Genomic DNA, 71,577 nt, shown 5'->3' on the forward strand with positions numbered 1-71,577 from the left:
ATGCTTAAAATTATTTTTTCTAGATCTGCAAAAAATGATGTTGGTATTTTAATAGGGATTGCATTGAATCTGTAGATCACTTTGGGTAGTTTAGACATTTCAACAATGTTGATTCTGCTGATCCATGAGCATGGTATGGTTTTCCACCTGTTTACGTCCTCTGCTATTTCCTTCCTCAGTGTTTTATAGTTCTCCCTGTAGAGGTCTTTCAACTCCCTAGTTAAATATATTCATAGATATTTTATTTTCTTTGTTGCTATTGTGAAGGGTATTGAGTCTTTGATTTGGTTCTCAGTTTTACTGTTGTTGGCCTATAGTAATGCTACTGATTTCTGTACATTGATTTTGTAACCTGTGACTTTGCTGAATTATTTATCACTTCCAGTAGTCTCATGGCAGAATCTTTGGGGTTTTCTAAATATAAGATCATATCATCAGTAAAGAGTGATAGTTTGACCTCTTCTGACCCTATTTGGATGCCTTTGATTTTCTTCTCTTGTCTGATTGCTCTGGTTAGTTCCTCCTGCACCTCTTGCACTATGTTGAATAGAAGTGGTGATAGAGGGCAACCTTGTCTGGTTCCAGTTCTAAGTGGGAATGCTTTCCATTTTTCCCCATTCACTATGATGTTGGCTGGGGTTTGTCATATATAGCTTGTATCATTTTTAGGTAAGTCCCATATATGCCTATTTTGTTAAGGGTTTTTATCATAAAAAGGTGCTGAATTTTGTTGAATGTGCTTTCTGCGTCTATTGAGAGGATCATATGGTCTTTCTTTTTACTTCTGTTTATGTGTTGAATTACATTTATAGATTTGTATATGTTGAATCATACCTGCATCTCTGCAATGAAGCCCACTTGGCCGTGGTATGTTATTATTATTTTTTTTTATTTCGGCATATTATGGGGGTACAGATTTTAAGGTTTCAATAAATGCCCTTTCCCCCCTCCCCCCACAAGTCTGAGTCTCCAGCATGACTATCCCCCAGATGGTACACATCTCACTCATTATGTATGTATATACCTGCCCCCCCTCCCCCTGTTATTTTTTTTGATAAGCATCTGAATTCAATTTGCTAAGATTTTGTTGAGAAGTTTTGCATCTATATTCATAAAGAATATTGGTCTCTACTTACCAGTACATACTTTTTATTACAATAGAATTTAAACATACAAGTGTGATTACATGCATAGTGTGTTATAATATGAAAATTATTTTCTCACACTGTATGAGATCTTTCAACATCTGTCATTCCTGCCCCTCTTCGTTTTATACCACCAGCAGATGCTGCATGTGCCACCACATTCTGTTTCAGCAGTAAATTCTCTTGGGGAATAGATACTGAGGAAGAGATGAGAGGAGTGAAGAATTATTGGAGTCCTTGTTGGAAAACGCACCTGTAGCATGGGAGGAAGGCAGGCATGGGTGCAGGGTGAAGGTGCCCATAGTGCAGTTGCACTGAAGGCTTCACACATGGGAGAGCTGAGGAGAGACAAAGCTCAGGTTTGCCCCAAATTGTGGCAAAAAGGCAGGTCTTTGTATCCAGTCAGTGGCTGCAGGCTATCCCCTGGGAAGGGTATAAATTTGGGTATATCAGCCTTTGCACTTGAGTGCATGTCCCAGAGAGGGACACTCCTGTGAGCCATGAGCAGCTGATATTCTCAGCTGCTGGCGTCCGGTGTTTTGACCTCAGGAGGGGCCTGGGTGGACTATCAACATACCCATTGCCCATAACAATCCACTAGTTGTTGATTACCTGATACATAAGGCCACCCCCAGGGACTTTACATGGAAACTATCATGATGTGGATGTTTTAAAACTTGAGTCACATATAGGTGACATGGATTAAATGGTATATGACATGCCATGTTCCCTGTATGTGGAAGAATGGTAATTATTATAGAATCAATGGCTATCCGATTACACAGCATGTCCCTTTGACCACTATGTTATATAATGAGTATAAACTACTTTTAACACAGGCAATAAGTGAGAGGACAAACTAGACAGCCCAACACCAATGGCAACATGGTAGTTGTCACAAGACAATGGGTCATCCAAAAGGAACACCTGGGGGTGTTATGGGGCCAGTGGTACCTTGTTCCTCCTGGACACCCCTGATTGGCCATTCATCATTGAGAGTAGGGCCATAGGTTGAGACCAGGGATGGAGTCATTTCCTTGTTCTCAAATAATAGATTTAGGGACAATTAATATTTAAGAGAACATATATAAGATACATGATCACACAAAAATGTGTCAGGATCCAGCTGGTGTCACTGGGGTGAACATTTAGTTCTGTGTTTACCAGGGACAGATACAAACAATAACATTCTATGGAACCATGTATCAGTTTCTGATAATACAGGAGAGGATAGATGTCATACAGTGTTTTGTTTTGTTTTGTTTTTGGTATAAATATGTGAATAGGGGTTTTATGGGAGATTTTTTTCAACTATTCGAGTTTCTAATGAACTAGATTCACATTAAAAATACACAGATTTGGAAAGATTCTTTAAGGCATAAACTAAAGCTTTAGAGGGGAGAAGAGAAAGCTTACAAATGCTTTAGAAAATAGAATTTGAATTACATTCCTCATATTCAATTAGTTAAAACAACAAAAATCCTAGACATAGGATGAAAGATTAGAAGGTCAACATAGCATTTGGTTTCAAATTTTATTTATCAATCCTAGGATGTGACAGAGTCAGATAAGGCTTTTTCTAATAAAACCCCTGTCATTTGGTGGTTAAGAAGAAAAAATGGAAAAGGGATGTTAGTCTTGCCTATTTTCCACCATTCTCACGAAAATGGGAGATTTCCTGTATTTTCATAGCAAGTGAATGTCAATTTCCCTTTTCTTTACCATCATTAAATTGTTGGTAAAGTGGTATACTTCACAAAAAAATGATGTTTGCATCATAATGAATGTGTTATATTTTTCATTTTGTACATTTAATAGCAGATTAAACATGATTTAATTTGTTAAGCAACAACCAGAAAAATAATACATGGTTCCGTTGGTGAAACATACAGTTGCAAGAATTATTCACAACAGTGGGGGTGGAATTTATGGGAACTTCTGTATAATTTTCCTCATTTTCTTCATGACAAAAATATTTCAAAGTTCTGAAATGATTCCTTAAAAAAGATGATGCATTTAGTTCTCGAACAACCAAGACTAAAAGTAAATAATCAACAGAGCATGTGATACTGCTCATGCAGCGCTGTAACACGGTGGTCTGGAGATGCTTGTAAGGGGAGCAAAGAATCAAATTGTGTCTCACTTTAAACACATGAAATGCTCCTCCATCAAATATGGGGACGCTGCCATAATCCACCTGGCATATTCGGCTGCTATGGGGACACATTTGGACAGGAATGATAACCCCACCCCAGGGGAGGCCTTTGAAAGCTCTGACAGCCCCGAGCCGACCACAGAAATCCTCCCTTTGGAACTCATGTTTCTGGTCCAGCCATCACCTCTTCATAAACTCTACCCCACCCTTTTGCCTGACAGACTGAGCACGAACTGTGGCGGTGCTGCTTAACTTCGCACTGACCCCTTATTTTCAAGGTCAGTTCGGAGCTACGCTATATTTCGTGCAATGTAATGCTTTCTTTAGGGTGTTGTTCCCGCACTCTCTTTTACAATCATCTTCTTTCAAGGCTCATGCTATTGAAGCACACAACCCGCTCCCTCTCATGGGGACAATTCACTGAACTAGTGGCTACTCCCTCTCGTTTGCAGATGACACTAGGGTCATGAATTTCTTTCCTACTCGAATTCTTCCCTCACCATGTAACCATCTTTCCTTTCATGCCTAATTATCTCACTCATTCTCGTAGCCATACTTTTGGCTTTGTTGTCAGCCCAAACTAAACAATGTCCTAATTCCTAATTTAAGCCACCAAACCTCTAAGTCCACATAGCTCAAATAACCCTACTACAGCTGTGTAATTATTTTTCACTCCGGACTTCTATTCTTTGTTTCACTTACCTCCTATACAGGCAGGCCAGTATCACAACAAATCAATGATACCCTACTTTACCTAAGCCCTCACGTTTGCCCCCAAATCCGCCCCTCTGTCTTCCTCCATCAGCTATCCATCCCATTTTGCGAAGTGAGTGTGGAATGCCTCTGCACTCCAAACCTGGACCTACGATCTCTATGGCGAATAAAAGCTATTGAGCATGTCTCAGAAACATGAGCCAGCCAGTAAGTCCGCAGGTGAGAAACTGTGCGAGTGCTGTCTCCATCGCTGTACACTTTAAACCCATCAGCTCGCAGCTAACCTCTCTTTCTGTCTCCCTCAGTAAATAAAATACTTTCCCAATTGAATGCTGGCAATTCCACATTTGCCCTAGATCCCTTCCTGTTCAATCTCAGGCTGTCAGTTATCACTCTCTGTATCCATCCTTAGATTTTTGATAACTCATGGACCCTTCCCGCAAGCGTTTAAACTTCCTCAGACCCTGACATTTACATCTTACATCTTACCGAAATACAACTACCCCCCCAACATGACATCTTTCTCTCACCCTCTCAAAATACATTTCTCGGGATAATTGTTTGCACGCACGATTGTTCCATTTTCTTACAAGCCATTCCCGCCCCCACTGTCACCAGTCTGAAGTGCGACGCCCCATGCCAGAGGCGCGGCCCTTGCCAGGGACAGCGGCGATCTCTGTGCTGAGCAGCGGCGGAAGCCTCTTCACCTCCGCCCTCCATCCTGCTGCCTCTTCCTCCCCGCGCTGGCTCCAGAGCGCGTGCACAGCCTCCTCACAGGCAGGCCCTCCTCCGCTGCGCTCGCTCCTTCTTGTTCTTTCTCTGGGTTTCTCTTCTTTTAATTAAGTTTTCATGCTGTTAGTCTCTCTCTAGTTTTTCTGATATACACACTCCCCCTAAAAGTTTTTTATTCATTTCCATATTTTAACATATTATCTCTATGTTGAAAACTTCCAAATTTTTAACTTTCAGCCAGGCCCTTCCTCTGAGCTCCAGATCCTTACATATGAATTCCCATGTGGCATAACTTCTCAAAGTTCGTCATGTATGGATCAATAGTCTTTTTCTCTCTGTACCCAGAGGTCAGCACCTATCAAATCGAACACACTAGAATTCGGGAAGGTAAGTTTGGTTAAGTATAAAGTCCAATTAATATACTAATCCGAGACCCTTGCGAGGTAAGACATTTGACTGTTTTCGATATCCCGCCCACCGAGAAGCCGAGACCAGTGAGGGCCCGTCCCTTCCACACGCAGGTGCTGCCCTGTCTCGGGTTCCAGGCGTCACATTCCTTCTGCCCAACGTTGAACCAGACGGATCCGAGAAGGACTAAGGGCAGTTCTCACAGGCCAAAGCCCAGGAGGAAGAGAAAACTCGAGGACTGGGAAAGGAAGGTGAAAGAACCCAAGGACAGCACATAATGGGGCGATGCCACCATCTGGGGGACGGACACGCTTCAAGGTCTGACTCCGGGGGGAGAGTGCAACACACGTAACCTAGACATTTGCACCCCATAATATGCTGAAACAAAAGAAAAGAACCCAGAGACACACGGCGAGAGGAAATTACATGAGCTAGAGCTGTGGCCGGTGACTGGTCCGTGGCCTTTAGGAAACGGGCCAGGCTTCAGCACCTGAGTCTGCACCACACCCACAACACACTCATCCCCAGGCCGTGGAAAAATGGTCTCCGTGGAACTGGCCCCTGGTGCCAAAAAGGCTGGGGACCTCTGATATCTGCTAGAAGGTCAAAGTGCGCTTGCACCTGAAGCTGGGGGGCTGTGTAGAACGTGTCGCCACTCTCTGAAGAGGCTAAAGCAGGCGCCACTGCACGGGAGTGCGGGACACCAGAACTGGCACGCAGGCCCTCACCACCCGTGCGGCACTTCCTTTGATGGAATACATCGTCAAACCTAAGATCAAGCCAACTTCCTCTCCCAGCTGGGCTCCCACAACCCCCCAAAACTCTTGCTGTTTTAGTCTTTTCTCTACACAGCAATGGGATTTGCAAATGCAAAATATATCGTGTCATTTCCTCATTAGTACCCCTTGATGATCGATCATTTCTCTTAGTGCAAATCCCAAACCCTCCAGGGCTTTTAGTGGCATGCCTGGATTAGCTCCCGCCTTTCCCTCCAGACTCGCCTCCGTCCTCCATATCCCCAGGTCCTCTGCCGTCTCCTGCCATGGACACCACCTCTCCGACCGCACCACTGATGCCCTTCTTGTTCTCCTCGTGCTTAAAGTGTGTGTTAAAGCACTTACGGAAACGCAGCGCCCTTCCCAACCCTCTGTTGATTCAGGCCGCACTGCTCTATCCATGCACCAGCTTGCGCTTTATTGTTTCACAGTGACCATCACAGACAGACATAAGCCAATCGTTCCCTTACGGTTCACTACAGTTTTCTCTTCCCTTCTGCACTGGAGGCTCCACTAAGGCGCAGTCTTGCTCGGTCCTTCCCTTCTGAGACATGTTCACATCTGTAATAGGCCGACTTCACTGCCCGGTCCTTCCAAATCCCTGTGTCCCCAGCAACTGAGACGGCAGCACAGGTCCTGCACATAGCAGGAGATTAAAGATATTCATAGACTTAATGATGGAACAGTGGGCAGGAATAGCATATATGTTCTACATATTGGCTGAATAAAAGAAAATTAAAAAGTGACTTAAGCATTTTAGTGTACATCTTTTGACTCTCAGAGCTTATAATGGATACAGTACTTGGAATCTTCCCTTCTCTCCTTCCTTCCTTCCTTTCTTTTCTAAAATTTCATTAAACAAAACTATTAAAAAGTCTAAGTTATCGTAGGGGAATGTTGGCACTCACATATCTTTATTTGCTCTTTCTTGTCACTGGGAGATAATGTAGATCAACGCATTTCAAACATTTTCTTTTTCAGTCACTCTTTCTACAGTTATTCAATAAATACCAGAGGCAACCACCAGGTTTCAGGTCCACAAGGCCAGTCTCCTAACAGTACCTACAAGGTGCAGAACTTTCTGCGTATAAGGCTTATAAGCAAAAGAGAAATCTTATTGTAGAATCTTACAGTAATGTGTGTGTGATCGCCATACACGGAAATTATACAATCAGATTCCATCAAAAGATAGAAGAAAGTGTCTAAGGACAAAACTGCCCCCAAGATGGTTTGGTAGAAGCGATTTATCTTCTGACCAGTTGTTGGTGAGGGACCCTCATGAAGCTCTTGCATTACGGCTTGGAGAATTCAATCCCTGCACTTAATCCACCTTGTGTCCTGTGCAGATTTCCCTTTCCTAATAAATAAGCTTCCTCACACTCTTCCTCCATAGATACTACACTTCCTTCTCATGGCCTTTCTAACAGCTTCTTTGAAGTCTTTGTTCCTCAAGCTGTAGATAACTGGGTTCAGCAGTGGAGTGACCACGGTGTAGAAGACAGAAATGACCTTGTTGGCTTCAGGTGACTGGTGGACTTCAGGGTGCACATACATGGAGATCATAGTCCCATAGTAGATAGTGACAACAGCCAGATGGGAACCACAGGTGGAAAAGGTCTTCGTCCGGCCAGAGGCAGAAGGGATTCTCAATATGGAGGACACGATGAGAACATAGGACACCAGTGTCAGAAAAAAACAAATACACAGCACAGCAACTGACAGGATAAAGATGGCCATCTCGGTAGCATAAACGTCAGAACATGAGAGCTGCATGAGTGGAGGCAGATCGCAGAAGAAATGGTTGATCCGGTTGGGCCCACAGAAGTCCAACTTAGAAATCATCAGGGAAGGCAGAAGGCCTGTGCCGACTCCTGTCAGCCAGGAGATTGCCACCAGCTTGGTGCAGACGTCAGGACTCATGAGGAAGGAGTAGCGGAGCGGGCTGCAGATGGCCAGATACCGGTCATAGGCCATCGCGGCCAGGAGAAAGCACTCGGTGGCCCCGAAGAACACAAAGAAGTAGAGCTGTGCCATACAGGCGGAGAAGGAGATGGCCTGTCCCCAGGACAGCAGGTTGGCCAGGAGAAGAGGCACAGTGGTGGATGTGTACCAGATCTCCAGAAACGAGAGATGCTTGAGGAACGTGTACATCGGTGACTGCAGTCGCGCGTCCTGGCTCACCGCTGAGATGATGACAACATTCCCTGCGATGGTGAGGAAGTAGACGAGCAGAAAAACGGCAAAGAGCAAGGTCTGCCACTCAAGAAGGTTCTGGAATCCTAACAGCTGAAACTCAGTCACAGTGGACACATTTTGGGGCTGCATTGCCTGTGGCGGGGGTGTGAGGGGAGAAAAATATTTAGGAAAAGCGCAGTATGCAAGGCATGGAAATACTACTATCCATGTTTGCGATTTCAAAGATCAGTTTTATGATAGTTTAGATCCTTGTCTACAGCTTTTTAGGGGGACAAATATATAATTCCATCTGTTTTCTCTTCTGTTTTTATTATTTTTAATAGGCACATAATTGTATGTATGTATGGGCATCGTGTGTTATTTCAACACATGTGCAATGTGTAATGATCAAATCAGGGTCATTAGTGTTTCCATCACCTCAAACATTAATCATTTCTTTGTGTTGGGAACATGTAAAATCCACTCTTCTAGCTATTTGAAAATACACACTAAACCATTGTTACTATAGTCACTCTCTAGAGCTGTAGAGCACTAGAACTTATTCCTCCTGTCTAGCTGTACTTCTGTATCCATGAACCAACCTTCGGCCATCTCTCCTCTATAAGGATGCCTTCTGAAATCACAAACTGAACGTGAATATTAGATCTTGGCAAGACATGGAGCAAGTCCCAGTCATTTGGGTTCTCTGAAATCTTGACATCTCAGACCCAAAGACAGGCAAAAAAGGACTCTGTCTAGTACAGCCAAAATGTTCTCACCACACAAAAAAGGAAAAGAAGACAGAACATTTTAACTATTAATATTTGAGGTGATGGAAATGTCAATTAGATTGATTGTGATGATTATTTCACATGCACACATGCATCAGAACACCAAGCTCTACCCCTCAAACATACAGTATGCAATTTTTCTTTGTCAATTAGATAATGTTTTACCAATTAAAACTGGTTAAAAAAACACAGGAACTAACAATAACAACAAATTATTTTAAAAGAATCATGCATACATTGAGGCAAATGTCTCCCTTTGTTCATGTGTGGGCTTTGTGTAAAAAAGACAGATAGACACAACATATCTTCTATGACGCCTCGGGGAAGTTTATTCATTCTACACTCAAACAATATGTATTGATGCCCTGGTGTGTGTGTTGTGTGTGTATGTGTGTGTGAGAGAGAGAGAGAAAGAATAGAGATACTATATCTATATAGTATAGATGTATTAATCCTATAATATAGATGTATTAATCCTATAATATAGATGTATTAACCCTATATAGTATCAATATATTAAGCCTGTAATATAGATGTATTAACCCTATAATATAGATGTATTAATCCTATATAGTATAGATATATTAACCCTATAATATAGATGTATTCACCCTATAATATAGATGTATTCACCCTATAATATGGATGTATTAATCCTATATAGTGTAGATATATTAACCCTATAATATAGATGTATTCACCCTATAATATAGATGTATTAACCCTATAATATAGATGTATTAACCCTATAATATGGATGTATTAATCCTATATAGTATAGATATATTAACCCTATAATATAGATGTATTCACCCTATAATATAGACGTATTCACCCTATAATATAGATGTGTTAACCCTATAATATAGATGTATTAATCCTATATAGTATAGATATATTAACCCTATAATATAGATGTATTCACCCTATAATATAGATGTATTCACCCTATAATATAGATGTGTTAACCCTGTGCGGAGTTAATCTGTATCTCGCCCCACCGGTTACCTTGCCTGCCGTGGGATACCAGACTTGAGCTTGGCCACTGCGCTCCCTCCCTCTTTTCTTTCAGGTAATTCGTTACCTATGGTGATTCTGGACAAAGCCAACATGCACCTGCCACGCAGGAGCGTCCGTTCCATTGAGGGGTAAGACACGACACACGGTGTTGCCACTTTGAAACTCACATAATAAACGCCAGCCCTTAGTGCTGAGGAGCAATCGTTTCACACTTGCCTCACCTCTGTGCTCTTCCAGTCTCCTAAGGGACTATTTCGTTTATGCTCCTCCCTTTTCAAACTTCCAACACATGCTGTTCTATTCTATCTGAACCCTCAACCGGGACGCATTTTACTGAAAAAACTGAAATCCTCCAAAGACAATATCTGCAAGCTCGGCCACCAAATTCTCCGGACTGCCACCTTTTGTTCCCGTGCGACCTCCCGCCTCTCCCTCTGAATAAGCGGCCGGGCGGGCCAGGCGGAGCCCGCGTAAGTGCCGCTCCGGCCCGCACACTGGAAGGCGTCGCGGGTGAAAGAGGCCAGACGTGCCCCTCTGAAAGCCTAAAGACGCTGAGCCGAGGAGGCTGGGATGCGGGGCGGCCGGCGCCCTCCGCTTTCCTGACGCGGACAGCGGCTCTGCAGGGCGCGGGCCGCCCGCCCCGCCCCAGACGGGCTGCCGCCCGCCCCGCCCCAGACGGGCTCCCGCCCCTCCCGCCCCAGACCGGCTGCCGCCCGCCCCGCCCCAGACGGCTCCCGCCCGCCCCGCCCCAGACGGCTCCCGCCCGCCCCGCCCCGCCCCGCCCCAGACGGCTCCCGCCCGCCCCGCCCCAGACGGCTCCCGCCCGCCCCGCCCCAGATGGCTCCCGCCCGCCCCGCCCCAGATGGCTCCCGCCCGCCCCGCCCCAGACGGCTCCCGCCCGCCCCGCCCCAGACGGGCTCCCGCCCCTCCCGCCCCAGACCGGCTGCCGCCCGCCCCGCCCCAGACGGCTCCCGCCCGCCCCGCCCCAGACGGCTCCCGCCCGCCCCGCCCCGCCCCGCCCCAGACGGCTCCCGCCCGCCCCGCCGCAGACCGGCTCCTGCCCGCCCCGCCCCAGACGGCTCCCGCCCGCCCCGCCGCAGACCGGCTCCTGCCCGCCCCGCCCCGCCGCAGACCGGCTCCCGCCCGCCCCGCCCCAGACGGCTGCCGCCCCGCCGCCCGCAGATGGGCTCCCGCAGCCGCCCCAGACGGGCTCCCGAAGCCGCCCCAGAGGGGCTCCCGCAGCCGCCCCAGACGGGCTCCCGCAGCCGCCCGCCTAGCGCGGGCCCGCTCTGCCCACGGCCCTGCCGTCCGCAGCTCGCCACCTTTCGAGAGCCTGGTGACGCCCTTCTGGCTCGCTGTCGTGTCACTGTGGGCTGAGTGACGCTGTCTGTCCGAGCGCCGCGCGAGCAAGGCCTGGACGCCGCTGCCTCGGAGAGCTTCCCAAGGAGACGCGTCCCCAGGGGTGCGAGGGGCTGGCAGGTGCGAACACACGCGTGGTTTTCTCTTGGTCATCCGTGCTTCCATACAGAAACCTGTCCCAGCAACGGACTTATGAGGGTGGAGAAAAGAAAGGTTTTCTCTCCCTTTCACAGATGTTACGTCCTCTCCGTCCCAAGTCCCCGCCCCTTCCCTGCCAGCCCGTCTCCTCAGCCGCCCACAGGCTGGTTTGTCTCCCTTTGAAAAAGACAAGACAGACAACAGTCTGGATGCTCTTCCCTTCTCCAAATGCTGCCCCACTTGTCCGCTCCCTCCTGCGGACCCCTGCCCCTCCGGGCGCCGTCTCCCGGCGCGTTCCTTGCGCACTTGAGTCCACCGCAATCAGGGTGTTTCTCTCACCACTGCCCCAAAGCGCTCTGCCGCGGCCTCACCGCTCCCAGCCACCGTCCTGTTCCTGGTCACCTCGGTCTGTCCGCAGCACTGCCAAGGTGGTCCCGCCCTCTTCCCGGGTCCACTCTTGTCCCTGGACGTCCACGACGACGTGCTCTCTGCCTTCAGCCGCAGCCCTGGCTTCTCACACTCGGGCAGCCCCAGCTGAGCACCTCTGAGCCTCCCTCGTGTGCTTCATGGTTTCAGGCAGTCTCTGGACTTTCAGTGTCATCCCTGTGCTGCCTACGCTCACATTCACGTCTCAAGCTTGACTCTAAGCCTTGCGTAAACACCTGCCCTGTTCCACGTGCGCACGCCCACGTCTAATCCGCACGCGCAATTTAACGCGGCCCAACCTGCCCCAAGAGTGTTCCTGACTCACCCACCACCTCCCTCAGCGCAGTCTTTCCCGGGTCACTAAGGGGCACTCCGCCCCTCCACTTGCTTGGGCTCGGAACCTTGAATTTGACTCTCGTCCCTCTCCGCCCCAATATCGGATTTATTTTTCAGAAAAATCAGCGGGCTCTACCTGAAAATATATCCAGAATCTGATTTGATCACCATTCACCACAGCAGCGCTTATTTCCCGTGAAAAAATGCCACTGCCTCTCACCCAGATTGTCACAGTGGTCTCCTTGCAGCCCTTCCGTGTCCACCCTGCCCTGCTCAATACAGCAGCCAAGGTGAGATTGTTAAAGCACACAACAGCTCACACGGGGACACAGATGTGCTGTGGATCGTTCCTTGAGGGAATAAAACACTGTGACTGAACAGTCAGCACATTCACCTCTGCCGATGGTCACCAAATAGGAATCAACTGTCTGCTCTCTTGTGTTTCTGTTTTTCATCTCTGTAGTGACTTATTTTGGCTGTGCACTGTGTTCTCCTCTCACGCTGGGGCAAAATTCCTGGGACTGTGATCTTTAAGTACCTAGGAATGTTTATGTCAGGTGAAAAAGGTGCCTTAACAAGATGTTTGCGCTTGCCACCAGGAGCACAGTACTGGACGTGTGGTACGTACTGAACTGCATAGTACTTGTGATTTCCTAAATAAAGCTTAAGGGAACAGGCCAAAGCCTCGACAGTTTACCTGGCCCTACTTGTTCTCTCCTCCCACCTGCCCTCTGCTTCCCTCCTCGTCCACTCTGTGCACAGCCCTCGGTTTCCTTAGAGTTCTGCCGACTACCCTGGACTTGCCTTCTATCCTTCAATCCTGCTTCATTCCGCTTCCTGCAATACTGTCCCCGAGCGTTCCTGGTGGCTCATTGCTCCTGTCCTTCTGGTCTGCTCAGATGCCACCTTCTCTGTGATGTCCACTGACTGCTCCTCTGCCTTTCCCACAGCTTCTGACACAGGTTCGCGACAAAAGTGTATGCATGTCTTGCTGTGAAGGCAGAATATTCCCGAAGTTCTAGCTTGAAAAAAACATTGAATGAACAACTGAGGGATACTAGAAAATTGTTATGTAAGCCACATAGATGGACATGCTCAGAAAGAGGGAGATGCATTGGAGGATTTCTTGAGACACGGCTCTGCTCAAATTCTCTTAGTAAATAACAATGCCATCTTGGAATTTTTTTCTCTTGGCTTTCACTCAGTTTTTGTGGTAAGACTATTACTATGCAATCCAATTTAAAATGGAGAGTGAATCCGTAAGAAATAATTCAAACATGGGGAACAACGAGGGCTAGGTTTGGGAGGCCAGAAGGAAAGCAAAATAGCATTGCATTGTTTATAGGGCATGTGGATCGATTTCCTAGTTATCTGAAGTATCCCACACAAGACACATTCAAATGCACCAGGAAACTGAACTTTTTAAATCAACATTTATTCCTTAAATACCTTCAGTAATGAGGAGCCCACCACTTCTTGAAACATTGCTTATTTCCCAATGCTAAAATTACCTTAATTATAAGGAGCTGTAAAAAAATAAAAAACAACAATAAAAAAAAAGAAAAGGAAAAAAATATCTGCCTCCCAAAATACTGAGTTGGCTTTAGTGCTAGGGCAACTAGTGTACCCTCAGACAGATGTAACGTTGTAGTTTTCTTTGAAATTATATGAAAATAAACATAATCAAGAATGTTATTTTTCTCAGATACAACATTACCTAAAGTATACTAAATGGCTTTTTTACTTCTCAAGAACTCTTTCTTGGTTACATTTTTATTGTTACAGTTTTATATGCTACTGAATTTAAGCAAGATCTATTGAAGTCAGTATAATTTTGGAATCCAACATCCACAACCACAACAACCCAAACAAGAAAATTTATGTCATTTGACACTAAAACACACACCATGTTGATTCCCTTCTGGGAAAATCTGCACTTACTGCACTAGCCTCCCCTACCTGTGCCTCCAGTGACTGCCTTCCCTCCTCTGGCCCTCATTCAGATGTGCTTTCATTGTGAGATCTGGAATGTGCCGTCTTTGCCGGGGTTTGACACTGGGTGAGGCAGGCTTCTTTCAGTAACCCTGAGTTTCTTGGGGACCTAGCTCTTCTGAGAATCCTCTTCCCCAAGTATTCTGTAATTTGCCAATCAAGTTAGTAAACAGTGAAATCAACCTCCTGAGATTTTGACTCTACCTGTTGAGGCCTAGATGTTGATAAAACACTCAGAATAGATGCTATTCTTACATTCTTTTTGAAATAGAATTTAACAATTTAACTTAGGAAAGGTACCAATAATGTTGAACCCTAAATTGAATCAAATAAAAAGGTGTTTCACTAACACCATCAGGCAATTAGCGAGTGAACTATTCTGACCATTGAATATAAAATAGCTGCTTTTTGTTGAATGGTATTAATAGTTTTCCACCACACTTTAATTACAGATGTGGCCAAATGGAAAAAAAAAATTATGCCTGCAAATTAATTAATTTATTCAATTAAAGCAATCTGTACCGAAGCTCTTTCTAAGTGTGCATCTGTTAATTTAACAAAGAAAATGCAATATATGAATTGATCTGAGAGGCTTAGTTTGAGTTTTAGAAGACATATTGAAAAATACAAGATTCTCAACCCATTCCTAATGTAGCAGGACTTTTTTAAAAGTCCCAGTATACAGAAGTATGTCTAATTAAGAAGAGCTAATTTATTATTTCTAATTAAATTTGTATCTTCTAGTTTAAAATAAACTATTAAAAGATTAAATAAATGGATGAATAGGAACAAACAATCACTTACTTTTTCCTTTGATTCCCTTATTTAACAAATATGCACACAGCACCTACTATGCGTCTGGGGCTCTTTCAGGCATTAGGGTCCATCACTGAATCACATGGCGCTGCAGTCTGATGGGGTAGGCTAGCATTTATTGTCGACTGATGTTGAATTTAACTAATCTGCATTTTTCAAAATAATATGATTCATGTGTATAGTTTTTAGAAAACTTGGAGAAGGAAAAACAATACAGACAAAATTATATCTTTTTAAATACCCACAGTATGGTCTTCCAGAGTTGGGAACCTTGTGTCTCAACTTCCAAATTTTTGTGTGTCCCACATATGGGCTAGTACAGTTGGGTTACTCTTATACAGCCTGCATCTTGGCTTTTTTTGTAGTTATTAAGACTTTTATGGTTAACTTCTATCATAACTTTTTCTCCTCCTGTTACATTTTAGGAAAAAAATAAATAAAAATCGAATTTTGGATTGCATCATAGTCTATTGTTTGGGGAGGGCTTTTCATGTCTTATCCCAAATCTGGATCTTGTAGTATCTCTCTCCACTCTTGCAGAGAGAGGCATGCTAGAGTCTGCAAAGCGATTATGTACCCACTGTCTCTGACAGCTGCAGAAATGAAATAACAGAACTTCTGCACACATCAGCAACAGCTGAAGAAATGCCCAGGGCGTGTGCTCAGACCTACAAATCCTTCGCGGCCTACACGTGAGGGAGAGCCAGCCAGAAGGAACCTGGAACATAAGCAGCGAATACAGCCCCCGCCAGAAGGTGTCTGGCTCGACCAGCCAGCCTGGGCTTCCTGTAGGGGCAGGTCACGGCAGCAGGGGGTGGTGTCAGGAAGCCACGCTCTGCTCTTCAGCCTTATTGTGACAGGGGTGCACATCTCCTTTGAGCATTTATGTAGTTGGAGTCCCAGCGCTAAGGGCTGTATTATATGCACCGCTTTATCTCACCTTCACACTAGGTCTGCATGTTGGCTGATAATTTACAAGTAAGGAAGCTGAGCCCAGAAGGTGGGTGATGGGCCCAGGTCACCCAGCTCGAGGCTGCTGCGGCACTGTGAGTCCCACACCGAATCTCTGTATGCAGAGGCCGGGTTTGCCAACACAACTCTCTGCCGTTCCTGTAGCGCCAGAGTGGTGGAGCTCTGCCTTACCAAACACAAGTGTGCGCAAAATAATGACAGATAAGCTATTTTTATTTAAAGCCGTAGAAGTCTCACACAGCGCGGGGACAGAACTACCTTTAAGGTCTGTGCTTGAGAAGCTCCGAGACAATGTGGTACTTGGTGAATGGAGGACGTCCTGCGGTTTCAGAATCGTGCCAAGAGCAAAGTAATGAAGAAGTAGAGGCATTTCATCTGATTTAGAGAAGACAAGAGAGGATATATATCAATCACCTTATACGCAGAATTAAGTGGTTTTACAAGAGGAAATAATATTGTTCTGTTTCACCATAAAAATAGAAACGCCATTAATAGATGACGGCTTTAGGAAAATATATTTTGATTCAATAAAGGAAGAACATCTAAAACTCAGGCTCGAAGTTGTTTGGAATATTATCACTTGGTTAGATTATACAAGGGAGTAATCATTTAATAGATGGGGTAGATATCCAAATGTTTTCTAAAGCTTAATTCAATGATTTCATAAGCAAAAATTATTTTGAACTAACCTAAGGGCGTAACTTATTGAGAAAATCTAAATTCAATTTTTTCAGTATAGGTACTGCCTCTGCCTGTGGATTTTCCAAGATGCATTAGTCAAGGCTTTCCTTCCGAAAAGCTACCACCTCCTTCGAAACCCACCCAAAGACTATGTCATTGCTTACCTACGGGGGATTTGATATGTGATGGGCAGAGTCATCTCTAGGCTCCAGGAATTCTAAGTCCAGCCATCTAAAAGGTTGGAGGAGTTATCTTAAAATACAATATATTTATTTTAAATTTCTTGTAAAGTAAGAACAGAGATTACCCAAACCTTATATCTCATCTCTTGTTGTGCTCTCCACGTATTTATATGGTGTGATGGGGTCATTTTGAATGATGCTTTGCATTATATTTCTAGCAAAGTGATAGGGTGACATTGTATTTTTTTTAGAATTTCTTAATATCCAAGGGCAATCTTGGCAATATGGTCAATTTTAATTTAGAACAACTGCGTGGAATCAAGTAACTGTATAAAACTGGTGAATTATTTGAAGCAGGCAGCCTCCGAATATAAATAACCAATCTAGGAATCAATAATTATTCTTTTCAAGTCAGCCACATCTTAAATTTAGCAGGTAATTTGTTACTATCTTCATCAGCCTCCTGGCACATAATGAGGGAGAAAGCCCTCACTTCAGAACATTTCTACCTTGAACACACAACGGAGATGAGGAGGCTTCAGAACAATTAGACAAATGCACAAAATACTTCCCCAAAGATCTGTGCTTCCTTTCCTTTCCCCCCGGTGAAGGTGTGAGTGGAGAGCTGAGCGTTGGGATGAGCGTGTCTCGTGTGCGTGTGGGGTTGCAGACCCTCCATGGATGATGCCCCACACAAGTCTCATGAGAGGCCCCACTTCCCCGACAGGGTTAGTTAGAGAGGCCTGCACAGCTCACCAGGTCACGGTGTTTGAAGGCAGGTCGATTTCAGCCTCGAATCCGTCGTCTGTCACCTTAATGCACTGCTTTCAGGACAGTCAGGGAAATTGCAGGGGCTGTCCTAGTGGAGTCAGGCTCAAAGGGGCGCCGAAGGAAATGAGAAAATGCTAGTTCTGAGAACGATGAGAGGCTTCTGGCCCTGCCAGGTAACTCCCGAGCTCCCAAGAGAGACAAGTGAGGAGAGGCCTGGCAACTGAATGGACGAGAACTCCCACCACTACCTAAGTTGCCAGGCAGGGCCAGGGCAGGGGTTGGGGAAGCCCTCTGCGGAGGGCTGGGAGAGAGCTGGGGTGTAGCAACCTGGGCTGATGCTTCTTACCGACGCGTTCACCTGGAAGATCTGCTTGTAAGGTAAGTTTTACTTAAATGATATTTTAAAAAATTTACTTCTGAAAGGCCTAGCTCAAATCATATTATCTTCTTTACTACTTTGAAAAATGCGTTCATTTTTTTTTAAACTTTAACTTGAAGTTAAGTGTTGTAATTTTTGAGTGCTTCTCCTCTTGCTGTTTCCACCATTGAGAATCTCCCCACTTCAGATATCGTCACGAGTTTTTTCCTGATTTTCCTGGTACCCTGCCATCATTTAATCCAATAAACACACCCCTTATCTTTGTTTAACTCTCATATAAAGCAGAAAACATCCTCTTTTGTGACTCTCACATCTTCCCTCTTGTGCTATAGTGGTGTGTCTGTAGAAGGCGACCCTCGCGATCTCAGACGCGCTTAGCGGGAGCATGTCATATGAAGGCGCTACGCGGCAATGCACGTGCTTGACCAAATCCATGTGTAGCAATGGCACAGTATGAAGCACCAGGTCTATACGAGGCCACTCGGGGATGTGGGGAAATAATGCCTCTGTGCCTTTCTCCTGTGGCATTTTACATAGAATCGAGATAGAACAGGGGTGCTGAGATTTCACTGCAAACTCACTGGAGAACCGTTCAGAGGCCTTCCTGGAAGGAGTGGCAGAGAAGCCTAGGGTGCCTGTCCTCACATTTATCACACAGGAAATGGAATCCACACAAATGCAGTTGAGTCCGGGCTGCCTCTAGAAGTTGGCAGAAACTCCCATAACGTTACTGTCCCCTCCCACCCACCCCCGGCCACGGAACAGCGTCCCTCTGGGTGGACGGAGCCTGCAATTCACAGGGGTCCACAGGGCTTCATGCTGACAACCACTGGGAAAGAGAGCAGCAGGGTCTAAACCTCACATCCAGCGACGATGATTGTGAACGCCTGTCACTGTTGCCCATTGTCTGCCCATAAAAATTAAACTTTTTGGCACAGCATGCAAACCTAGCCGTTCTCTGTTCTCCCCCAGTTGCCACCTAAGTAGGAGCCACGTGAAACTGTGGGTGGTTCTAAGACATCAGTCTTTCATCACTTTGCACGTGCAGTTTTCTCTGACCGTATTCCGTCAGAACTGCAGAGGCAGGCCGGGAGTCTCAGGCCTCCTGGGGACTGAGTTCCAACAGAAGTTCTTGGTGAACTTTCCGAGACCTCTCCCCGCGGCGCTCGCACGCGGTGTCTCCTTTCCGTTGTTCCCTGGTACTTGTATCCGGTACTATGTGTCCCCTCCATGTTGTTATTTCGTCCATGTGCTACTTATTTCCTTCAGCAGGACACGAGCTCTGTGTCTGTAGCCCCATGCCTGGGGCTTGGCTCCTACACTTGCCCACTGAACAAGTAAACAGGCGCCTGTGACCAGCCTGCAGAGCACGCCAGGAGCGTCCCCAACACCAGAGCTAGAACGACAGGCAGGATCCGTTCATTGTGTTGCTCAGGTCTCAAATTCTCACTTCTGAAATACAGATGGGTCTATGCCACTTCCTCCAGAGAGTGCAAATCTCACGTGGGACATCGTATTATTTATTTATTACAGAATCCATACTGAGCCCTTACTCTGTGCAGGCCTAGAGTGAAGAGACTTTGGAATTAAAACATTAACAGGAAACATTCTTATCCCCGAATCAGTCAAATTATGCAAAAAAGTAAGCCACTGTTTAAATATAATATTATTACGTAAATGTACCTTTGTTAAAATGCATATGTGCTGCTTGGACCCCTGCGCATAGAAGGCAGGCCAGGGCCAGAATTCATTTCTCTGTGCTAATTCCTTGTGGGCCTCTCGGTCCGTCCCCACCAGCACTAGTCAGCAGGAGCTGTCTCTGCTTGCCGCCTTCTCTCTGAGTCCCTTCCATGGAAGCACAGAGCCACACTGGGTGCCAGTGTCCCTTCCCCGGGCAGGGAAAACTGAGGCTGTGCCCATGGGGGTAGCTCAACCTTACTTCAATATAGGCTCTGGGGAAGAAAGAAAAAATAAAATCGCAGGGTATACCCCTCACACGCATCAACAGCAGGATGGCTACTATCGAAAAAACAGAAAATCACAAGAGTTGGAGAGGATGTGGAGAAATTGGAATCCTGTGCACCGTTGGTGGGAATACAAAATAGTACAGCAACTGTGAAAAGTAGTGTGGAGATTCCTCAATAAGTTAAAAGCAGAATTTCCTTGTGGTCCAGCAACTCCACTCTGCCTACGTGCCCAGATGAGTGGAAAGCGGGGTCCCGGACAGATACTTGTGCACCGTGTTCATAGCAGCTTTATTCCCAACAGCCGCCGGGATGTGGAAGCAACCCGAGTGCCCATCAGGAATGGACAAGCAGAGTGTGGTATACACACACAATAAAATTGTATTCAGTCTTAGAAAAGGAGGACGTTCTAGAATATGCTACAATGTGGATCTAGCTTGAGAGCATGACACTAATTGAAATGCCAGTTATAAAAAGACAGATGCTGCATGACTCCACTTACGGGAGGTGCCTAGAGTAGTCGGGACCATGGCACAGAAAGTAGAATGCTGGTTGCCAGGGCCTGGAGGGAGGAGAAAGTGGGGAGCTTTCCTCTGAGGTGCACAGAGTTTCGGTCCTGCTGGACGGAAGGAGTTCTGGAGATGGCTGCACAACACTACCCGTGCACTCAACACCACTGACTCGCACACCTAAAAATGGCTAAGATGGTAACTTTTTTGTTATGTGTATTTTAGCACAACTTTGAAAAAGGGAGAAGAAATGAAGGGTGCAATTGCTTAAGTGAAAACAGTTTTTAATAAAACCACAAGCAGGAAGGAAACTGCTGAGTCAGGGGCTGTTGCGCCTGAGGTTTGCACTGACTTTATTCTCTGTTGTGAACTGGGCTGAGTTGGGGTTTGGGGGCTGGGAGATTGTGAATCCACAAAGCTGAGGCGGAGAGTCTGGCCACAGAGAGCTGAGAACCTCTGTGAAAAGGGTTCGAGGAAAAGGTTTTAGGAGCTCAACGCCACGATGCCAAAGAGGTTAGGAACAGGAGCAGGTGGGAATGGTCAGAGGACAGCAGCTTCCATACTTCGACGCATTAACAGGATGTCAGAGAAGGCGGACGTGAATGGAGAGAGTATTAGAGAAGGAGGAGGGTGGTTAGCTAGAAGATTTGGAACTCTGCAACCTGTTAAAGAGCCAGAGGGTGGCTAAGAATTAAGGAGAGGAATGTATCAGAATGTTGTTGTATCAGCATAAATAAAAAGATTTCTTTATTCAGCCCTGAAAGAAAGATCACGAGAAAACACGAATTTAAGTTAGATCACCCCTGTGAGACAAGAGAGTGCTGGGGCGGCACTGCCCACAGGATTTGTACCCTAGCACGGTGACATCTGGTTATAATCCTGTCTACTACCTACCTGCACGGATGTGCCGTTAGGGGATTTGGGTTTCTAAGAAGAATGTGCAGACCTCATCGCTAGTCTGCCAGCAGGAGACACAACAAGGCTAAGGCTGAGCAACTGTGGAACCAGCGAGGGAAGAAGTGAGCTCGCTCGCCCCACCACACCCTCCTGAACGCCACTGCGACCCCACAGCAGAAGGCACGCCTTTCCTCATCCTCCTAGGCACCGGGAGGTCGGAGTGCATGTGGCCCTGGTTATCAACTCGTCCACACGTGTGAGCAAATACATCGCTTTCCTGTGTCCCAAGAAAAATGCTGTAAAAATGCTCTAGCATTTGCCAGAGCTGTGGAGACCTAAAGCAAGATCATGTATGTAAAATGAAGAATAACATGGATCTCACATTTGACCTAGTATGATCCCCGCGGGATTGTCTCCTCCATTAGCTTCTGTGACAGACCGTACTGATTCTGTCGATTCGCTTTATTCATGCACCTAGTGTTTACTGTGTATGTGCTTGTGCCTGTCATCATTCAAGGTTCTGTTAATTCGGCAGCGAACAGAGAAAAACATCTCCTGGTCCTACTGTAGCTCACATTCTGACTCACTGTCCTTCGCTCATTCATTTTGCCATTTCCTTTTTTTCAATCAAATACATCTGCTATGTGTGGGGACTACATTGGGCAGGAAGTGCGTGCTAGCTCGTTTAACCCTCTGGGCAGCCGTCCTCGTGGCAGGTCAGAGGAGATGCAGCACACCAGGGCGGCGCAGCTTGTGTCAGGGCTCTCGGCAAGTGGCACAGCCTTTAGTCTGAAGCCAGGGTCTGTTTTTCTATTGCTAAGCCCTCTGCTCTTGCTTTTATTTTCCTAACGTCACGTCTTTCGTGTTTTGCTCCTACAGACGTGTTTGTTCTCAAAGAATCTATCCATCGTAACTATCCACTTTACCTTTATGCAGAAGGCCTCTCAGTCCTTTAGACTCTGGCCACACCAAAGCTCCAGGCTGAGACCCTGTCCTTGCAATAAAGACCCACACACCCCCAGGAGTCACAAGGACCTCAGTCATCAGCCCCACCTCTAAATGCAACCTTATCTGCTGCCCAGCACCCCCGCCTGTCTGGCCCTCTGCATGTCGTCTGGGTGTGTCCTGCTCCTCCCGCTTGTTAGGTCCAGAGCCAAGGGAGACACGCAGCCTCATGTGTAGCAAAATGCTGTTTATTTTGAGTATCTGGGTGCAGATGGGTGGAGGCAAAAGAGCGTCCACCAGAGCAAAGCGGAGAGCCTTGGGTTTTGTAGAGGGTGTTTCCAGGGGCAGTAAGTAAGTGGGCCAGAATAGCTGCTTGTGATCCATTCTTTGGCAAACACCCACCTTTGAGACCCCTGCTCCAGTCACATCCATTCTCAGCTCTGGGTCACCCTTGCCAGGAGAGCTGGGGAGGGATAAACTTCGTCTCTAATTGGTCTCTAGCAGGCAGGGTGGGGGAAGGAGTGCTGGCTGCAGCTGTCTGTTAGATCTACAAAGTCCCATCCGGGGACTTCCCAGGCTCCTGCAGCTGTTGTGTTACAAGCCTAAGTTTTGCATTCACCACACTCTGTCCTGTACACAGTCTTCGGTTCCCACCTGGAGCAAACCTCCACCGCTGGCGTCCACTCTGCCCCCTCTGCGCCCCGCTGTGCACAGCCTTGCAGAGCCCCTTCCTGCCAGCCGCTTTGGCTCACCCATCAGGTTTAGCTCAGAGACCCTCAGAAGTCTGACCTTGACCCTGCAGACTAGGTCACAGTCCTCTGATACCTCCCCGCAGGACTGGCCAGTGACCTATCTCCAGTTACTAGTTTGTGATTACGGGTTTGCATGATCACACGACCCCTCTCGCAGCTGATAGATCTCGAGGCTCCTTGTGAAATGGGGCCACATCTGTTTCCTCACCCTCCTGCGTTCAGTCCCCAGCGCAGGGCTGGGGACAGGCGCTACCAGCAGACAGGGATGTGTGCTGGAGAATGGACCCAACGATCGCCCACAGGCATGCCCCATGCTGAAAGCCAGCCACACTGAAATTATTTGGCTCAGGTGATGGGCACTGCCTGGACTCCTCTACTGTGTGGATGACCTTAATGACCTCCCTGTACTCATCCCGATTCGGCCTCCTCTCTGGGAATCTGACATCCCCTCTGAGCCATCCCCTCGCGGCTGTCTCAGCCCCCCACCCACAGATGCAGCATTGATAGGCTAAGCTTGGATCATTCCTTCTAATGAGTGCCTTGGTCTACAGCTTTGTCACCTCCAAGATATGCTTTGCGACAGTGATAACACACGTGTATTTGTTACAGGGCCGTCACTGAACTGGGCCGGATATGAATTTGAAGATTTAGAATCGATGCTGGGCTGCGCACCTGCTACTATTACACACACACCTGTGTGGTCACCCCCAGACAGGCGGCGTCTGGCTTCTTTCTTTCTCTATTTGTACATTTTAATGCTCTGGGCCTTAAATTTTATTTTATCTGATATTCTTTTTTATTCCTGTTCAAATGGTGTATATTTTATCATGAGAAATCTAGTATTTGAAAAGTTTTACATGAATCTCTTTTATAAAGCATAATTTATATATTAATTTTTTCTAGTTTTTTGTTTTATTTTATTTTGCTGAAACTGTATAACTTTTATTTATTTATTTATTTTTATTTCAGGATATTAGGAGGCTACAAACATTTTGGTCACAATTTATGTCTTTCCCTCCCGCGAGCGAGGATTAGAGGCGTGCCCTTCCCCTCTGTAATGTTCATCGTGAGCGAATTCGTGTGCAATAGAAAAAGTAGTTTGGAAAAAAGGAATTGTTTAAAAAATGATTATGCCCTATAAAAAATTTAAAAAGAATGATGATGCCATGCGAAGATTCTGCCCCACCCCCTTTTTTTTATCCCAGCAAGTACCATATGGACCATGACTGGTGTAATAGTTCTAAAGGCATTCTCTATATGTTCAGTAGTTCTTCAACCAAATGCCAAATAAATATGTTCAGTAAACAGGGAAGGAAGGAGCTCGGAATCCCGAGCACCCACAGGACACTGGGAGACTGGAGGCTCCCTGGGGCTCAGGGCAGGCCCGGGTAGGGACGCGGCTTCCCGCCAGCGAGCAAGGTCAACGCCAAGGGCGTGCATCGCGTCCTCCGGGTCGGGTGGGAGCCTGCGCTGCGACTCTCCGCAGGGCGTGGCCGCTTCGGACGCCCGGACCCGCGGGCGTGCTCACAGCCCGGCGCCCGCCCGCGGGCCGGCGCGCGGCAGCCTGCCATGGCCGCGGGGGCGCCCGGGCAGCGGCTGCGCGAGGAGGCGCGGTGCCCCGTGTGCCTGGACTTCCTGCGGTACCCGGTCAGCGTCGACTGCGGCCACAGCTTCTGCCTCGCCTGCGTCTCGGAGCTGTGCGCCAGGGCGGAGGGCGCGCGGGGCGGCGTCCACGCGTGCCCGCAGTGCCGGGCGCCCTTCCGGCCCGCGGGGTTCCGGCCCAACCGGCAGCTGGGCAGCCTGGTGGATAGCGTGCGGCGGCTGGGGCTGGGCGCGGGGCCCGCGGGGGCGCGCCGGTGCGCGCGGCACGGCGAGGACCTGAGCCGCTTCTGCGAGGACGACCAGGCGGCGCTGTGCTGGGTCTGCGACGCCTCGCTGGAGCACAGGAGCCACCGCACGGCGCCGCTGCAGGAGGCCGCCCGGGGCCACCAGGTGAGAGCCAGGCGCCACGCGCTCCGGTGGCAGGGCGCCCGGAGAGGCCCCGCTCCGGGTCTGGAAAGGCTGCGGTGACAGAGGAGCAAGCCGAGCCGGACATGTTAAGTGCCCTGCCCAGAGCCCACTGATACCACCAGGTCTCCTGAATGACTCCTGTCTCCGCCTGCCCTCCGCCTTCCCCACCCCGGCCTCCGGCTCACACTCAGGTCGGGCTCTTTGCCTCTGCTCCTGGTAACCTTCTTTGGGGCCCTGCTCCGAAGCCCGAAGGCATTCCTTATTGTAGGCTGTCCCCCTCTACCCTGAAGCCTTTCCTGGTCCTTTAGCTCGGGCTGTCTCATTTTTCCTGATACTATCTGGTTCTCACAGCTGGAGCCCTGCTGGGGAGGGCCGTGTGGCTCACTCGATTCTTGGTGACAATTGCACATCCTTATGGTAAACGTTATGTAATAATTCTCTTTTGTACAATGTTTTCCTTTTGCATCGTGTTTGTGTCTATGTGAATTAATATGGTCACCAAAACAGCCCTGAGGTCTGGGCGTTTGCGGAGAGCAGCACCGGCGTGGCCTGCCTTCTGACCGCCTTGGAAGCTGCCTGCAGGCATGTGTCCCCTGAGGTAGGGACAGAGGAGCACACAGCCCGCTGTGTGCTCGACACGTGTCTGGGGACCTTTGATTTGACCATCCGCAGTGAAGAGGTGTGCTGGAGTATTTGGCCCCCAAAGTGGCAACTGTGGAACGCTGTGCGTAGGATTCTTCCTACTGGTGCTCTTCACAAGTTCTTGCATGTTCTGAACACATTTAGGTTTCCAACATCGAGAACAGTTACTCGCACAAAGGATGTCAAAATCATGTTTAATCTGCTGACATATTTAACGAAAGGATTGTCACACTGTGGTACAGTGCAAATGCTAGCTTTCTTAAAATTATTTACTTATTTAGTTTGTTTGACTGTTTTAAGTTAAGATATGGGATAATTTCTCCTCAACTTCTCTCTGGGGCTATCTGGAAATCTTTCTCTTGATTTCTCTTTTTGATTTTGGTTGCCATCTACAAAATTCTGGTACTCTGTACTTTCTAGCTAGACTTTTACAGTATGTTCTTGCCCCACCCCCCTTTTTAAGAAAGTGCCATATGGACCATGGCTAGTGTAATGTTTCTAAAGACATTCTCTATATTTTCAGTAGTTCTTCAACTAAATGCCAAATAAATATCATCTCAACTCCTGAACCTGTCAGTCTAGACTAGAAAGGGCCTTAAGTTTGTTTCTACAGCTCTTGTCCTAACCACTCATGAGATCCAGCAAAATTAGCCAAATCATTGTTGTCACCAAACGTGGCACACTCTTTTTTCCATCTCCTTGCTTTTGGTCACAGTTTCTTTGGTCTGAGGGAGGTTTTCTCCATCTACAAGTGTCAAAGTGCTCTGTTCTTTGTAAACTCCAAAACAAATGTCAGTTTCCTCACCTTGTCAAATACCATCATGAGTTCTATTGTTATTTTATGCACAGCATTATACTATTCTTTTTAAATGATTGATGTGTAGCTAGGCATAACTTTGGGAACAGAATTTTTTTTAATTAAAAGCCTGTTTATGTGTGTATCCTTGTGGATATTCTCTATGAATAAAATACACATACCTACCTCTAGCAAGGGTCCTATTGTTGAAGGGAGATTTAGTTTTTGTTGTATTGTATTTTTACTCAGTGTAAGACTTACAACTTACTCTACTCTTTTCCCATTTAAAATATGTTAACCTACAAGGTCTCTTCTGGCCCAGTAATGGACTACTAATACTACTAATTATAAATCCCTTTCTTTTCATAAGTAATAAATAATTTTGAGTATTCAAAATATAGGGAGATACAAAAAATAGCATCACTCTTCAACCTAGCACCAATAGACAACGTTTCTTCTAATAACATTTTCATGTACCTCTACCTGGTTTTTATATATATGTGTTAGAAGTACATTTTTTTCTAAAATTGGTGTTAGGTTTTATAGGATATACCTGTTTATTTGACATTATCATTGTATCTCTTCTCAGTAAATATTCTGGAACACCTTATTTTAATTATTAATACATCCAGTTAATATATTTTTTCTCACCCCCCTATTTTTAACATCTTGGTTAAATACACTTATCATATTATAAGTAATGATGCAATGAGCAATTTTAGATAAGCCTTTGGTTGTATCTGGTATTAAAACACATTTATGTTATTGAGGCCAAATAAGGAATGTTTTAGTTGATCTTATTTCCTTGCATATTTGGGTGACATTCGGTACTGAAGAGGGTATCTGTAACAGTTTGGCACATCTTCCCAAACAGGCAAAGCTCCAGATGGCTCTGGAACTTGTGAGAAAAGAACTAGAAGAGGCTTTGACTCAGGAGGCCAGTGTGAGGAAGCAGACTGTCATTTGGAAGGTACGAGAATATTGGGGCTTCAAGACGTCTGCCTGTCTGAAGGTGCAAATCTGGGTCATTAAGTCATTCTTCCACCATCCTCCATTCTCCAGTGCTTTTGCTTGTCTACACAGTTGCTCAAGAAACACATCTCAGTGTCTTCCTGCATCAGCCCATCCCCTCACATTATGTGGTTTGCTTTTGTCCTTTCTCCCGCTATTGACACTACCCAGTGCAAATTATAAATAAATAGCTTTACTAGCGTGATCACACTGTCAAACCCACTGCAGTGTCCCTATCACCTAGAACAGAGTCTCCTATTATATCACTACTAGTTTAAAAAACATTTGGTAGACAAATCAAATAATGAATATTTCACAACTTTATAACAGATGATTTGTAGCTGATAATGATGATCTTACATATAGGAAGATGCTGTGAACCTTCAGCCTCTTTTGGTCATCTGTACACATATTCTCTTTTCTCTGCCTCTCACCAGATCTTTCATTTCTCATATTCTTTCTATTTACCCACATACACACATATACAACCTGTGGTAATTTTGCCCCCCTTCTCCAACAGACATTTTGCATATCTGGAATTTTTATTTTTTAATTTTTTTGAGACAGTGTCTCACTGTGTTGCCCACGCTGGAGTGCAGTGGTGCAGTCACAGCTCACTGCAGCCTTGAACTCCTGGGCTCAAGTGATCCTCCTGAGTAGTTGGTATAACAGGCATGCACCACCACACACAGCTATTTTTTATTTATTTATTTATTTTGTAGGATGGGGTGTCACTTTGTTCACAGGCTGGTATTGAACTCCCAGCCTCAAGCAATACTCCCCCCTTGGCCTCTCAAAGTGTTGGGATTATGGGCATGGTCCCCTGTCCTGGAAATACTTTTTTATCGTCACAACTGGTGGTGGCAGGGGGTGTAGTGTGGGAGTGCCATCTGGAAGGCCAGGAATGCTGCTAAACACCCTGCAATGCACAGGAGAGTCCCCACTCCTCACAAGAATCAATTACCTGGTCAAAATGTCAATCGTATCAAGATCCAGATATAGTTTCAACTGTGTATAGAAACTATGTGTATAGTTCTATACATTTATACAGTGTATTAATTAATATGATGTATAGGCCATATTTTGTAAAATATTCCTGTTCTCTCTCCTTCTCCAAATAACCCTTTTTCTCTGATCATTCTTTATATTTTCTTAAGTCTTTCCTTTTTCTTGAAAATTTAGTCTTTATTCTCAGACATATCTCCATAAAGACCATCTTTGCTACACTTTTTCTGGGCTAAGTCCTACCCTTGCCTGTCACTCTGTATATTATAGGTAAAGTTAAATATTGATTGATAATTTTGTTGTTTCAAGCTAATAATCCAAGTCTATTGTTTTCAGTAGTGGCCTGATCGGACATTTATGAAATCAGAATCCCCATAACCAAGATTTGCATTCCTGCATTTTTAAACCCTGTACTGATTATTCTCAAGTAGAGATGATACTAAGATCCCTGTTCTAAGCCAGGGATATTTACCATCAAGAATGTGCCCATGTGCGCCAAATGCAGCAGGCATGGGTTTGATAAAAGTGAAGTCTGAATTCTACAAAAAAAATTATTTTGTACACCTGCGGGTGTAACTGCAGTCTCAGGAGGGGGTGCGAAAGGAAGATGGACTGTAAGCGGATCGCTCCCACCGCCCGTCTGGGGCCAGGATGCTGCCTCGCCCTCCCACGGGCTGAGTGGGTGGCCCCACTCCCCAACAGCACAGCTCCACCGTGGGGGCGAGTTGCTCAGACTTCCATGAGGTGGACCCTTTGGAAATCAAAATACGAAATGCAGAGCTGGCTGATATTAGAAAGAAGCTGGGACTGGGCGAATCTAGTGATACAGAAAGTGATAGAAGGAGGTAGAGATGGAAAACTGGAAGGAGTTGAGTCTTATGGGGGCATTAGAGTTTTGCCTTTTAGTCAAACCAAGAAGTTCCACTGTTTAAAAACAGGGCAGAGAATCCAAGGTGTGGATACTTTGGGAGGATGATCTGCCTCTCCTACTCAGTTTAAAGTTAGTGCCCTACGTGTTCAAGAGAATGAAATGTAGATATGCTAAGCCTGTGCAAAGTGTGTTCCTTAGGCTGTTCACAGATCGTAAGCGTGAGGTTTGGACAGAAGTCAGCACTGAGCGGCCTGAGGGTGACTCAGTTCTTTGTTGGCTTTCTAGGGAGCATCGGGCTTGTGGTGGGTTCACGTCGGTCACCATGGTGTGAAAGAGCCTTCGTTTTCTCTAATCTCTACGCCCCTTTTTATTCATAGCCACAAATCTGGGTCTCTCTAATATCTTCGTAATTTAATTGCCTCTAGTGTTTCTAGTGACTAATCTAATAGTAACAGGTGCCTTCCACTGTGGGACTCCTCCTCTATGCTAGTCCCTGTTCTCAGCAGTTTAATAGGTTTTTATAATAGTTGTAATCCACACACTCCTCTTTTCCCCACATTTTATGCATGGTCCTGAGACTGAATATGAAAGTGCCTTGCCCCGAAGCCTATGGCAAAAGGGGAACCCAAACCCAACAGTCTTTCTGGAAGTCTAGGTTTGAAAGCTCCGCCAGGCTGCGTCTCCCGTGAGTGCACTGTGTTTTCTGTGTGTTGTTAGAGTGCAGCCAATCAGTCCACAGAGCTGTGGAGCCAAGGGGACTCCAGACATTGCCTTCCGCGCCTGCAGCGTCCCACAGGCGAAGGCAGGAGGCCGAGACCCCGTGCCGCAAGTGCCAGTGACCAGATCCCCTGCGTCCCTCCAGGAGACGGTGGAAATGCAGAGGCGGCGCTTCCGGTCGGAGTTTGAGAAGCACCGCGGCTTTCTGGCCTGGAGGAGCAGCTGCAGCTGCGGGGGCTGGCGGAGGAGGAGCGGGCCGCCCTGCGGCGGCTGCGCGAGGGCAGGCGCCGGCTGAGCCCGCGCTGCAAGGCCCTGCGGCGGCGGGCGGAGGAGCTGGAGGACCGGTGCCGGCGCCCAGCCCTGGGTCCGCTGGAGGTGAGGCCGGCGGCAGAAGGGCAGGCGCGTGTGAGCCTGCGGGGACAGACACAGGGACGGTGGCTTTCAGAGACAGACACTTAGACCTTTGTGTTCTTTAGGAAAACGACATCCTGGAATTTACTCTGAAGGCATCTTAATCCTAAGTCCTGGCGTCAGAATCATAAGGGAGTCTAGAGAATTGTGTGATTTGCACCAAAGACAGAAAAAACTCAAAAATTAAAATTCATGTAATGACTTATGCACACTTAAGCAGCTAGGGGGAGGGCCCGCTCCACACGCTGGCTGAGAAGCGCTTCCTGCACCTCGCGGCCGGTCCGAGGCGACACTGCCGTGTCGGGCAGTCCCAGGGAAAGGCCTGGGCCGCCGGGGCAGGGCGGCGGCGAGGCGCGGCCGCCAACCGCCCGGCGCGCAGCCTGGGCTCCCGCGCGGCGGCTCCGGGCTGCGGGCGGCGGAGCAGCAGAAAGACACGTCACAGGCGGGAGGGAGTGCTCGTTCTTAGTCCTCCATGAAGGCACGCGATCCCAGGTGCAGAGGGAGAGCCGCATTTGCTGGCGGGCGCGGCTGTCACGGCGGCGAACCCGCTGCGCCCGCCCCAGCCCGCGCCCGCCCCGCGGCCCCGCGGCCTCCCGCCTCTCGCGCTCGGTCTGGACACTGGCCCGGCCAGCCTGGAAACGGTCCGCCTAGCTATCCGTATAGTGTTTGCAGGGACGGTGACTGAACAGTGCCGGGCACACAGTAGGGATCATTAAATGGATGAATTTACAAAGCATTTAAATTCAGTTTTTCTCATTTTACCATCAAAATATCTATAGATAAGTAAAATTTGTTTTTATTGCATTTTGGCATTATTATCATCATTGCTATGCTCATTTCCTTGCAGGCAAACTAGGGGTCAGAAAAGAATTAATTTTCTAAGTACCAGACGGCAAATAAACACAAGAACTTTGACATTTTCAGCAATAAAAGTTATTGCCTTACCTTACCGTATTTCACATAAGTTATTTATATTTAGCATTTCTTAGCACCAAATAAATGTTAAAATAATTTTTAATACCAATCTTAGGGAGAATATATCCTTAAGTAATTTATATTTATTTTATGCTGCCATTTCCCTTTCCTCCCCAGTACCAGTAAGCTGCATTTTATCCCCAATGGCCAAGACCAAGGCCTGTCATGTCCATACAGGGTAAGAAGAATCATTCCCATACTTTTATGCCCTGTCAAAATTTATCAGACAGGTGACTGTTTTTTAGGAGGAGAGGGGGAAAGTTTCCTAGGGATATTATTTATTATTAAATGTATATTTATTTAGTAATGTACTTTGAGACAAAATGTTGCTAGCTATTAATGACTTCCTTTTTTTTATCTACTTAGGTAACCTACTCATATGAGTAGTTCTGGTGCGTTGGTCCGAAGAATTAGGGAACTGGGGTTCTCTTATAATGACATCGAGGAAAATATTTTATGCCTATACCTAACATTGTTCCTTACATAGATTCTTCAAATATTTAGGACCTATTTTTATCCAAATTCCATCTGTATTAGGTGCAGAATGTAGCTCTGTTAAAACAGTCCAAGTGCCAGAATTACCAATTCAAAAAATAATTAAAATTGAATTAACTATAGGAATTAGCCTAAACTTTGTATAGTCTAATTCTTTTCTAATTATTATTATTATTATTTTTAGAAGTAAATATGTTCTATTTTTTATTTTGGGTTCACAAGACACAAGACACAAAATGCTCTAATCATAAAAAAGACTAATAAATTTGACCACATTAAAGTAATTCTATTCGGTCCTTTGTATTTCTATTGCTCACTGCAAGAATAACCAGACTCAGATCACCCATATTCTCCCTTGCTCTAATCCCCATAAAGCTATGTGTGTCCCCTATTCTAACCTATTTCCCACCCTCTATAAATCCTAAAGCCATACTCTGTGTTCTCTGGCATTTTAGTTGATCCTCAGAAACATTCCCTGTATCTTCCAATTCATTTCTAAAACTCCCTTTGCCTTCTTCCCTTGACGGAAACTGGGCTCTCCCTTCAGGACACTGCTTCTCCTGCCATCCTCTCAGCTCGTGGTTTTTTACCCTCTTAGAACCTTTGTACGATTGGGACTGGAAGTAGAGTAGCTACCTCCATTGCACGTTATTGATGTTTCCAGACTATTTGCTCTGCTTTTCTCTAATATCTTCAACTTTGAATCTTATGTCATCAGATTGCATCACTCTGCACTCGTTATCCCAAAGTCACCTTCATTTCTTGATGAATTTACCTCCTGAATTACTGAAACTTCTTCTAACACTTTCCTTGTCTAAATTCTTAAGGAATGCAATTTATGATTAAATGATTTATCTAATACACTAGTGTCTCGGTTTCTTAAGTTTTTCTCCACCAATTAGTTATTCCTCCATCATATCTCAGCTGCTCCAACCCCATCCTCATGCCTCAGAACTCATCATTACTAACAATTACAGCTCCTCCATGTTCTCAATTTTATGTGCCTCTCTGACCATCTCTTCCTCTTTTCTAATTATTACTGATTCTTTTATTTCAGAGTCTTGAAAAAATTAAATGACAGCTTGTTTTTGTCTTTAATGAAAAGAGATTTATCATCTCTGATAGGTGAATGTTGAATGAGTAATTATTTCTAGTAATTCCAAAAGAAATTTTCATGGTGCCCCCCCTCCCCCCACTCCCCCCCTCCCCGTCTAACTGCCAAAATCAGTTCAAAGGTCTAACTCACACCTGTTTGTGTTTCTCCTTCACTTTCAGGGTGTGAGAGGAGCCTTGGACAGGTATGCTTCCTTTCGGAATCAGTGCAGGGCTTGGGAGAGGTAGAGGATGGTGGATGCCCCTGCTGACAGCTGACGCTTCTGTGCCCATCGCAGGAGTAAGGCTGTCACGCGGCTGGAACCAGAGACCATCCCCCTGGAGCTGAAGACAGCATGCCGCATCCCCGGGATGAGGGACATGTTGAAGAAGTTCCAAGGTAGGTTGCGTCTGAGAGCGTGGGGAGCCAGGATGCCTGGGGTTTGGCTGTTATTGCAGCTCCTGCAGTGCAAGGCAGGCTGTAGGGACAAACAGAGCCCGGAGTCTTCGTGGCCACCATCAACAGAGATTCTTTTGAGAGCGTGCTATGGGTCTATTATTAGATTGTAGCAACTGGCTTGTGGGGACTTTTCTGTCCTGCCCTCACGGAGCTTCACCTCCTCCCTGGTGCTGGAGCCACGGGAAAGGGGAAGCTACGTCAACCGGAAATGAAATAATTGAAAGAATCAGAATCCAGTTTTAAGGAAAGCGTTGAAGCAGAAAGGTGGGAATAGCCACCTGGAAACACAGACTCCAGAGAAATGGGGGTCAGTGCCCCAAAGTTAAAAGTTAAGGTCTTGCTTGCATAGGCAGAAAACAAAGAAATTTAGTAGGATTATAACATTTTCTATGCAAGACTCAGTGTCATTTAGAGAACGTTATGAGTTGCAACAATTTAATTAATTACAGCTTGTTTTAATTTCCTTTCCAATTTAAAAGAGAGTAGGTAACGTTTCACCTCGGACAATGTGATAGCCACGCCGTCTGTGTGAGAGGGGAAAGGAGAAGGTACTCTGCGGTGAGGGGGGAAGGGGCTTCCCCAGGCGCTTTGCTCTTCAGAGCGTTTTACAGTTTTACAGACCGTTGTCAGTGAGGAAGAAGCCTCATCTGTAATCGGAGAAGCGAAGGCCACAGCCGCCTGCACTGACTCAGGCCCCATGATCACGTTCCTCTGTGGCTCAAAATAATTTAGAGTTCCAACAGCTTAGAGTTTGAACTGCTCCTCGTCAGGGTCATGAAAGAGACGGGGCCGTCTTGCACGGTCGGGACGGCACAGCGCCTCTGGCCACCAAGATGTGTGGGGTTTCTCCCGGGCCACAGCCAGGCAGGTCTCCACAGCTGCCGCAGCCGGGCCCTCTGACTCAGTTGGATTCCGACGCTGCGAGCCTGGGCTAGCGTCAGATCTCACAGACTGGGGGCCAGTCCCGCCAGCCCGCCCCACCCACAGGATGCCAGTCTCAGGCCCAGCTTATGGCCTGGCCTTCTGACCGACGACGAGCTGTAATTGGGGTCCAATAACTTTGCTCCGGCTGCTCACAGAGCTCAGGGGAGACACTTACCAAGGTACACGTGCCCATTCGCCATAAAGGGTGTTAGAGCGCGCGTGTGCACAGTCGGATGGGGAGGCTCGCAGGGCGAGGCGCGCGAGAAGGGGCGCAGAGCTTCCAAGGCTGGCCCTGGCCAGGCCGCCCTCCAGAACCTTCCTTCGGGTTTCTGTGGAGCACTGTGTAGGCACGACTGATTAAACCTTGGCCGTGGCGGGTCCGCTCAACCCTCAGCCCTCCTCCTCCCTAGCGCTGTGTGGGGGAGCCATGTGGGCCTGAAAGTTGCCACCCTCTAATCAGGGGGTGGGTTGCCCTGGCAACCAGCCCCCATAGAGAGCCTTTCTAGGCCCCGCCCCCAAGCAAGCAACCTCTGGCCACCTCGTTAGCATGCAAAAGACATTCTTATCTCCTGGGGGAGGCCACAGGTTTTAGGGACTGTATGTCAGAAGGCACTGTGTGCTCCGCAGTGTCACAGAGATGTGACTCGCGCTGCCCTGGAAGGCGTGCATGCTGCAGTGGCCACGCCGGTCCCGGTCCCTGCGGGTTCCACGGCCGTGCCAGACCGGCTGTGCCTTGGTGTAGGCGCCAGGGGAAAACCTGCCCTGGACCCTCTGAAAATCACTGACCAGAGGCATATTAATAGGGGAAAGGCTCACAAAGTTTCCTTCTAACCTGCGAAGCATGGAAGGATGGGGAGATCCCAGGAGCACGATTACTCAGTACCTCAGTGAGGTACAAAGGCTAGTATGACCTTTTTGGGGGGAGCATGGGAGATGGGGAAATGCGAATGAGATTTCACATTTAGTAAATGACTTTTAGGAAAATTCGATGGGCTTCGAGAACGTGCAATGGCCTGGAACAAAGTCTGTTGGGTCCACAGGGCAGACAGCGGATTGTGACTGAAGTCTATGTAAGTGTGTTGACAGACTTCAGTCTCTCTTCCTACAATATGAGTTAAATTAAGGAAAACACAGAGAAAGGACCAGTTGTGATTGTTTGCTTCTTTTTCAGGTCTAGACTTTAGGCAGATAAAGGAGTATTAGAGAAAAGCTTCTTCTAGGGTCTGCTGTTCTTCAAAGCCCTTTAATTTAAAATAATCAGCGTACCAGGGAGGCTTACTTGGGGGAAGAATTCCCCGATCTCCCTCAGTGGGAGGGTGCACTGTGCCCAGCAGAATGAGGATTGGGATACTGGTGAGCAATCTAAAGAACACTGAGTCACAGACACTCATATGTGTGGCTAGAACAATGGGCTTGTGTGTGTAGTTCATCTTTTATTAGCTGTGCTATGAGTAACGTCAGTTCCAGTAAATTTCCATGTTTATAAAATGATAAAACAATATATTATTTAGAGGACTAAATTAAACATATTTGAAAACACCCCTATCCCCCAAATTAATCTATATGAAAATATTGCAAAGTTATCATTTAATGAGAAGTTTGGTATAATTTATTGGCTACCAATTGATGAGTTGCTTGAATTCGTAAATCAATAAAGCCAAATATATTGAGTCAATCATTTGAATGTAGGAATAACTAGTGTAATAAATTAGTTTATTCAATCTTATGTTCTTTAAAACAGTATATATTCAGTATTTTTTAAATTTCATTTTCAAATCTAATTTATGGCAAGTAATGAAAGCAGATAGTAGCTTCACTACTTACAGGGAAAGAGTTTTGTCCCATAATGAGAAAACCGATCTCTACCGTAAAATTCAGCATCTCTCCTCTTGGGCAGATGAATATGTACCAACTGCAGGACTTTGTGAAAATCATCATGGCACTCTCAGACTCAGTGACCTCATAGTCCCATTTCTGTTTCTTGAATGAAATAATTAATAAATCAATTCAACCATTATTTCCATTTTATCACAGCCACTCTTGTAGGCCTTGTAAAATATCATTGAACAACAACAACAAAAAGTTATGCTACAAATTTATCGTTTCACATTGCATGTATTTACCTAAATTAACCAAAATACACAGAATGTGAGAAGATGATGCAGAACATTGACGACAGGAGGAGGAGGGTGACTAGAAGCTCCCACGTGGAGTGCGGAGACCAGGAAAGGCCTCGCCCCGAGGAGCAGCCCGCCCCCGCCTGCGGGAGCAGAGCCTCCGGGCAGCAGCCGCGCGGGCGAGGCCTTCGGGGGGACGCGGCCGCCTTCCGGGCCGGCCGGGCGGCGCGAGGGCCCCAGCAGAGGGGGTTCTGGAGAGTGGGAGAGGACACGGGAGGCCAGAAAGGCAGGCCACTGTGGGCGTGGCACCTTACCTCTGAGTGAACCGGGAAATCGTTGGAAGGGAACCTAGAAAAGCGGCTTGCCTACGCTAGTCTGCGAGGCTCGCTCCCTGCGCTTCGTCGTGAGTGAACTGCGCGGGGGAGACCGGAGAGGAGACGCAGTCTCCCGGGGCCTTTCCGGTAGGTCCGTGAGGATTGCCTGTGGACCGAACAGGTGTCTGCACTAGAGGCGCTGAGAAATGGACAGCTTCTTGGTATGTTCTGAAGGCAAAGCTGTAAGACTTGCTGTTGAATTACCTATGACATGTCAGGGAGAGAGAAAAGCCACGAACGATGCCAGGGGTGTGATCTCAAGAGTTAGGAAAATGAGATTTCCATTTGCATTGATGAGGAAAGCTGCGAGGAATACAGAGGGAGGGTTGGGTTCTGGACATGTGGGTGTTGTGGTGAAGGCTAAATATGCTGATGTTGATGTCAGGAGGGCAGATGAATTTCCAAGTGTGGAGTTTCGGGAGAAAGGTCTGTGCGTTTGGAACCCGTCCGCATGTGAATGGAATTTCATTAAAGCGAGAGCCAGCCAAGCCCAGAACACACGGTGAGTGCGCTGAGGCGGGGGTCCCAGTCTGGAGGCCGTAGCGTTCTCCAGTGGTGCCGGAGGAGGAGAGGACCGCGAGGGGCGAGAAGGGGCAGCACTAGAGAGCGCAGGACCCGCGCATGGCTGCTGTCTGGGGAGAAGGTGGCTTTGCAGGACAGGTGGACTCTCAGGTCCTGAGTGCTGCAGCGAAATCATTTGAGATGAGCTCTGACAAATGCCTGTCCATCACCGTGGAGGGCCCTGGGAAGACGAACGTGGGCAGTGCGGTTCCAGCGTGATCTTATCAGGACGAGCAGTGGGGTTTAAGAGAGAGAGGGTAGGGAGGCATGGGAGATAGGACTCCTCAAAAGCCATTTCACAGATCTCTTTCGCTACAAAGAAGCAGAGAGATGTGCTGGCGCGGGAATGACGTGTAAAGACACACATCTGTTAAATACACAATTCCATGGCGCCCCACCTCTCAGTCCTGTCATCACTCCCTGCGGAGTTTGGGGAAATCCCATAAACTCTTTGCCTCTGGACGCCCCGGCAGAAGGTGGAGGGGTGCCGCCGGCCGCGGTGACTGCGCGCACTTAGGGCGACGGCGCGGTGCCTGGTGCGGGGCCACGCCGGCCCGAGGGTGGAGGGGTGCCGCCGGCCGCGGTGACTGCGCGCACTTAGGGCGACGGCGCGGTGCCTGGTGCGGGGCCACGCCGGCCCGAGGGTGGAGGGGTGCCGCCGGCCGCGGTGACTGCGCGCACTTAGGGCGACGGCGCGGTGCCTGGTGCGGGGCCACGCCGGCCCGAGGGTGGAGGGGTGCCGCCGGCCGCGGTGACTGCGCGCACTTAGGGCGACGGCGCGGTGCCTGGTGCGCGGCCACGCCGCTGCGCGTGATGGGAGTCCGCTAGGCGGGGTAGAAGGGCGGCGTTGGCCGTAGCAGGAGTGGTAGTGTTTGTTACGGCATTTAAAAAGCTACATTAACGGACTCACTGCTTCTGATGCTTGCAAGGAAACACGCTTAATGTTTTACACCCTCCCTTCTTCCCTGAGGCTGCGCATCTGGACGCACATGTTCATTGCGCATGCGGGGCAGAGGTCACGCCGGTGTCCCTCAGACTTGCACAGTATCGGCGTTAGTTTTCTATCGTTATGTTACGAATTACCGCAAACGTAATGGCTGAAATCATGCCCTTGTTAGCTCCCGGTTCTGAAGATCCGACGCCCAGGTGGGGCTCCCCCAAAGCCAAGGTCAGGCTTCTCCGAAGGGCCTGGGCAAGAATCCAGGCCCACTCAGGGTCTCGGCAGGATGCAGCTCCTGCGGACTGAGGTCCCTGCTGTCTTGCTGGTGACAGCTGAGGCCACTCTCAGCCCTGGATGTCACGCGCCTTTCTGCTCACATGACTTTCCGTCTTCAAAGCCAGCAGCGACGTACCACACCCCAATCTCACGACTTCTCCTTCCGCCACCAACCAAATAGCCAGAGAAACCTTTCTGATTCCCGAGGGCTCCTGCCATCAGATCCGGCCCACCCATGTAGTCTTCTCTTGTCATATGATGGGACATAGTCATGAGGCTAGTGCCAGAGTGTGCAGGTCATAGGATCCGTTTTAGAATTCTGCTCCCCACGGTCACATAACCTTGAAAGTAGTGGATTTCATATCAGTGAAATTTTCCCATAGAGGTTAAGGAAAAAAATCGCTAAGGGGATTATAAACTTTATGTTACATGCAGAAGAGCCACCTAAGTGCACCAGAAGCTTTGGAGATAAGCCGGGCACTGTGTTGCACTCCTGTAGTCCCAGCTACTGGGGGGGGCTGAGGCAAGGGGAATCCCTGAGTCCAGGAGTTTGAGGCTATAATGTGCCATGATCGTGCCTGCAAAGAGTAACTTCACACCAGTCTGGACAACATAGCAAGACCCCACCTCTTTAAAAAAATTGGTCTGGATGTAGATGAAAGGAATCTCAGTGACTGAGCTTTGGCTTGTCATCACCAGTGGTTGTGCTTTTATTGGGGAGATTAATGAGTCTGGATTATGCAGAGGTGACAGTGGAATGCACGAGGAAGTAATTAATGGTGAATAAGCTCAGTGACCTGCAGGGAGAAATGCAGCTCTGGGCCTGGCAGAGAGAGAACACCAGTGTACTGTTCTCCTCACTGGCTCCCCCAGACGCTCCCATCTTTTCCATCCTCTCACGTGTTCCACAAAATTCTTTCCACAGTCGATGTCCAGCTGGACCCTGCCAGGGCGCATCCCGTCCTCCTCTTGACTGCCGACCTGCGCAGCGTGCAGGAAGGGGAGCTCTGGAGGGGTGTCCCCCACAACCCCGAGCGGTTTGACACGTGGCCCTGCGTCCTGGGCCTGCAGAGCTTCTCGTGGGGAGGCACTACTGGGAGGTGGCTGTGGGAGAAGGAGCGGGGTGGGGTCTGGGTGTCTGTCAAGACTCGCTGCCGAGGAAGGGGGAAGCCGCGCCGTCCCCCGAGAACGGGGTCTGGGCCCTGTGGCTGCTGGAGGGCAGCGAGTACCTGGTCCTCGCCTCCCCGCCCGTGCCTCCTCTCCGGCTGGAGCCGCCTCGCTGCCGCGTCGGGGTTTTCTTGGACTATGAAGCCGGGGAAATCTCATTTTACAATGTCACGAGTGGCTCTTACATCTACACATTCAACCCGCTGTTTTCTGGTTTTCTCCGGCCTTATTTTTTCATCTGTGACATGAATCCTCTGATCTTGCCACCTGTGACAGAAGCAGCGTCAGGAAATTGGGCATCCTCCAGTCATCCGGACGCTGCTCCTCCTGTTGGAGATGACCATCCCTGAAATTCTGCCCCGAGGCACAGGCCTGGCCCGGCAGAGGTTCCTGGAGCGGAGGGAAGGCCATGAGCACCGGTACCAGCAGCTGCCCTGCGGGGCTGTCCCGGCACGGAGAGAAGCTGGGGCAGTTGCGGTGGAGGGCTGAGCGGCTGCGTTTCAGGAAGGGCCCATCTCGTCTGTCTGCAGGTGACCCCACATGCTTTCTTGATGGCTCTTCCTTCAAATCAGCGACCTCGTATGACACACAGGTTTCTGTGCCTTCATCACGCTTTCTCATGCCTCCCGATAGCCGTTTTCACCCCTGATCTTCCGTGTGTTAAGTATCAGAAATGGCGGTTCTTACCTGGGCTCAGAATGGGCTGATGTCACTCCAGCGTCAGGCCCACAGTTCTGTTTCTCCTTTTCCTTATTTTCCTTCTCTTCTCAGTTTCTCCCTCCTCTGTCTCTGTCTCTGTTTCTGTTTGTCTCTATCTTTCTTGTTGTGATTTTTACTTCTTATTATTTAACCTGTCCTTTCCTTCTAAACTAAAATATTGGGAGCCATTCCTTTACACGTTCATCATTGCTGTGACTATTTACTTTCTAAATTCTCTTTATTCTGGGAAGACTTTTTGAGGATTAGGAAATTTATTCCTCTGAATCTAATATCAGGGATTTCTAGTCTTTTTCATTTATCTTTGGCTACGTTATTTTTATTGCAGGGATATCTCAGAATTTTGATTTAACTAGTCCTTTGACCTGGATAGTTATTAGTTTAAGACCTCAAACACATAACACCTGTCTCTCTCTCAGTCTCGGCTGCTTTTCCCAGTCCCTGTGTGTGGAACAGTGGCACTGGCCATGGTAAATATTTAAGGGTGTAATTGATATTGTTGGTTTAAATTCAACTTTTCTATTTAAATGCAATATAAATGTGATGATGAGGAGGATGAAATCATAATAATATTTAACTTATTTCTAAAGTGTATTCTGTACCTTTCTTGCCAAAATTCTTAAAAACCATTGAAGGCTAACTTTTCTGCCGTCATTTCTGTATCTGTATCTAATAAATAATTGCAAAACAAATGTTAAAATGCTTCAATGCCAAATGCTTCAATGATAGCCAAATACGAATTAATGGCAAATTGCTTGACATTATCCTGATAATGATCTGCCGGTGTTTTAATCCTCTTCTTTAACTTCTGACTGACATCTTTTGGGTACCTTCCAATCATATTATTAAGGTAGCTTTCTTTGAAGATTTTCCAGTTGTCTGATCATAAGCAAACACTTGCCCTCTCTGTCGGTCATTTTCAATCAGAGGCGATAACACACCCTTTCAACCCTCAGGTGCTATTTTACCGAGCGCACGTGCCCCGGGCCTCTCTGATGCCTGCTCTGGGCGGGCACAGGGGCTTCAGCTCAGCAGTGGAGCCCCTTCCCCAAGGGGATCCAGAGGGACTGAGTCCCTGGTTTGGGATCCCTCATTCCATGGGGTCCAGCCGTTCCCTGGGACAAGGAAGCTGGGTGGGAAGGAGAGTCCTACCCGGGCCTTTTACTTTCTTCCTAGGATGAGAAGAGAGTCCCAGGGATACCCCATCCCTACCGTGTAACCGACATTCCGATCTCCACCATCTTCCTTCCATCTTGTCATCTCACTGTGGTTTTATTGCGCTTTATGTCAATCATTAAACTGACGTCTGCCTTCATCCCTCACATTGTAAGCTTCATAAAGCTCTGTGCGTCTCCTGCGATGACCCCCTCTCCTTCCTTTCCAATCCCCACTACTCCCTCTGGAATTCTGCTTCATTACCTGCAAACTACTCTGAATCCATACTATTTCCTGACCTTCCCCATCCTTTCCTTTCTCCTGAATGCTAGTCTTTTATATTCAACTGTCCTCTTGAAATCAAAAGAGACGCTGAACCCCATGTGCCCATAACTTAGCCCTGATTTTCTCCCCAAGTCCCGCCTCAACAAGAGCCGCTGAATCGCAGGCCTCTCCGTCTCCGTGGGTGGCAGCGGCTCGCTAGCCAGCGCTCGGGCCGTCGTCGGCCGACTCCTTTCTGGACTTCACAGCTCGCACAGCAAACCCGCTGGGCCTCCTCCCGACGTTTCCAGGGTCGGCCAGCCCTGACCACGCTGCTGCCAGGACCACGGTCTGAACCTCCGTCCTCCCGCTGGACAGGACACTCACTTCCTGACGGTGGTCCGGCCCGGCTCCAGCCCTCCCGCGCCCCTCCCGGCGCAGCGCCCGGTGACCCTTTGGCGCCCAGGACAGTGACACCTCAGCGACCTCCTGCTCAACTTACAGTCGGAATCTGCACAGTGAGCCCTCAGACCCCGGAGGCCTGAACCTCGGTCCTTTCTCTGCTCCTCTCCTCCTCTGACTTCCCTGTTCCTTCTGCGTCCGCCGCCCTGGCCTCTGGGCAGGCGCCTCCAGCAGAGGCTTCCCCGCCCGCCGCTTCTGCTGGAAATGGCCTCGGCCCTGGTGCCCTGGCCGCCTTCCCGCTCCTCCCTGTGTCTGCTGCAGCCCAGCTCCGGGCGGCAGCACGCAGCCTGGCCGGGCCAGAGCACCTCGCCCGCCCCCTGGGGAGAGGAGGCCGTCTTCTCACGAGGCGCGGGCCGACTTCTGATGGGTTGTGGTGTCCACGTGTCTGTGAGGGCTGCTTTTATTTATTCAGTTTTTCCTTTTAATGGTGGAATGTAAACCACATGAGGAGAGGGATTGTTGTCGATTGACAATGGCGTGTTCATCGACGCATCCCAAGCACCAAAGCGAGGGTTTGTGTGTGGTTATCGCTCAATGCATATTTGTTGAATGAACAGATGACTATTTGGAGAACAGAATTAAATGATGGACCCGAAAGTGTTTTGTGACATTAATATACTGTAGTGATAAAATAGTAGTAATTTTATTATAATTATTTATAACTAGACAACTACTGGCCAGTAAAGTTTAATGCCAAGTGCTGAGTGAGTAAAATTGATTTGGGGGTACAGAGGAAATTGGAACAGCATTTCCAATTTCTGCGCTTGGTTTGCGCAGGTGATGGTTTCTATGGGCGTGGTGACTTGCCGTGTCCAGGCGCCGTCCCGTTGAGTGCCTGGTTTTGATTCCCTATGGCATCACGGTGACGCCTTTGAATCATGCCTTGTCTCAGACTCACGCCGCAAGTCATGTCTCCATGTTGTACTCACTAGGAATGTGGGGAACTTTATACATCAACTTACATGGACTGAATCCTTCTTTTCAAAAAAATTGACTTTCTCACTCTGCAGCCAGGCTGGAGTGCATGATCAGAACTCACTGCACCTTCGAACTACTGGGCTCAAGGGATCCTCCCACTTCAGCCTCCCGAGTGGCTGGGGTCACGGGTGTGCACCGCACACCTGGCGGACTTCGCGTGTTTCACGTGCCTCTGTTCACCCGAACTGTCCAGTTGAGCTGCTCCCTCTACAAGTGGATGTCCGGGGGCTTCTGTTCTCCCCGTCACTTCCCCATTACTGTGCGTCTCTCCGTTATTGGACACTGGAATTTTTTCTAGCTCAGATAATCGTGTTTTTCTTTCCTTACGTAGCCTTAAGCACTGCTCTGATAACTACTAATGAAATTCTTTTCTTCCCTCTAAGGCATATTTTAAAAATCAGCCCCCGTAATTAAATTCTATATTTTTCTAAGCCATAACCTCCAGAACTGTCTGTCTGGATCTGTGTCTATATATCCTGAAGACTGGATGATTTTTTCAATAACCAGTTTGATCGTTCCTTTGCTCCCACACCCCTACCCCTGATCAGGTGACTGTTTTATCAACTGAAGTAAATAAGTAAACTCATTTTTTTTCTAGCATGTTGGGAAGGCCCCAAAGGAGGAGAACTGGGAGGGGTGGCATGTGGAGTTGGTCCTGAGTGGGAAGTAAACAGCCTCATTAGCCAGCAAAGGACTGGAACGAATTTAGAGTGATGATTTCGACTCCTGGCATCCCACGGGCGGAGAAAGTGGGAGCACTGGGGCTTATTAAACCCGCCTGCTCCCCAAGCACACACCCTCAACGCCTGCTTCTGGTGGCTCCTGGGGCGCCCTGTGGCTCTGCTCTCCGGCACACAGGAGTGGGGTGCGGTCTGCGTATGTGCAGCACACATGTTCTACACATCTGCGGACTCTACACGTTCCCTTGTATGGAACGTTCTCTTCACTCTCCCATTCTATGACTACATGTACTCAAAAGTACCCAAACAGTCATCTTGATAAATTTCTTAGTCAATCGACCCAAACAAAGTAGTCTGGTTTTTGTATGACACTCCCTGCCTGATGTTAGGGACCCAATTTCTATTTATTCATTTCTTTCTTTATTTATTTTTAAAAGTTTTCAGCCTTGTGATGTCATTTTTGCCTTTACAAGAACATTGAAAACATGGTTACGTACACATAATCTCATTAATCTAAGTAATGATACCTGCTGGATTTCCTTACACTTAGTTTTTGGTCTTAAAGCATAAACCATGTATGCCAACTCTTCATTTCAAATCAAAAGATAAAAATACCTAAAACAAATGCGTTACCCTGTTAGCTCCTTAACTCAGTAATAAACTTCATATTAATTAGTACACCTATGGATTTATTCCACTATTTAGGACAAAGGGTTCTTTTCTATATACACAAAATTATTAGTGCAAAGAGAGTGTCACAATATTTTTGCCTTATTTTCAATAGATATAAGAAGAAAAAAAAAACAAAATGCATGATTCCTTTCTAGGTAGGATGGGATGGATTAGACCTCAGCTATTTTGTTTTTTGTTTTTTGGGTTTTTTTTAGCCACATCATGATTCCCGGGAACAGGGGAGGGAAGCAAATGGCCAGTTAGTATTTATGCCTTTAGAAAAACAATGGATTAAGTCTCCCAATTTTGCTTACATGAGATAGTACATTGTTTTCATATCAAGGGATACATTCTCATGGTCCTCATTTTCTGTCCGGACCCCACGGGAGATTGGAGAAGTTGATGTGATACACACCTACAACATGCCCCTGTGTATGTGCTAATGATCCCTGTGGGCTTGAAGTTTCCCCAGTGCTGGGGGCGTGAACCCGACCACCTTCAAGGTCCTGCTCCAGTCTTTCCCCAAGAGAGCTGCATAATTCTGCAATTGCAGCGAGCCCTTCTGCACAAATATCATAGTCTCTTGGATGTATAGAGGAACGGGTCAAGGCTGAGACACCTTCCGTTTTGCCCACATCTGGAATTGCACCTGGCCACACCACCTGTGTACACACAGAGGGTAGAAAGCGTTGCATGATCTGATGGAGGTCCTCTCGCTAGCGCTGTGCCCTCTGCATTCTGACTTTCAGTGTTACCTGGCAGCATAGGAATACAGATGGTGAGTAGATTTCTGGATGCAGGAGCTCAACTCAGAAACCTGTACTTCTCAGTTGGTTTGTTACATAAAAAGCCACGGGGAGGGCCTGAAGGGATAGAAAAGGAGAAAGTGAAGAATGTCCTCCTTGCTCTTGGAAAGCTTATAGATGAGGACAGACACACCAAGACACAAAAGTACACAAACAACACATACATCACAACTCATTATTTAATTATAACAAAGCAATACACTTACCAATGCAAAGTTATTTGTAAAGGATGGAATATAAATATGCTGAGAAGACAATATATGAAGAGACATAAAATAAAGGGTTTTGGGTTTTTTTTTTATGTTGGGATTCGAGTTTATCTTTTAAAAATGATTTTTCGGGCAGAAGTAAGGAAATGAGATCTGAGATGTGAGTTTTATTTTGACAAAATAAAAAGAGCAATGAAAAGAGTATTGTCAGCCTGTTGGTGGGGGGCGCAGAGCCCACAGGCTTGTGTGTGGGGCGATCTAGGTCTGTGCCCTGCTCTGAAAACCTAGATTCCATTTCCTACTACTGCACAACGCTGCTAGTGTAGCCACGCTTTCATGTGTTTAAAGCTCTTTACTTTTCAAGATTAAAAATTATTTTTAATTTTTTAAATTAAAAAAGCAAACTAATTTAACTTTTTAACTTAAAAAATTAAAAATAAACTAAAATATTTAACCACATGCCTGTCCCCATCCTTCAGGAACTGAGAAAACGTACACGTGGTTGACTGGTGGTTTGTGCGTGACCATCTCTGAGATGGACCAGTGCAGAGGGGCGTGGCTGCTCAGCTGTTTGATCAGCACCTGTAAGGAGAGAGAAATCTTGCCTTGTGATACACTGGGCACACGCACGCCCAGACATACACGTTAAACAACCATTTTACAGAGCGACAGTGCCTTCATGCCGCTGGGCTGCTCCCCTACTTCAATCCCAGCAACACCGTATCTGAAAAATCACATGTCTTCAGAGATTGGATTCACTTCTTCTTTTTTTTTTTTTTTTTTTTTTTTTTTTTTTTTTTGAGACGGAGTCTCACTTTGTTGTCCAGGCTAGAGTGAGTGCCGTGGCGTCAGCCTAGCTCACAGCAACCTCAAACTCCTGGGCTTGAGTGATCCTTCTGCCTCAGCCTCCCGAGTAGCTGGGACTACAGGCATGCGCCACCATGCCCGGCTAATTTTTTATATATATATCAGTTGGCCGATTAATTTCTTTCTATTTATAGTAGAGACGGGGTCTCGCTCTTGCTCAGGCTGGTTTTGAACTCCTGACCTTGAGCAATCCGCCCGCCTCGGCCTCCCAAGAGCTAGGATTACAGGCGTGAGCCACAGCGCCCGGCCTGGATTCACTTCTTGATCTCTCTGTGGGTCACTATTCACATTTGTGGGGAGAATCAGGGGTCTGCAGCGTAGTGAGTGACACTGCCTTTCAGGGTTTCCAGCTTCGAGTCTCGCAGAGGAGACTTCCTGGCAGCAGGGAGGGCTCGAATGGCCGCATTAATCGGTGAACTAAGAATCACTCGTGCCCCGAGCTGAGCTCTGCTCTGGGCCAAGGTATGAAAGGCAAAAGGGTGAAATGTCACCCGTCTCTCCCTTCACCAGGAGAGCCACTTGGCAGAGTAGTGACAAATTCATAGCAAATACAGAATAAACTGCTGTGTCCAAGAAATGGTACATAATTAGTTTAAAAATGACAAAATTTACAGTGGCTATGGAAGGTCCGTATAGGATGTAAATCCTGGGGGTGCAAAGAGAGCTGTAAATATTGGCCGTCGTGCCAACAAGGAGCTCTGCGCAGAGGGAAGAAAGCTAACCACGTTCTTCCCAAAGTTTGAATTCGGGGAAGAAAGTATTTGCTCCTTCCCAGAACCTTCCAGAAAGTGAAGTGGCCACGCGTCCCTGCAGGACCCCTTTCTTCCATGGGGAGGCGCGTCCGCAGGCAGCAGGCTCAGGACACTCCCTTCCAGAGCTGCGGCGAGGCCAGTGCCCAGCGTGTACTTATTTGCTTGTTTTGAGGGGAGGGAGAGAGACGAAGTCTGTGTCCAGTTTTTAAAAACAGCATCTTAGCTCAGTGGCCTCAGGTGTGAGCGAGGGCACTCGTGCAGCCGGGAGCTGAGACACAGACAGGCCTCTGGGCAGCCAGTGTGCACACGTTAGTTGGCGCCGGAACCAGCGGGCGCCCTCTCTTGTTTGAGGGGAGAAATGAGGCAGCATTTCGGTTAGAACTGACAAGATGTGAGGCATTGGCATTAACGTTCCCTTTCTGTTGTTGAGAACTTACCTCCACATCACAATTGAGAAAACAGGAAGATTTAGAAGATCTGAACTCAAGTTATCACGAAAACCAATCAATCTCATGTCCTTTCACCGTATTTGACCTTATTTTCAGCTCCTTGTTCTTACCTTAATCTTATTTCATAGGATTCACAATTTTAGGACCATGAAATTATGTAGCACTTTGTTATAAAATATCATGTTTTTGTGGCGATTGAAAATTTGTCTTTTTTTGTTTCTACTTTCCTGCTTTTCTTCCTACTTTTTCGTTTTTTCAGTTTGTTAATATTTAGAACAACAAAATACTAAGAGAAATGGGACAGTGATCTCTGAAAAGGAGAATGGCAAACTTAAAAAAAGATATATTAACACATTTTTAAAAATTCAATGATTTGTAGGAAAATTTCCTAATATCCTGTTATTTTATAAGCATCTGTATATGCGCATTAACAGAAAAAAACCCAAACTCTGTAGCATAAAGAGGTTTATTCTGAGCTGAATATGGGTGACTGAGGCCCAGGGTCTGTGCCCAAGAAGTCTGGAGGAGGTGGTTGGGTTACGGTTAAGTTTTATGCATTTTAGGGAGACAGGGATTCTAGGTAAAATCGTGAATTGGTACATGGAAGGTGCATATTGGTTTGGCCTGAGCAGGCGGGACATCTGGAAGTGGGGTATTACGGGTTACAGGCAGCTTCAAACACTCTTTGATTTGTAGTTGGTTAAGGAAAGGAAGCTTTGTCCAAAGGCTTGGGAAGTGTTCAGTTAAAATAAGGAAGGCTGCAGATGCACAAGCCACACTGTGGGGACCCAAGTGGTCCTGCTAAGCGCTCGGATGGCCTGCGGGTGATTGGGCCTTTGCCCTGCTCAGCCTTAGGGCCTGTGAGCCAGGCAGCACCTCCTAGTCACAAAGAGGCTGTTTGTCAGCCTTACGGTCTCTGCCTTCACATCAGTGCGGTCAACTGTGTGTAAAAACTCCAGAAGGGAGGGGGTGTACAGAGGCGTGTCCGACCCTGCCCCTCCGGCCAGGAGCTCAGCCTTAGGGTTTCTCCAGGTCCCCTTGGCCACCAGGGCTCTGTTCAGTTGACAGGGGGCTTAGGAGTTTATCTTAGTTCACATATGGATTTTTTTAATTTCAAAATAATCCATGATTATTGGTTATCGTGTCATGAAAAACGGATCATGTAAAAACGAAAGTCTCCCTTATCCTGCATTTCACTCTCCAGAAGTGAGTCCTTTTAACAATTCAGTGCATCCGTCCAGACATGGGCCACGATTTAACATAAATGCATCCACGCGTTGCTTTGTGGTGGCGACATGTTCTGAGAAACACGTTGCCGGGCCATCTCGTCGTCCTGGGAGCCTCCTGGGCCGCCGACTGCGCGTGGCCGTGGGCGTGGCCCGCGTCTCCTGGCCAGGCCTGCAGGCGGCGCTGCGCTGGGTGCCGGGCAGCGCTGACAGGCGGTGAGCCCGCTCTGAGCACCGCGCGGAGGGGCGCGGTGAAGGCGCAGCGGGAGCGGCAGAGCCTGGCGCGCCTGCGCAGGAGCAGGCGTGTGCTGCCGATGGGCTTGCGGGCGGGGGTGCTGAGCGGATGTGAAGGTCATCACTAGGACATCGCTTCGCTCCTGTAGACTTTATAGACACTGTGAGCTTAGCCCACAATAAATTTATGAAAATATTGTTTCCTTCTCTCAGTAATGACCTTAACTTACTGTAATTTTTTAGTTTGTAAAGCTAATATTTTTTTACCTTTTTGAGCTTTTGGAAATAGCACTTAGCTTAAAACACAACACATTATATAGTTGTACAAAAATATTATTTTTATATCCTTATTCTATAAGTTTTTTCCTATTTACATTTTTTTAAAACTTTTTAAACTTTTTTGTTGAAAACTAAGACACAAACACACACATGATCCTAGGCCTACACAATGTCAGGATCATCAATATCACTGTCTTCCACCTCCCATCTTGTCACATCCAAAGGTCTTCACGGGCAGTGGCACGCATGGAGCTGTCATCTCCTATGATAAGGATGCTTTCTTCTGGAAGCCCTCCTCACGGACCTGCCTGAGGCTCTTTTTGAGGAGGCGGGACCACCAAAGATGTGGTTTGTTGTTGACCAAAGTGTTGTTATGCAGCAGCACATGATTGTGGTGTGTGTGTGTGTGTGTGTGTGTGTGTGTGTGTGTGTGTGTGTGGAGAGAGAGAGAGAGAGAGGGAGAGGGAGGGAGAGAGAGTTTGTGACCAAAGAAAATGGAGTCACACTACATATAATCTCACTGTACACTATAGTTTGCTTTCCACTCATTTGAAATGAGTATCTTTTTTGGGCAAAATTCCTGGTGGTGTCACATATATATTTATTCCAATTTAGTAATTGTTTCCAGTTCATGATGTTGTCATTATCTATTAAGTCATGTCTGTAACATTAAACATATAAAATCTTTCTGAGTATTTTCTATTTCAATCAATGCTATAGTGAAGATTTTTAAGGATGTGCAGTTACTGATCGAGGGTTGATAAATGCAGGGCAGACTGCTAAATGTGGAATGAATTAGGCAAGGAGACATGTAATTTTAAATTTTATGGATGGCAGATATTTCTTTTGTTAACAGAACATGTACAATGGGAAGGTATATGTGTATTTTCAGGAGTAATCTGTTTTTTGAGATCTCTCCAAAGATACTATTCCAATTTCAAATCTTATCAAGAGTTCATAAGGATGGCTTTATTTTCCACACTGTTCCAAGCTCTGGATGTTACCATACTTTTCAGTATTTACCTATCTGAAAAGCCAATACCTTTATATGTATATTTTAATTTTTATATCATCAATCATCGGTGAGAACATTTCTAATATGTATAAGTCACTTGTCTGTAAATCATTCATCTGTGAACTGCTTTTTCAAGTCATTACTTAATTTTAGTTTGTAACATCTTTTTCTTGCCAAAAATTTGAAAAAAAAATCCTAAGTAAGGTACCCTTTCTATTGTCTCATTGAATTTTCTAGTATTGTCATTATTTTTAGATTTTAGTAGTGTTTCTTAGAGTGTCGATTTTTTAAAAATATGCAACCAAATTTATCCACAGTTTGCTTTTCAGTTTTTGAGAATTGCAACTCAGCCAGCTTGTGAAATTTACTTAAATCTAAAAAGATCAAGAAAATAAAAAAAATATCATGCTTTCTTATAGTAGTTGTATTTTTTAATGTTTATATATATATATATTTTTTCTTGTTGTTGTTTGTTTGTTTGTTTGTTTTGTTTTGTTTGCATGGTGGCTCATGCCTATACTCCCAGAAGTTTGGGAGGCTGAGGTGGGAGGATCATTTGAGGCCACAAGTTCGAGGCTGCAGTGAGCTGTGATCACACCGCCGCACTCCAGCCAGGGCAGCAGCAGGAGACCCGTCTCCATAAGTAAAATCCGTAATTTGTTTCGGCGTCAGTCTAGAGAAGGGACCCACACCACCCTCCTCCCCCACAACTGCCTTGCCAGTTATCATGTCTTAGTTATTATATTTCCAAAGTATGTTTGCATAAATGTTAAGATAGTTTCTTTTCATTAGTTTTTTTTTAATTCATAATTTCTCTGCCTAGATTCGTGGGTTTATTTTTCTATTCTGTGTTCGCATGACATGTCTGCTGTGAAACCTTTACACACACACACACACACACACACACCAAACTCTTATATATTTTATACTGTTTTCATATTTTGAAAAATCTCAAAACATCTATAAAATAAGTAAGGTAAAGGTTTGATTATGACCATTTTAGATGAGAAAACTAAGAAAAGGTAAAGGAACTCTCTGAGATCCATGATCATGTCGTGCTGGCTTAGTGACTGCAACAGAAGAGCTTGTGGCCGTAGCCCAAGCTGTATTGATCTGTCTCTATATCTGTCCGTAAGACTGCGGTTTACCTCATCAAACATGCTTTTTCTTCAGATGTGATGCAGTGTTGAGATTGGAATCTGATAGAGGTTTCTGCACAGATGTGTGATTTATTGTGTCAAAATTATATTATCTGCTACAATTTTTTCCCCTCAAGCAATATATAGTACCTTGGAAGAAAAAAATATATATTCTATCTCTTCAGTACCAGACCCAATTAAGAGAGAGAAAGAGATATTTTACATGTTCTGTTGCTTTAGTAGTATTATCATTTATCTACTCAGGGAATTAAAAATTACCTCAAAATGATAACCAAATGAATGAGGTATTTATTTGGGATCAAGAGTAAGATGTTCTGCATATAATGGATATTTCCTGAATACTTTTAATATTAGCAGATAATTGGAGGGTTCCATGAGGTGTTGGCAGGAGTTTAGTCCCTTGGGTCTCTGGAGGAATGGATGGCTGGGCCGTGGCAGAGTTTGTCTTTCACATCATTGGGGTCAGAGACACTTCAAGCAGTGGTTAAGGATGAAAACTTTTAAGCCTCATTTCCTAGGATTAAAGTCAGCTCTGCCTCTTTCCACATATGACAATTTTTCTTAAGCCACATATGTCTTAGTTTCCTTTTTTATGAGTTTGGAGATGATAATAATAGTGCCCACTCCATACTGTTGTCGTTGGGGCTAGATGAACACATGTAAAAGCAGAGAAGGAGGACGGGCTTACAGTAAGTGCTCCCTTAATGTCAGCTGGTGGTGTCGTCAGTACTGATCTTTCTGTTCAGGGGCGGTAGCGATGGAAGGAGCCAATGACAGCTCCCCAAACCATTTCATCCTTGTGGGGTTCTCTGACCACCCCCGTCTGGAGAGGACCCTCTTCGTGGCCCTCCTGATAGCCTACCTCCTCACGCTGCTGGGAAACTCCACCATCATCCTGGTGTGCCGGCGGGACCGCCAGCTGCACACCCCCATGTACTTCTTCCTCACCCACCTCTCCTTCCTGGACCTCTGCTTCACCACCAGCTCCATCCCCCAGCTGCTCCACAACCTCAGTGGACGTGACAAGACCATCAGCTACTCGGGCTGTGCCACCCAGCTCTTCCTGTTCCTGGGGCTGGGCGGTGTGGAGTGCCTGCTCCTGGCCGTCATGGCCTACGACCGGCTGGTTGCGGTCTGCAGGCCGCTGCACTACATGGCGACCATGAACCCCAGGCTCTGCCGGGGCTTGGTGTCGGTGGCCTGGGGCTGTGGGATGGCCAACTCCTTGGCCATGTCTCCAGTGACCCTGCGCTTGCCCCGCTGTGGGCACCGCAAGGTGGACCACTTCCTGTGTGAGATGCCAGCCCTCATCCGGATGGCTTGTGTCAACACTGTAGCCATCGAAGTCACCGTCTTTGTCCTGGCGGTGGGCATTGTGCTGTCCCCCTTGGTGTTCATCCTGGTCTCTTATGGCTATATCGTGAGGGCCGTGCTACAGATTCCATCGGCATCAGGGAGGCAAAAGGCCTTCAACACCTGTGGCTCCCATCTCGCCGTGGTCTCGCTTTTCTACGGGAACATCATCTACATGTACATGCAACCGGGAGCCAGCTCCTCCCAGGACCAGGGCAAGTTTCTCACCCTCTTTTACAACATGGTCACCCCTCTGCTGAACCCCCTGATCTACACCCTCAGAAACAAAGAGGTGAAGGGGGCACTGAGAAGGCTGCTGCCGGGGACAGCAAGGTAGGGAAGGAGCAGGGCATCTCCGGGGCCTCCCCCCGGCCCTGGCCTCGACCCCACCAGGCCATGGTGGCCGCTGGGGCTCTGGGGCGGAGCTGGCCTTGGCCTGCGGCTCGGCTGACTCGGCTTCTCCTGGACTCTGCAGCTGTTTTAGCTCCAGCGTCACACGTTTTATGAGCGAACTGAGCAACACATTCCATCCAAACCCCCTCTCGTCGATCTATAAAGCGGGTCCCAGAACCACGGGGTAAATAGTCATAGAAATGAATTTCCTCCAGCTTTTACCAGAGTGCCAAGTAGGAAACAAATCTTCATCAGAGTTTTGCTTATGTCATTGTTTTGATGTCATTAACTTCATTCTAGCTATTCTAGTCAGAATGGCTCTAAATCTGTCCCTGTTCTCCATACGGACTAAGTGCCCCTCCTCGTGGAGCGGAGGGTGGGCAACTCCTTGGCCATGTCTGCAGTGACCTGGCAATGGCCCCGCTGTGGGCACCGCAAGGTGGACCACTTCCTGTGTGAGATGCCAGCCCTGATCTGGATAGCCTGTGTCGATGCTGGATTACGTCAGCATCGAACACTGGAACTCAGCACGGTCGGATGTTTCCGATTTCCCAAGTTCCCACGCAGAACTTTTCATCCCATCATACAGTTTTTTCTACCGTCATCCTCAACCTTTGGCATTTCCCCCAAACACTGGTGTAAGATTCTGGATAAACCAAAAGTTAACCGATAAATAATGATACACAGTCATTTAAATCTTAAAGCATCAGTATTTCTCAGGGATGTTTTCATTCTATTAGCAAGAAGAACATGATGTGTGTTAAGTTCCTGCTCTGTGCTGCGTGCTGGGAATTCGGCTAATCTTCCCGGCGTTTGTCTGAGGCTGGCATGATGATCCTTATCCCTATTTTACCTTTTGCTCTTTGATGCAGAAGCGTCCAATCATTTGCTCAAGGAAAACTGAACCAGAGATTTACTCCAAGTCCCGATGACTCCCAATTCCTGCTGTTTCTGTTGCATCAGGAACTTTTAAAGAGCAAAATACCTTCAGCATTTGGAAAGCAGTGTTTCACAATGTTCCTCAAAGTTGGATCATAGAAACAAACAACACAGCACCCAAGAAAACTAGCCTTGCTCCTTAAAACTGTACGTAGTTATTGCTGATAAAATCTACAGTGACTTGCTTAGGTGGCTAGAAACTTAACTGTCTCTTATGGCATTCCATAGAAGAATTCTATTAAAATTGACATTGACTTCTCAATAATCATTTCTTCAAACAAGCCAACTCAATTTCGGGGGAAAAAAAGATCACCTTCACTCAGGGCTCATGTGGTGTCGTTCTTACTTTGAGTTTTAACAAACAGGGTTAGTGAAGTTGCATGCCTGTGGCTCAAAGGAAAGAATGGAGAGAGTAAAATGATTCGATTAGAAAATAAAACAACAAAAATACAAAGTACTTGGATTCCTGATGGTGAAGTAATTTCATTGTCTCTAAATATAAATGCATCATTGAGTATTTACTATCATATATGTTTCATATACATATTATATATATGTGTGTGTGTATATATATATGATGTAGGTTGCAGAGTCAGCCATTCTACCCCAGTGGTGCCTGTGTTAATGTGTTAATTAGAGGAATGTGGATGTAACCTAGGTAGGATACGGGAATTTCACAACGGTGAATTAATTATTATAATTGCTGTAGCCTTACTAATCTTCTAGTGCAATGTTCTCCCTCCAAAATGTACCATTACAGGACCGTCAAGACTTTAGGCAGTCAGTAAGAATTCTGGAATTTTGGATTACTTCTAATTGGCTACTCATGCTGTTCACCACCAAATACTTGGTGCATGATTGTCTAGAAAGCCGAGACCCCAGGAAGCGAGAGTTGGTTCTCGCCACCACTCCTGAGGGCAAGCCCATGTATGAGCAAGTGGACACAGTCACAGCGGGTTGTGTTAGTACTGATATTTTATTCTGCTTGATGATGTTCAAATGATTTTTACAAATGATATTTCATATACTACCCCATAATTTGGTGAATTGTTTTACCTTTCAGCTGTTTTATATGTAACATTTTTAAACACGTGTACAGATGTGACTGACAATATATAAACTGCTCAGGCTGTGTTTTTACCTGAAGAGTCAGGTTATTCGGTTAAAATATCTAGTAGGATCAGAATGTGAAGGGCTCAAAGTTCAACCAGTTTTATCTCAATTATTTACCTTTTACGTATTTTTTATAATAAGAACTATAAAAAACTATCATTCATTTATGCTTAAATATACTTGGTAGTAAAATATCCATTTTCCTTAATATATATATTTTCAATGTAAATATCTTAAATCATTATACAGTATTTATTTTGAAAAAGTCATCATTCTTACCCTGAAGGTTTTTTAATAATAGTATCACTAATTTGAATCCTTAGCGACAAATAAATCAATCTCTTCCACTGTCCATGTTATAGCATAGTCAATGATTATATATTCAGGATATAGTTGCTTATAATTCAAAAGTTACCTGAGCCCTGTTTTCTCCTCTTGCTATTAAAGAATCTCTGATGGTTGTATGCCATCAGTCATGTGTGGCAAGTACATAAAAGCGGTGTTTAATAAGCATTGCTCAATTTCACTGATATTTATTCGGAGTTAAAGATGTGATAACTTCGCTTGTGGCTGAGCTTTCAGCTGTGTTACAAAAGCAAGACGAGCGCTGGTGACTGAGGTAACTACCCACCAAAGCAGCGCGATGTCCTGGTAATCATCACGCCTAAAATACAATTATTTGTTTTGGTGTAAGACAAATCCTATTTTTCCAGAAATACTAGAGATTAATTGTTACCTTTTGCGTTTTCCTCACGGTATTATCAAGAATCTGTTTCTGTGACAGGAAGTGTTGCAGGGCACAGCACCCAGGGTGATCCCAGGGCGGCCCCTCTTCCCTCGCAGTCAGGACCAGACGTGCCCAATGGGCTGAGGGGCCTGGACAGCCCGCGCAGCCCTCTGCCTCAGGGACCCAGGCCGCGGTGGCGTCCTGCCGGCACTGTCCCCAGAGAAAACGCCCCTCGCTTGTCCCTCTGCTCCCTGCGGTGCGGCGCGGCACAGTCATTGCATTGTCCTTGAACAATCAAGCAAGTCTGCTCCCCCAGAAACAAGCAAGCAAAGCAGCGGCCGTCACATAATCCCAGCACAGACGCCTCCGTCTTGAGAAGTCGACAGTCGCAGGATGGCGTCGAGTGCAGAGTCTAATAATCCTCACTGTGGATCTAGAACAAGCCTGGTTTTTCCCGACTTCTGGATTTTTAGTGACCTCACGTGTGTTTATTAAATTTTATTTTCTTTGGTTCTTCATCCATAAAATTGGGTGATAGCAGTATGCATGTTATAAGGTTTTGTGACTATAAATTGATTACTGCAAATTTCTTGGCACAGTGCCAGGTACATAGCCGATATAAGCTTCATCAGAGGGAGTTGACTTTGAATTTTATAAATAAGTATAATTAGGATTATGAATTGGTGCACAATGTATAGTTTTATTTTACATCCTGGTGTTATCAAGCACGCAAATTAGAGACTTTCAAAAGTGTAAGTATCGACTTTCAAAACATGATTTCTTTTTTATTTAAAAATTTTAAAGTTGCATATAATTTTGGTATATAACATGATGTTTTGATAAATGTATATGTTGTGGATTGGCTAAATCAAGCTAATTAATATAGATGCATTACCTCAACATACTTATACTTTTTTTGTGTGATGACAAAGCCCAAAATCCACTCTCTTAGCAATTTTCAGATATAAAATACATTGCTATTAACTATCGTCACCATGTTGTACAAGAGATGTCTTGAACTTTTTCTTTTTGTCTAACTGAAATTTTGTTTCCTTTGACCAATATCTACCCAATGCTCCTCTTCCTCCTCCCACCAACCCTGGTAACCACCATTCTACTCTACACTTCTATGAGTTTGACTTTTTTACATTCCACATATAAATGAGATCATGTGGAATTTGTCTTTCTTTGCCTGGTTTATTTCACTTAACATAATGTCTTCCAGGTTAATTCATGTTGTCACAAATGACAGTGTTTGCTTCTTTTTTAAAGCTGAATAGCACTCACATTTTATTATATATATATATATATATACACACACACATACACACACTACTTTTTATTAATCCAATTATCGATTGATCGCTTAGATAGATTCCATGTCTTGGCTATTGTGAATGCTTTTGCAACGTACATGGGAGTGCAAATATCTCTTCACCCTACTGATTTCTTATTCTTTGGATATATACTCTTTAGTGGGATTGCCGGTAGTTTCATTTTTAATTTTTTGAAGAACTCAACATACTATGTTCCATAATGGCTGTATCCATCTCCATTCCCAACAACCATGTCACATATGAGGGTTCCGTTTTCTCCACATCCTTGCCAAGACATATCTTTTGTCCTTTTGATAATAGCCACTTTAACAGGTATGAAGTGATATCTCATTCTGGTTTTAATTTCCATTTCTTTGATGTTTAATGATACTGAGCATTTTTTTCATATATCTGTTGACCACTTTTATCTCTTCTTTTGAAACATCAAATCTTTTGCCTATTTTTTTCAGCATTCTGAGTTGCTGTTTTATTTTACTTTTTTTAGTACTTTGAGTTGCTATTTTACTTTGCCCATTTATTACTCAGGATATCTCTTTTCTTGCTATTCAGTTGAGTTCCTTATATATGTTGAATGTAAACCTCTTATTAGATGTATGGTTTGCAAATACTTTCTCCCATTCAGTAAGTTTCCTTTCCACGGTGTTGATTGTTTCCTTTGCTATTTAGAAGCTTTTTAGTTTGGCTAATCCCATTTGTCTATTTTTGCTATTGTTGATTGTGCTTTCAGGATCATATCCTAAAAATTATTGCCCAGACCAGACCAGTGTCATGGAGCTTTTCTGTACATTTTCTTCTAGTAGTTTTACAGTTTCAGGTCTTACTTTTTAAGTCTTTAATCCATTTTGAATTGATTTTTGTATATGGTGTAAGATATGCATCTAATTTCATTTTTCTACATGTGAATATCTGGTTTTACCAAAACAATTTATTCAAGAGACTATCGTTTTGCTATTGTGTTTTTAACAACTTAATCAAAAGTAAATTGAGCATAGTTGGGAATAAAGCATCTGGTTAGGTTTGGGATACTGGTAAGATATTGGATCACATAATGAGGTAGCTGGTATTTGATGACAAAGTGAGGTGAGTTTGAGGCAGTGTTGATTTTAGGTTGGGACAAGGGGATTTTTGTACTGTGGACTTGTATGAGATATCAAACGAATGTTAGAATTTGCTGATGACTTTCTATGTTCCAGGAAGTTTTAAGTGTTTAAAATGTATATTAAAGCTTTAGATTTCCCAATGGCCCCATTAGTAAGATGATACGAATAATACAACCCCAGTGCCTGTGATCTTGTTTAACACGTTTTACAGTCATGGAAAATTTAATATCACTGAGAGTTTGAGTTTACAATTCTGTAGTCTAACTATAAAATTGTAAAATGTTGTGTTAAAATTTATATACATCAAAATTCTGCAGTTGGAAGATATTCTACACACCCCAAATTCATTTCAAAAAATGTGTAATTAGATACCAACGCCTCTCTCCTTTCACAGCTGAGCTACCTGCACAAGAGCTACCAAATACTTAGGAAAAAACAAAACACAATTATCAAAATGATCATTCCTAAGAAAACAAAAGCAGAGTATGAAAAACTTCCAAAACATCTTTGGAAAAAGTGGCCTATGTATAATAATAATTTAGGATTTTCTAGAAGATTTATATTCACGGTTTGTTTTATTTTTTGTCATTGCTATTTTCAATGGAAAAAACTAGGGAGAGAAGAATTTTTCATTAAAATGTCCTTTCCATTAAAGTGCATGAATAATTCTTCAGATCACAGTACTGCTAACATAATTGCTATATTTTATGTTAATTTAGTTTTCAGGTTGGTGGCAATTCCACGCATGCCTAAGGTCACAGCTGCATGGCAAAGGGAGGCTGGAAGCTGTATTTCCTAGAATCATTTTCCCTGCATGGCTCATAACTATCATCTCCCAGTGAGATGGATTTATATGAGATTTATATAATAGAAGAGAAATAAAGGAGTTATTCTCTGAAGCAGGCAGATATGAGTTTAAAATCACCTTCCAGGTCAGCTTGTAGAAAACACACTACATTGGTGCCAGAAACTTAGACCATCAGTGGGGATGTCATATACATTCTGTGGTTTGGAACAGCCACTGCGCGAGTTTCCAAGACCACCCCAAAATAGCCTTCACTGCCCCAGCCCTTCTAAAGACCAAATACGGGTCTAATACCCTATGATAAAAACCATTTATACTCTGAAAACATTGAGTGACTTACCCAGAATTTGTTTCTGGAAGATGTTCTAAGGAAACAGAACTTAAAGATGGCCTCTGGAATCGAACTCCTAATTTGGTTACATGAGAACACAATTATTACGTAATTGCCAGTGGAAAGTGGAACACCATTATTTCATAGGATACTGTGGCAAAAACACTACTGGGATTATTGTCGGTATTTGGTGAAAATCAAGTGCATTGAAGACAATTATTTGGAGGAAAATTTAATCTTATATATTCTGGTAGAAATGGAGTCCAATATTCCAGGAATGCAGTAAGTTTTTCTGATTGCACTGAATAAGCTGCAGGAGGAAAATGACCTCAACTCAGTCCTTTCAACACCCAGTGCAAAGCCATTAGAGAACCAGAGAGCTTCAGCAACCATGCTGCAAAAATCATTTCTTTTTCTTGAGGCAGAGCTTTTTGAACAAAACAGAATATCTGTCCTGAAGAAGGCCTGAATTATAAAGCAAGTTGAATTTTCTGCCTTTCTAAGTTAGACTCACGTAAAATTTGAAAAGAGAAATTGAAATTGAAACATTTTGGTAGATTCCAAATTCTGAAAACCCTGAATCACCAAATCCCATTGAGCTTCTCTTGCCAACAGAAATGGGAAATGGGGAGATGTTTGTCAAAAGGGTCAAGTTGCATTTGTGCATGAGGAAGAAATTCTGGAGATCCAATGCACATCACGGTGACTATATGCAATACTACTGTACAATAATGCAATGCTGCATACTTGAAATTTGCTGACACACACACAAAGGATAACACTGTGAGGTGAATGATACCTTAATTATCTTGATTGTAATAGTCATTTCACAATGTATATCAAACATCAAGATGTGTACCATATTTATATATATATATAATTTTTGTCAATTTTACCTCAATACAGAGAAAAAATTAAAATAAAATACAAAATGTATACAGTGGAAAAAACAAGGGAATATTTCACTCAAAAATAGAAGAGTTTAGCCCTTATAATATCCAGAAATTAAAATAAAAAAATAGAAAACTTCAATATGTTTGGAGAACCCTAAAAACCCTGCAAATGTTACTGAAAATAAATAAAACAAGGCCTACACAAAGCTACTCCAAGCTCATGGATTAGAAGACCAGTACTATGAATATGCCAATGATATACATACTAAGTTATAGATTTAATGCAATCCTGAATTGCCTCTTAAATTAGAATATCCTAGGAATATATTTAACTAAGGAGGTAAAATACCTCTACAGGGATAACTATGAAACACTGAGGAAGGAAATAACAGAGGATTTAAACAGGTGGAAAACCATACCATCCTCTTGGGTTGATAGAATCAACATTGTTAAAATGTCTATACTACCCAAAGTGATCTACAGATTCAATGCAATCCCTATTAAAATACCAACATCATTTTTTACAGATATAGAAAAAATAATTTTATGCTTTGTATGGAATCATAGAAGATCCCGTATAGCAAAAGCAATCCTAGGCAATAAAAAAAAATAGGAGGTATCAATTTACAAAACTTCAAACTGTACTACAAGTATGTAGTAATTAAAACAGCTTGGGACTGGCACAAGAACAGGGACATTGACCAGTGGAACAAAACTGAAGACCCAGATATAAAACCATAAGTCATAAAGTCAATCATAAAGTCATCTAATCTTTGACAAAGCAGACAAAAACATACACTGAGGGAAAGAATCCTTATTCAATAAATGGTACTTGGAAAACTGGATAGCCACATGTAGAAGACTAAAACAGGATCCACACCTTTCACCTTTACAAAAATCAACTCACGCTGAGTAACAGACCTAAACCTAAGGTGTAAAACTAGTAGAATGCTATAGGAAAGCATTGGAAAAACTCTTCTGGACATTGGCGTAGGCAAAGATTTTATGAAGAAGACCCCAAAGGCAATCACAGCAACAAGAAAAATAAATAAGTGGGACCTGATCAAATTAAAAAGCTTCTGCACAGCCAAAGAAACTGTCACAAGAGCAAATAGACAACCTACAGAATGGGAAAAAATTTTCGCATGCTACACATCTGATAAAGGGCTGATAACTAGAACCTATTTAGAACTCAGGAAAATCAGCAAGAAAAAATCAAACAACCCTATCAAAAAATGGGCAAAGGACATGTACAGAAACTTTTCAAAAGAAGAGAGAATATTGGCCAACAAACATATGCAAAAATGTTCAACATCCCAGCAAATGCAAATCATCAGGAAATGCAAATCAAAACCACAATGAGATATCACTTATCTCCAGTGAGAATAGTTTTTATCAAAAAGTCCTAAAACAATAAATGTTGGTGTGGATGTGGAGAGAGAGGAACACTCATACATTGCTGGTGGGACTGCAAACTAGTGCAACCTCTGTGGAAAGCAATATGGAGATACTGTGAAGAGATATAAATAGATCTACCATTTGATCCAGCAATCCCATTACTGGGCATCTACCCAAAAGAACAAAAGACATTCTACGAAAAAGACACCTGCACTCGAGTGTTTATAGCAGCACAATTCACAATTGCAAAGATGTGAAAACAACCCACGTGCCCATCAAGACATGAATGGATTAATAAAATATGGTATATGTATACCATGGAGTACTATTCAGCTATAAGAAACAATGGTGATCTTGTATTATCCTGGATGGAGCTGGAACCCATTCTACTAAGTGAAGTATCCCAAGAAAGGAAAAACAAGCACCACATGTACTCACCAGCAAATTGGTTTCACTGAGCAACACATAAGTGCACATACCGGAATAACATTTATCGGGCATCGGACAGGGGGCGGAGGAGGGGATGGGTGTACACATACGTAATGAATGCGATGTGCACCATCTGGGGGATGGACACGCTTGAAGCTCTGACTCGGGTGGGGAGGGGCAAGGCAACACATGTAACATAAACATTTGTGCCACCATAATATGCTGAAATAAGAAAAAAAGAATATCTATTTCAGGAAAAAAACTAAAAAATTGACTGTGTATGCATAATGGTAGAGATATATTAGTGCCATTTTTACTATCCTATGAGGTAGCACTTGATGGAAAGCTAATTTTCTCAGAAAAGTACTATAATAGAGAATATAGGGCACAGAATAAATGTCCACAGCTGTCTTCTTCCTATATTTATGGACTTATCACTGCCTTAGGTTTTATGGTGCAATTATCCTATTTAATTTACTTTTTCTGCATGTGACTATACTATTTAATTGTCCTTAAACATGCTATCAATCTTCCTCTGCTGTTTATAATTTTGCTAACTCCCTGCAGAGTGGATTAAGGATACAGGACAGCTGTCAGACATCTAAGATGTCAACGTGTCTTGCCAGAATATTATGATTGCAACTGGTTTATAATGGAGAAAATACCGTATTCCTCAGGATGTCTATTAAGTCTTCTCTCTAACCGTATTTTCATACCCATCAACCATGCCCTCATTATCCTCCCCTCCCCGTCCCCTTCCCAGCCTCTGGTAACCGCCGCTCCATTCACTATCTCATGAGCTCAAGCTTTTAGCTTCCACAAAGGAGGGAGCAGGATGATCCTTTATGTTTGTTTTCCCTATTTGTATGAATTTAAAAACAAAGCTGGAGGGAAAGAGGCCTACTGGCTCTCTGTCGGCCAGCTCTTTGGGCTCAGGCGCCCACGCGTGCGGACTCGCGTGGAGGGACGCCTTTGCCGCGAGGGGCGCGCTGGGCGGCGGCGAGGGGCGCTGGGCGGCGGCGAGGGGCGCGCTGGGCGGCGGCGAGGGGGGCGCTGGGCGGCGGCGAGGGGCGCGCTGGGCGGCGGCGAGGGGCGCGCTGGGCGGCGGCGAGGGGGGCGCTGGGCGGCGGCGAGGGGCGCGCTGGGCGGCGGCGAGGGGCGCGCTGGGCGGCGGCGCGGGGCGCGCTGGGCGGCGGCGAGGGGCGCGCTGGGCGGCGGCGAGGGGCGCGCTGGGCGGCGGCGCGGGGCGCGCTGGGCGGCGGCGCGGGGCGCGCTGGGCGGCGGCGCGGGGCGCGCTGGGCGGCGGCGAGCGGCTGTGCCGGACCCCGCGGCTGAGAGGGGCTGTGTCGACGTGTTGGCTCGACATTATTCTCTGACTAGATCTTAGTTCTGTTTTTGTTTGCTTTGTAAATTAAATTTTTTGTATTATTCTATTTTTGTATTTATAATCGATATATCACTATTGTACATATTTTTGTGGTGCGTGTGATATTTTGACATCTGTATGCACCGTGTAATGATCAGGTCAGGGTGATTGGGATGTCCCTCACCTCAGACATTTATCTTTTCTTTGCATTGGGCCATAATAATTCTTTTCTTCTGGCTATTTTGAAATACACAATAAATTAATTGTTAACTATAGGTATAATTAGGTTTAAGTTAACTACAGGTATAATTGTTAACTATGATTTCCCTACAGGACCGCTGATTGCTAGAACTTACTCTTTCTGTGTAAATGTGTTTTTATACCCCGTGCCAGCTTCTCTCTGGGCAGATGGCTCAACGCTGTCTGAGTAGCAGAACTGGGGCTCGGTGCTTGCTTTCTTCACTCACAAACATGCTACTTCCTTTGTGCTGTGTCTGGTCACAGCACCTACACCTGAAGGTGACTTTTGAGAATTAAATACTTAATACAGGCAAATAACTCACAATCTTGCCTGACATGAAACAAGACCTCCATAAATATTATTTTTAGTGATGACTAGTATTGTTGTTATTGCCGACATTATTATTTTTTTACATTGCCCTTCTTTATAAACTAAGAGGGGTTCATACATAGAACTAGGTCCCACTGGGTAGTAGATAACTATTGAAAGGGTTCATGTCCCCATTGGACCGAAGCAGTGAATAACATGCCCGCATTCCTGAATCCATCTTAGTTTAAGTGAAAGATAATAAGAATATAGCAACAGAAATTACAATATTAGTCATCCTTAAAGGCAATATTTATTGACGACCTTTTGTGTCCGACAATGTTGTGAGTTATTTGCTAGTATTAAGTATTTACTTCTCAAAAATTGCCATCAGTTGTAGCTGCTATCATCAGACACAATACAAAGGAAGAAGAAAATCTCTCAGAAAAGAAAGGAATGATCAGTTCCTGTTTCTTGCATTCAGACAGCGTTAAGCCATCCTACCCAGCCCCCTCCATCACTGCTCTCAGCTTTTACCCCCTTGCTCAATGGATAAGGAGATACTTCCCTTTTTATATCACAGGCACCATTTCAAATTAATTTTCTCATAATGATCCTAAAGAGGGTACTTTTGTTGGTGGATTATAACCCTAATATGTGTACTCACACAATGTCAAGTGAAAAAAAAATTGATAAGCACTACTAAAATGAATTAGACTTAAATTCAGACCCAGATGTGAACTAAAGAAACTTTACTGTCAGGGAAGCTCATGTGCTCAGGCTTCTTCCAAAGCCATATCTTGATTTTGAATTATTTTATTTCTTATTTCCTTCCTTCCTTCCTTCCTTCCTTCCTTCCTTCCTTCCTTCCTTCCTTCCTTCCTTCCTTCCTTCCTTCCTTCCTTCCTTCCTTCCTTCCTTCCTTCCTTCCTTCCTTCTCTCTCTTTCTCTCTCAGTCTCTCTCTCTTTTGGTTTGCTTGTTTGTTTTTGGAGACAGGCTCACTAGAGTGCCATGATGTCAGCCTAGATCACAGCAACAGCAGCCTCACACTCCTGGGCTCCAGCGATCCTCCTGTCCAACCCTCCTGAGTAGTTGGGACTACAGGTGTACATCCCCACACCTGGCTAATTGTTTCTATTTTTAGTAGAGACAGGGCCTACCTCTTGCTCAGGCTGATCTCCAACTCCTGACCTCAAGCAATCCTCCCACCTTGGCCTCCCAGAGTGCTAGGATGACAGGCAGAAGCCACTGCACCCAACCTCTTATTTCCTTTTTCATGAGGGGAACACCCAACATGGTACGTGGTTCAAGCTTCTAACAACTTAGGTTTGTCCCATCACATTCTGGAAATATCCCATGAGTAATTTCCTTCCGAAATGCACAGTGATGTGTCAACACTGGAGTTACCTTTCTGTGGAAATTGTTATACGTGTTGTATAGAAAAGTGAGTAAGACTATACAGACTAAAAAAATAACAAATGTTGTAGTGATGGAAAATAAGGATAAGATGTATGTGAGCATTTAATAGAAATTTATAACCCAGTTAAGTACAGGGTAAGCCTGTGTAGCTTTCCTCTGAATTCTAACTTACATCACCTTGCCTCCTAAATTATTGGACTTCTTTTGCTTTTATATCTGAGGAAAGGGGTTGCATTTTGTCATGCATGGAATTTTGTATGGAGACTGGTCAAAATTCAGCCTCATCTTAACTTTCCCAGATTAAATAAATCTCACTTCAGTAGAACAAGATTAACTGAGTGCATACTATTATCTAATTTCCTCTTTGTGCGCTCGAGCAAAATTAACTCTTAATGGTTATAGCAGTTATAATTGTACCTATTGACTTTCAGAGATCTGAGTCCTCAACCTCTGTGACCATAACAACCATTTTAAGATTTTCTTTTGAAAAAAAATTATAATATGTAATACAGACCATCACCTACATTATGAAATATTTTGGAATATCATATTTATGCTGCTTACTAAATATTATGTATCAGTTGGTTAATAATGTAGATTCTTATCTATATGTATATCTTAACTGTGTATAGAATTTTAGAAATATTTTTTAGAAACTTATCAGTTGACTTGATTAATTCACATTGTATGCCTGTATGTATCACATGTACTCTATAAAGGTATACAACTATTATGTACCCAGAATAAATTAAAATTTAAAAAGAACTTAGTCGAAGGGTACGCACTTTCATGGTGGGTGCAGGCTGAACCACTTGAAGACTGGACACGCTTGAAGCTCTGGCAGAGCGGGGTGAGGGGGCAGGAGCAAGATATGTAACCCTAAAAATATTTGTACCCACAGAATTTGAGAAAAATAAATACATAAATAAAATTGTATATAAAAAAAAGAACTTAGTTGAAAATTATTTGATTATTTTTATTTGAACAAATATATTTTGAACATTCGTCCTTAAGTCAAATTTATCTTCATTTTTGGAATGAAGACATCAGACCTAATAAAGCATCACTTGCTATGTATACAGTGTGTTTAATTACTGACTAGATAACAAGTTTTTCCAGATGGTCTCTTAGATCAAGAATATGAACTTCAACCTTGATTAGGCAGCGAGCTCATTTAACGTGAGAGGTTAAATGGCTTATATAGGATGAGGAAATAATGGCTTTTTGTTTAAATTCTACTTTCCACTGACTTTTTTAATGATATAAGATTGAAGGCTTATTTTATGAGGCAAAAATCAACAACAATCTTCCATATTCATAGTGTGTGATAGCTACTAAATTGTGCTTCAAATTAGAAATATCAAAAGTTTAGGATGTCCTTTTAAGAAGTGTCACATTACATAGCTTGATTACTTGGAATATGTGCCATCCAGCTTTCAAAGCTTTTTCATATATATGATCAACAGATATCATTTCTTGAAATCGATTAAAGAGGCTTTACATATATAGCAAAATTGAACTAATTTTTAAAATAATTATTTTATACAATGAAAGGCAACCTATATATGAGTGCGTCTGTCTGAGGAAGACCCGCCCTCAAGCTTGTGAGTTATTCTTCAGTCACAAAGACAGGGTGTGGTGGGGGCAGAAAGGACCACTCCCCGCAGCTGTGACTCAGCTGGTGCCAAACAGCTGCTCAGCTGACTATTTTTGAAGTAAATCAGAACAATTGCAACCCCTTGACAAATGCATTCTAACTCACATAAAGAAAAAATTGCGAGACAAGTCACGGGAGAGGATCAAGATGGCGGACGAGAAACACCGCCAGACAGAGTGTCTCTGCAGAAAAGACAGATTCTAGCAGAAATTAGAAAAAAGAAGCAAGAAGACGAGCATACAGTGAATGAGGGCTGAAAGGAGGGGTACCTGAGACCATGGGAGACTCCATGGGAGGAGGTTGCAGAGGAGAACTGGAAGCTGAGACCACTGGAGCAGCCCGGAGACCAGTGGGAAGGGTAGGTGGATCAGTCACTGTTCCCCTCCCCTGCATCTGGGACTGCTGGTGGGCTCCCCAGCGGGTGGAGAGACCTGCGGACACCAGCCTAGAGATGGCAGCTGCCAGCAAGCGGTAAGCCTGTAGCGGATGCAGCACCAGGCTCCCAAATCCCTTGGGGCACCTCCGTGTGCACAGACCCCAGCCCCGCGGCAGGCACCATATTGCCTCCTTCTCCCCTCTGCCGACCCTACCTGCAGCTGCCTAAAGAGACAATACAGCTGCTAGCCAGAGGCACCTCCAGGGAATGGGACCTTCCCTTTTGGGGCCCTACAGCTGACTAAGGGGAACTCAGACTGTGAGCTCCCTACCCGCCAGACCGCCCAGGTGCTGCTGGCACAGTGATCCCAGGAGAACGGTGCAGACCCTGAGGCTGAGAGACATAGACCCAGCTTGGGTTCCCTGTGGGTGAATTGGGACCGGCACTCCTCTCCCTGGTGGGGATACAGTTTGAACTCTGGGACCCAGAGGTCAGACCTGCAGACCAGATCTCGTGCACCGAGGTCTTGCATTGCCCGGGGCACAGAAGGGATGTACATGAACAGCCTACTGAGGTGTGTGTGCCTTCAGGGGCAGATCGGCATCCTAGAGGGCAACCCTCCTCCCAAAAGGAGGCCCTACGCCCAGCCTAGGTGGCCTTCCTGTGCAGGGAACCTCCCCGCTGGCATCACAGTCCGGGGAGGCCTAGTGGATTGTGGTCTGACCTGCTGGCAGAGGCCCAGGAGTAGCTGCGGAGTTGGGAAGGGTGGAAAGAAACGAGGCCCCTCCAGACTGAGGGTCACAGAAAGCCCCACCCCCTGACACACATTTTCTGATTGAGTGGGGCCATTCCAGCCCTTCACTGACAGCTTTTCCTGGAAGCAGAGAACAGAACTTTGACCCCTGCTAAAGGCATTGGTGGTGCCTGAGGGCAGGCCTACCAAACCCAGCTCCACCCAGACTCTCTACTAGACCAGCCATCACTGAGGGGGAGAAAAGGACTCACATGGAAGTCCCAGGGCCCCACCAACCAACTGAGGCACTAGAGTGCCTCTCTACAGGAACAAGAGCTGATAACAGGACACAAAACAACAGCGTAGCCTGTTTCTCCAAACAAGCTCCATCTACTGACAGGGAGGACATCCTGCACAGCCTTTTCGCGGCATCTACTGACTCATTATACAGGGAGTGGTCGAATCTCACCCACAGACACCACCTAACGCCTCAGAAACTAAACAAGGTGTGTGAATACCCAAACAAAAACCTAAAGGAAAGAAAAAACAACTGATCGACATGGGAAGAAATCAGTGAAGGAACTCCAGAAATATGAAGAACCAAACGGAAAATACACCCCCAAAGAGGAGCACCAGCCCCCTAGAAACAGACAACAACCAAAATCATGCAACCAAAATGACAGAAGAAGAATTTCATATGTGGATCATAAGAACACTCACCGCCCTGTAAGAACAACTCAATAACCAACACAAAGAAACCACAAAAAGCCTACAGGACCTAGAATAAAAGTTCACTAAAGAAATAGACACAATGAAGAAAAGTTTAACCGAACTCCTGTAAATGAAGAATCAATTCAGGGAACTACAAAATACAGTGGAAAGTTTCAAGAAGAGGGTAGATCAAACAGAAGAAAGAATCTCAGACATTGAAGATAACACCCTCCAACTAAATAAAACCATCACATAGATAGAGCAGAGAAACAAGAGAAAAGAGCAAAGCCTACAAGAGATGTGGGATTATGTGAAGAAACCTAATGTGAGGGTCATTGGGTTACCAGAAGGGGAAGAAGACAACATTCAAGGGTTGGACAAACTATTTGAAGATATAATAGAAGAAAATTTCCCAGGCCTTGCTCAAAATCTCGATATACAAGTTCAAGAAGCTCAGAGACCCCTGGAAGATACAATGCAAACAGGAAGACGTCACGACATGCAGTCATCAGACTGACCAAATATCAACTAAACAGGCCCTTCTAAGAGCTGTAAGACGAAAGAAGCAAGTGACATACAAGGGAAAGCCAATTCGAATAACACCAGACTTCTCTAATGAGACTTTACAAGCAAGGAGAGACTGGGGCCCCATTCTCACTCTTCTGAAACAAAACAATGCCCAGCCTAGAATCTTATTCCCTGCAAAACTAAGCTTCATATATGAAGGAGAAATAAAGACATTCTCAGACAAGCAAAGGCTCAGAGAATTCACCAAGACAAGACCAGCCCTACAAGAAGTACTCAAAACAGCGTTAGGCACGAAACACCATAATAAAAACTCACGAATATAAAAACAACCAAAACCCAAAGATTAAAGGCCAGATAATACAATGGCTCAAGAGAGAAATCAAATCAATAACATCCGACCTAACAGAATGAACAATAATCTACCTTACCTATCAGTTCTCTCAATAAGTGTAAATGGCTTAAACTCTCCACTCAAGAGACATAGGCTGGCTGAATGGATAAGAAAATACAGGCCAGGTCTATGTTGTCTTCAGGGAACACATCTAACCTGCAAGGATGCATATAGACTAAAAGTAAAAGGTGGAGATCAGTATTCCAGGCAAGTGGAAGCCAAAAGAAGGCTGGCGTGGTAGTTCTAGTTTCAGAAAATTTAGTTTTCACAACAAAAGTAGTGAAAGACAAATAGGGTCATTATATAATGGTGAAGGGCACACTTCAAAAAACAGAGATAACAATTTTAAATATATATGCACCCAACTTAGGTGTACCCAGTTTCATAAAGCAAACCTTATTAGATTTAAGCAAATTGATTAATAGCAACTCCATAATCACTGGAGATTTCAACACCCCACTGACGGCACAAGACAGATCCTCCAAACAGAAAATTAATATAGAAATAATAGACTTAAATAAAACTCTGGAACAATTGGGTCTGACTGACATCTACAGAACATTCTACCCCAAATCCACTGAATATACGTTCTTCCCATAAGCTCACGGGACATTCTCTAAGATTGACCATATCCTAGGACAAAGTAAATCTCAAGAAATTTAAAAAAATAGAAATCATACCATGTATCTTCTCAGATCACAGTGGAATAAAAGTAGAAATCAACCCTAAGAGAAACTCACATTTCTACACAAAAACGTGGAAATTAAACAACCTCATAATAAATGATTACTTCATAAATCAAGATGGAATTAAAAAAATTCTATGAAAAATGACAATGGAGAGACAAATTATCAAATCCTCTGGGACACAGCTAAAGCAGTTCTGAGAGGAAAGTTTATCTCCATAAATGCCTATAACCAAAAGTCAAAAAGATCACAAATAGACAATCTAATGAAACAACTCAAAGAGCTGGAAAAAGAAGAACAGACCAAAAATTGAAAACAAGGAAGCTATTCAGGAGATTACTAAAATAATAAGTTGGTTCTAGGAAAAAATAAAATTGATACACCATTGGCTAAGCTAACGAAAGCAGAAAAGAGAAATCTCTAATAAGCTCCATCAGGAACAAATAAAGGAGATATCACAACTGATCCCAAAGAGATACAAGATATAATTTATGAATACTACAAAAATCTTTATGCACACAAACTGGAAAATGTGGAGGAAAT

The 71,577-nt window shown here is 45.3% G+C and overlaps 4 protein-coding genes and 2 long non-coding RNA genes across 7 annotated transcripts in view; 4 read left to right on the forward strand and 2 right to left on the reverse strand.

Annotated features, from left to right (window-relative positions):
• Positions 1-7,190: 7,190 nt before the first annotated feature.
• Positions 7,191-12,331, reverse strand: LOC105882193 (olfactory receptor 11L1). Of its 2 annotated transcripts, none has more exons than XM_076009265.1 (2): positions 11,816-12,331; positions 7,191-8,258 (listed from the first exon to the last, which is right to left on the reverse strand). In XM_076009265.1, exon 2 carries the CDS (start codon positions 8,253-8,255, stop codon positions 7,305-7,307), a length of 951 nt encoding a protein of 316 aa, XP_075865380.1. In that variant the 5' UTR covers positions 8,256-8,258; positions 11,816-12,331; the 3' UTR covers positions 7,191-7,304. The 2 variants fall into 2 exon arrangements, with proteins under 2 accessions (XP_075865380.1, XP_075865379.1); XM_076009264.1 differs by lacking the exon at positions 11,816-12,331 and adding an exon at positions 11,239-11,315.
• Positions 11,308-16,494, forward strand: LOC142874779 (uncharacterized). The gene is made up of 3 exons (XR_012922403.1): positions 11,308-11,395; positions 12,293-12,465; positions 15,524-16,494. It is a non-coding gene; the product is annotated as an uncharacterized LOC142874779 (long non-coding RNA).
• An 8,073-nt stretch (positions 16,495-24,567) lies between these two features.
• Positions 24,568-43,890, forward strand: LOC142874781 (E3 ubiquitin-protein ligase TRIM58-like). Its single transcript, XM_076009266.1, is given in 9 exon segments — positions 24,568-25,027; positions 27,358-27,453; positions 30,233-30,296; positions 30,299-30,462; positions 33,244-33,266; positions 33,360-33,460; positions 37,321-37,437; positions 39,638-39,790; positions 39,793-43,890. Coding segments are annotated over 9 exon segments (1,578 nt in total). The 5' UTR covers positions 24,568-24,604; the 3' UTR covers positions 40,230-43,890.
• Positions 43,891-45,384: 1,494 nt separating this feature from the next.
• Positions 45,385-56,422, reverse strand: LOC142874780 (uncharacterized). The gene is made up of 3 exons (XR_012922404.1): positions 56,336-56,422; positions 45,560-45,667; positions 45,385-45,466 (listed from the first exon to the last, which is right to left on the reverse strand). It is a non-coding gene; the product is annotated as an uncharacterized LOC142874780 (long non-coding RNA).
• On the forward strand, positions 51,504-55,776 carry LOC105870502 (olfactory receptor 2W3-like). The gene has a single exon (XM_012763130.3). The coding sequence runs from the start codon at positions 52,559-52,561 to the stop codon at positions 53,489-53,491; it is 933 nt and encodes a 310-aa protein (XP_012618584.2). The 5' UTR covers positions 51,504-52,558; the 3' UTR covers positions 53,492-55,776.
• A 7,063-nt stretch (positions 56,423-63,485) lies between the features above and the next one.
• The window catches only part of LOC105867750 (olfactory receptor 2AK2), a 25,416-nt gene continuing 17,324 nt past the window's right edge, over positions 63,486-71,577 (forward strand). Inside the window, 1 exon segment of the mRNA XM_076009631.1 lies at positions 63,486-63,865. Within this exon segment, the coding sequence (XP_075865746.1) occupies positions 63,486-63,865 (380 nt within the window).

Source organism: Microcebus murinus, chromosome 13 (assembly GCF_040939455.1).
Source record: "Microcebus murinus isolate Inina chromosome 13, M.murinus_Inina_mat1.0, whole genome shotgun sequence".
Lineage (NCBI taxonomy): Eukaryota > Metazoa > Chordata > Mammalia > Primates > Cheirogaleidae > Microcebus > Microcebus murinus.

Excerpts from the sequence above, each read along its gene's own strand:
- LOC105882193 (XM_076009265.1), bottom strand. The coding sequence starts at position 8,255 with ATGCAGCCCCAAAATGTGTCCACTGTGACTGAGTTTCAGCTGTTAGGA.
- LOC105870502 (XM_012763130.3), top strand. The coding sequence starts at position 52,559 with ATGGAAGGAGCCAATGACAGCTCCCCAAACCATTTCATCCTTGTGGGG.